Source organism: Grampus griseus (assembly GCF_964374135.1).
Source record: "Grampus griseus genome assembly, chromosome: 4".
Lineage (NCBI taxonomy): Eukaryota > Metazoa > Chordata > Mammalia > Artiodactyla > Delphinidae > Grampus > Grampus griseus.
Genome location: NC_138997.1, coordinates 76,338,965 through 76,411,053, shown reverse-complemented (window position 1 = coordinate 76,411,053; position 72,089 = coordinate 76,338,965). Strand labels below are relative to the sequence as shown.

General features: G+C 36.7%; 1 protein-coding gene across 1 annotated transcript; it reads right to left on the bottom strand.

Annotated features, from left to right (window-relative positions):
• Positions 1-48,423: 48,423 nt before the first annotated feature.
• YIPF7 (Yip1 domain family member 7) lies at positions 48,424-71,696 on the bottom strand. Its single transcript, XM_082653838.1, has 6 exons — positions 71,591-71,696; positions 69,939-70,055; positions 64,002-64,160; positions 57,179-57,326; positions 52,576-52,757; positions 48,424-50,021 (listed from the first exon to the last, which is right to left on the bottom strand). The coding sequence occupies exons 2-6, from the start codon at positions 70,052-70,054 to the stop codon at positions 49,859-49,861; spliced, it is 768 nt and encodes a 255-aa protein (XP_082509964.1). The 5' UTR covers position 70,055; positions 71,591-71,696; the 3' UTR covers positions 48,424-49,858.
• Positions 71,697-72,089: the final 393 nt, after the last annotated feature.

Here is a 72,089-nt window from a genome sequence, read left to right as displayed (position 1 = left end):
AAACAAATAGCAAATATTAATTTTTAAAGGAGAATAATGGTGAGGATTATTCAAAAGATTGGTTATATCACATTAATTTTATTTCGTTTATGGTTTCAGGAAAGTACAAATTTATTTCCCTAACTGCGCTTACCCTGGACGTAAGTTAATGCTTATGCTGACTTCCCTTCCTGAAAACAAATGACACCTTCCTAAATCCATGACTTTTTCTACTTCTTTATTGATCCTGAAGTTGGATTTCTCTCATTGTGTACTTTGGTCCATTTCACACTGCATATTTTCACAGTTTATCTGTCCATTCTGACCTTACTCACTTATTCTCCCCAAGTCCTAAGGCTTGGACTGTCTCATTTTAAAGCTGTTTCCTAAGTAGCTTGACCACTTTGATATGCTCTTCTGCTACCATGTCAGTTTTGCTTCTTGGGGTAATTGCTGTGAATAACATACGTTGGTTGGATGCACTGCAAATTAAACTATATTTGTAATTTCAGAAGCAGTATAGATAGTGGTTAAGTGGACATGTGACATTTAAGCTGGGTTGTGCTAATCACCTGAACTCACCAAGTTGTGGTTGTCTCATCTATAAACCAGGGACAACAGAAGACCTCCATGTAGCTTCACAATTGTCTAAATCCAAATCTCTCTAGCCATCCTCCAAAACTATACAGATACATGAGCCACACAACTCCCTTTCTTTCCATATAACAAACTCAAAATTACCTGTGAATTTAATAAAGTAAGATAACATACCTATTTATCAAGCCCCTGTTGCAAGTCTTTGCAGAGAGGCCCAGAGGTCCAGAAAAACTGTGCTAGAGAACAAAAGATTGAGATAAAATCTCCCAGAAAGGGAAAGTCTTCCTTACATGCAAAACTACTGAAGAAGAGTTCTGGTCCTTCAGAACACTGACTACAGAAAGGGGATTTAAAAACGTACATGAGGAGGCAGTCTTGGGAAGGTGATGCTACTGGGGAAACAAAGGTAAAAAGGAAGGGAGAGACACTTTTGTGTGGTTAAGTGTAAAAGAAGCAAGAGGAGAAGTTTTACAATCCCTCAAAACAGAAGTAAAGCAGAAATTTCAAGGTAAACAAACTTCTCCTAATTGAACAAAAAAGAAAAAGTCAAAAAAATAAATAAAAGAAAAAGTCATCCACTAAAGAGACTGCAATCATTTACTCTGACATGAAGTGTCCTTGAACTAAAATCACATAAGCATCCCAAACCACCACACACACCTGTCCAAGAAATATAGAGATGCAAGCAGTATTTATTATACAAAGCTACTAAAAAGAAAAAATTAAAAAATGGAAATTAAATATTTCTGCTACCATCCCCCCAAAAAAAAGCAAAGAAGTACAATAAAACTGTAACAGAACACTCTACACTGAATCAAATAGCATTAAAAAAGCAAGTGGAGATATGAAACTAAAACACTTTGAATCATAAACTCAAAGTTTAAAAATAACTATACATATAAAAGCATGAATAAATGAAATGAGAAATGATTCAACTCAAGGAAGATGTGGAAGAAAAAGACAAAATGATATAATAAATGATGACAAAATTCCAAGATTCCCAAAAGGAGAATAAACTCAAAGAAAATTTAATAAAAGTTATTTTAAAAAAGGAGGAAAGCAATCAAAAGGATGAAAGTGAAATAGTAAAATAAGTAAATAGAAAAAAAGAAAAAAGAGAAAGAGAAAAAAAGCAGGAAGATAGCAAAGAAAATTCAACAGATATATAATTATTGACCCTAGGCAAACAAAATGAAACAATTGAGCAAAACTAATATTTAGAATATAATCCAAGAAATCTTTCCAGAAATAAAAGAAGAGCTTACTCTACATATTGAAAGGGCCTACCAAGTTGCTGGGAAAATTTGCATGCAGCAATCAGCTCAGTGAAGTATACTATTAAAATATTTGACATTAAAAGATGAAAAAAATCCTCAATGCCTCTGGGCAATGTCATCAAAGAATTTACAAGGGATAAGGAATTAGACTGGCATCAAACTTTCAAAGCAACATTCAAAACATGGTAACAATGGAATAGCATTTTCAAGAAACTCAAGGATAAAAAGTGTGAACCAAGGATTTTATACCCAGCTAATACCTCCTTCAAGTATCAAGGCTATTGAAAAACAATTTTAAACATTCAAGAGCTGGGAGATTTCTGTATCTCTGAGCTGTACCCATTCCTCTTGAGAAATATAGTAGAGAATGACCTTCATCCATCCAGGAGATAATTGGAGAAACTTTAACAAAAGGACTGGTGGTGAAGAAATTATATATTATTTAACCAGATCTAAGAGGAAAACAAAGGTTGGAGACAATACTGAAAGAATAATATATAAATATTACATGTTTTGAAAAAGAAATATTGCAACTAAAAATACGAAGAAAAGAAAAGGGAAACAGAAAAGTTGAATAAATTTATTGATTGTTGGATAGGCAATATATAGGTGTCACTAAAAACTGATACTAAATATCAATAACCCAGACACTTAATGGTCATATTAAGAAAACCTGATAAAGGACATTAAAAAGTATAAAGTGTAAAACTCCTGGAACAAAAATATAAAACTTCATTAAAGAGAAAATAATGTTTAAGAAAAGAAAAGGAAACACATCATGTAGAGAAAGAAAAAAGGTAAACATGATATAGCAATGTATAATATAAAATGATGTGACAGTCAAGTTCAAAAATATCAGTCATATCAATAAATGAGAATGGACTTAACTTACCTAGTAAAAGAAAAACATCTCGATTTGTCTCACAAGGCAATAATTATATGTTGTGTGCAAGAGACATACCTAAAACAAAGTGAATCAGAAAGGTTGAAAATAAAGCAAAAATTACTTATACCAGTTGAATGAAAACAATAAAAAAACTGGAGTTTCAATATCTATATCAAGTAAACCAAATCAGAATCCAAGCCAAAAAGCATTAAACCTGACAAGGAAACTTTTTAATGCTGAAAACCACAATTCACTATGAATACATAACGTTATAAATATCTGTCTATCACACAATATAGCAACCACTTTGTAAAGCAGAAACACAAGAGATTCAAAGAGACATTGGGAGAAAAACTTACACTAGGAGAATTTACACACTACTTTCAGTCAAAACAGACCAAGTGGGCCAAAATTAATGAAAGATATGGACAATAACAACATAATCAATAAAGTAGATTTTATATGAAATCTACTAGTAGATTTCATATTTCATGTGAATGTATATTGAAATTTACATTCAAATAATTAAGAGCATATCCTCATCTCAAGTGTATACAGAACATTCACTAAGATCAATCTCATATTAGATCACAAAGAAAGCATTCGTAAGTTCCATAAAGTAGAATTGCTACGAACAGCACTTTCTGAATACAATACAATAAAACTAGAAATGAATGAATGAATGGACATATGGAAAATTTTGTACACAGGGATGATTAATACAAAATGATAGCAAGAAATCTTATGGACTGTGTAAAAACTTTAACAAGGGACTTCCCTGGTGGCTCAGTGGTTAAGAATCTGCCTGCCAATGCAGGGGACACGGGTTGGAGCCCTGGTCCGGGAAGATCCCACATGCTGCAGAGCAATTAAGCCCGTGCACCACAACTACTGAGTCTGTGCTCTAGAGCCCCCGAGCCACAATTACTGAGCCCGTGTGCTACAACTACTGAAGCCCACACGCTTAGAGCCTGTGCTCCGCAACAAGAGAAGCCACCGCGATGAGAAGCCTGCGCACTGCAATGAAGTGTAGTCCCCGCTCACTGCAACTAGAGAAAGCCCATGCACAGCAACAAAGGCCTAACACAGCCAAAAATAAAATTAATTAATTAATTTTTAAAAATTAACAAGGAAAGTGGCTATCAGATTTCAATTGTTTGGCAAATGAGAGAAGTGGGATAAGGGCTGAGCCAGGTGATTTCTTAAAGTCTCTCCTCTGATGCTTTAATAAATAGGTGATTTAAATAAAATAAAGTAGGCAGCTAGAAGACTAGACTATTTCTTTACACAGAATATATTCTAATTGTTCAACTTCTTTAAAGAAAGAAAAGAGGGGGGGCAAAATATCCAGAGCTGAATTGAGGACAGAGCAAGGAGTAATGAGGTTTTATAAGATCTGACAATTTCGAAGAAAGAGCTGAGCCTTCTCTCGATAACCCTGCCTAAAAGACAAAGTACCTTAAGAGGAAACAGTTAAGGATGATTGGCAAGCATTCTATTTAAAGAGGGATCATATCTTATGTTCTGCAAACACCATCACATTCAGAATGATGGCAACAGCATCTTTATCATGAAACAGGAGAGATGGAGTAAATACAACAATAGCTGAGAGATATCATGTGTGCTTCCTTTTGGGATTGTTAAACTATTCTACACTGAGGGGAAAAAGGATCCTAAATCCAGCAGAAGGACAGTGAAGGACGGATGATAATAGCCTCAGTATTCTTCCTTTCAACAGTGTTGGCTACATCCTTCTAGTTGCACAAGAGAATATTATTTCGTGGAGATATACTTTTCACATGCTTCTGTAATAATTATTATAACTCTTCAAATGTGTTTAATAACCTACTCACCCACAGCTCTTTGTGATGACTTAAGGTTTTGCTTAAATATCCCCAGGAAGTAGATTTTCCTTCCCTTTTTGTTATCAGCTATCAAAAGTATACAAGCTACCAGGAAAATTTCATTAACACTGCAAAATATTTCATACATCTGCTTCACAGTTTCTGCAAACCTGTAGTAATTGTTGAGCATGGTTACCTTTGATTCCAAAAGAAAGAAGGGCAGAGCAGATAGAACTTAGTGTATCTCTGTCAAAGAAGCTAAGATCAGGGCTTCCCTGGTGGTGCAGTGGTTGAGAGTCCACCTGCCGATGCAGGGGACACGGGTTCGTGCCCCGGTCCGGGAAGATCCCACATGCTGCGGAGCGGCTGGGCCCGTGAGCCATGGCCGCTGAGCCTGTGCGTCCGGAGTCTGTGCTCCACAACGGGAGAGGCCACAACAGTGAGAGGCCCGTGTACAGCAACACACAAAAAAGAAGCTAAGATCAATCACTAATCCCCTCCTTCTATTTTACCTCTGTCCTGTCCCTCATGGCCCTTTATGCAGCTGTGCAAGTTGTTCACTGTACACAGGTATCTTTACAAACAGGTAAGTGGAGGCTGAAATGTAAGTCACACTCCATTCACCAAGGCATGTGCTCCAACATAGGGCTGCATTTCATCAGCACAGCCACCTTTTTCAAATTCTCAAAGATACCCTGTGAGCTCACAACTGCTTTGCCTGTCTTTAACTCTTGGGGCATGGATGGAAATATTGACATAATGCTAGGCAGTGATCTCTCCTGCATGAGCAGAAAGGTCCCAACAGAAAACTACTAGTGAGTATCAAACATCCCTTTCTCCTTCCTCCTGAGAAAACCTGCTTTTATTCATGATGGCAATATGCCCAGTTGAAAACATTCAACTCCTTAGACTCCCTCAAACTAAGGAGTGTTCAAGCTACACAGTTGTGGCCATAAGATAGAAGCTGAAGCTTTCCAGGTAAGCTTTGCTCTTTCTGATATAAGTGCCAGCCCTTCCTGTTTCCTTTCCTTTTTCTTTTTGCTTGCAAAGCAGATATTGTGCTGAGGACACCTCAGCCATTTTGTGATTAGATGACAACATGAAGAAAAATATTCTTCCATGGAGAAGGGTGCACCACCAGGAAGATAAAACAATCCAGGAGAGTAACAGCATTATGAAGACACTTCCCCAATACAAACTTCCCACCTCCAGGCTGCTTGTTGTGTGCAAAAAATAAACTTTTTTGTTAAGCCACTATATACTGTCCCACACAGCAGAAAGAACTCTTAACTGACATGTCAATCTGGCCTCTACCTTGGAAGAGATGTGTGAAAAAGTTGTTGCTAGTTTTCATTTCCAGAATAGATTTTGTATATTAAATTCATCCAGTTCAAAAGTCTCCTCATTAATTACCAAGGAGAACCTAACTTACTGTTCCTACTACATAGACCAGTAATTTAAGTAGGTTTTAGTTAAACGGCACAGATATATTGCTAAAGATGAATCATGAAAAACACCAAAGTTAGCAGAAGGAAAGAAATCATAAAGATCACATCAGAAATAAATGAAAAAGAAATGAAGGAAATGATAGCAAAGATCAACAAAACTAAAAGCTGGTTCTTTGAGAAGATAAACAAAATTGATAAACCATTAGCCAGACTCATCAAGAAAAAAAGGTAGAAGACTCAAATCAGTAGAATTAGAAATGAAAAAGAAGTAGCAACTGATGCTGCAGAAATACAAAGGATCATGAAAGATTATTACAAGCAACTATATGCCAATGAAATGGACAACCTGGAAGAAATGGACAAATTCTTAGAAATGCACAACTTCTGAGACTGAACCAGGAAGAAATAGAAAATATGAACAGACCAATCACAAGCACTGAAATGGAAACTGTGACTAAAAATCTTCCAACAAACAAAATCCCAGGACCAGACGGCTTCACGGGAGAATTCCATCAAACATTTAGAGAAGAGCTAACACCTATCCTTCTCAAACTCTGCCAAAATATAGCACAGGGAGGAACACTCCCAAACTCATTCTACAAGGCCACCATCACCCTGATACCAAAACGAGCCAAAGATGTCACAAAGAAAGAAAACTACAGGCCAATATCACTGATGAACATAGATGCAAAAATCCTCAACAAAATACTAGCAAACAGAATCCAACAGCACATTAAAAGGATCATACACCATGATCAAGTGGGGTTTATCCCAGGAATGCAAGGATTCTTCAATATACACAAATCCATCAATGTGATACACCATATTAACAAACTGAAGGAGAAAAACCATATGATCATCTGAATAGATGAAGAGAAAGCTTTCGACAAAGTTCAACACTCATTTATGATAAAAACTCTCCAGAAAGTAGGCATAGAGGGAACTCACCTCACCATAATAAAGGCCATATATGACAAACCCACAGCCAACATCATCCTCAATGGTGAAAAACTGAAACCATTTCCACTAAGATCAGGAAAAAGACAAGGTTGCCCACTCTCACCACTATTATTCAATATAGTTTTGGAAGTTTTAGCCACAGCAATCAGAGAAGAAAAAGAAATAAAAGGAATCCAAATTGGAAAAAATGAAGTAAAGCTGTCACTGTTTGAAGATGACATGATACTATACACAGAGAATCCTAAAGATGCTACCAGAAAACTACTAGAGGCAAGCAATGAATTTGGTAAAGTAGCAGGACACAAAATTAATGCACAGAAATCTTTTGCATCCTATACACTAATGATGAAAAACCTGAAAGTGAAATTAAGAAAACACTCCCATTTACCAGTGCAACAAAAAGAATAAACTACCTAGGAATAAACCTACCTAAGGAGACAAAAGACCTGTATGAAGAAAATTATAAGACACTGATGAAAGAAATTAAACATGATACAAACAGATGGAGAGATATACCACGTTCTTGGATTGGAAGAATCAACATTGTGAAAATGACTATACTACCTAAAACAATGACTACAGATTCAATGCAATCTCTATCAAACTACCACTGGCATTTTTCACAGAACTAGAACAAAAAATTTCACAATTTGTATGGAAACACAAAAGACCTCGAATAGCCAAAGCAATCTTGAGAACGAAAAATGGAGCTGGAAGAATCAGGCTCCCTGACTTCAGACTATACTGCAAAGCTACAGTAATCAAGACAGTATGGTACTGGCATAAAAACAGAACTATAGATCAATGGAACAGTATAGAAAGCCCAGAGATAAACCCACACACATATGGTCACCTTATCTTTGATAAAGGAGGCAAGAATATACAGTGGAGAAAAGACAGCATCTTCAATAAGTGGTGCTGGGAAAACTGGACAGCTACATGTAAAAGAATGAAATTAGAACACTCCCTAACATCATACACAAAGATAAACTCAAAATGGATTAAAGACCTAAATGTAAGGCCAGAAACTATCAAACTCCTAGCGGAAAACATAGGCAGGACACTCTATGACATAAATCACAGCAAGATCCTTTTTGACCCACCTCCTAGAGAAATGGAAATAAAAACAAAAATAAACAAATGGGACCTAATGAAACTTAAAAGCTTTTGCACAGCAAAGGAAACCTTAAATAAGACGAAAAGGCAACCCTCGGAATGGGAGAAAATATTTGCAAATGCAGCAACTGACAAAGGATTAAACTCCAAAATTACAAGAAGCTCATGCAGCTCAATATCAAAAAAACAAACAACCCAATCCAAAAATGGGCAGAAGACTTAAATTAGACATTTCTCCAAAGAAGAGATACAGATTTCCAACAAGCACAGGAAAGAATGTTCAACATCATTAATCATTAGAGAAATGCAAATCAAAACTACAATGAGATATCATCTTACACGGGTCAGAATGGCCATCATCAAAAAATCCACAAACAAACAAAAAAAAAATCCACAAACAGTAAATGCTGGAGAGGGTGTGGAGAAAAGGGAACCCTCTTGCACTGTTGGTGGAATGTAAATTCATACAGCCACTATGGAGAACAGTATGGAGGTTCCTTAAAAAACTAAAAAAAGAAATACCATATGGCCCAGCAATCCCACTACTGGGCATATACCTTGAGAAAACCATAATTCAAAAAGTGTCATGTACCAAAATGTTCATTGCAGCTCTATTTACAATAGCCAGGACATGGAAGCAACCTAAGTGTCCATCAACAGATGAATAGATAAAGAAGATGTGGCACATATATACAATGGAATATTACTCAGCCATAAAAAGAAACGAAATTGAGTTATTTGTAGTGAGGTGGATGGACCTAGAGTCTGTTATACAGAGTGAAGTAAGTCAGAAAGAGAAAAACAAATACCGTATGCTAACACATATATATGGGATCTAAAAAACAAACAAAAAAAATGGTTATGAAGAACCTAGGGGCAAGATGGGAATGAAGACGCAGACCTACTAGAGAATGGACTTGAGGATATGGGGAGGGGGAAGGGTAAGCTGGGACAAAGTGAGAGAGTGGCATGACATATATACACTACCAAACGTAAAATAGATAGCTAGTGGGAAGCAGCCGCATAGCACAGGGAGATCAGCTCAGTGCTTTGTGACCACCTAGAGGGGTGGGATAGGGAGGGTGGGAGGGAGGGAGACACAAGAGGGAAGAGATATGGGGATATATGTATAGGTATAACTGATTTACTTTGTTATAAAGCAGAAACTAACACACCATTGTAAAGCAATTATACTCCAATAAAGATGTTAAAAGAAAAAAAAAAAGACGAATTATGACTTTTCCTAAAGTCTTGGTAAGATTCCAAGGAAAGGGGAATAGCAGTTAACATTTAGCTGAGCTCTGCTGTTTTCTCTGTTTAATATGCTCAGCATATAGAATTTTTTAAAGATCTTGGCACATGGTCAGTAAATATTGAATAATGATTACAATGATGGCGATATATCAACTGTTTTAATTTCCAAAAGAATGGTTTATGCTATAGATAAAAACAGACTGGATAAATTATACATCCTGATGTTACAGCTCCTAAAAAGAACATCCCTCCATCCTAGAGGGCAAAGTGTCTTGCTATTTAAGAACTGTAAGGTTTCACTAAAAATTTACTCATAGTAAACTTTGATGAAAGTCTACATAATTATTTTCATGAAATAAGAACTTATGTGAGTATCATTTAAAAGGAGAGCTCCAGAGAGTTGGTATAGATGCACAGTGTTTGTGCCCTGATGACTGGTACTACGTGTAAGATGAGAAATAATCATTTAGCAAACGTCCTTTGTGCCTTTAGCAAACGTCCTTTGTGCCTTATGTCCTCCTCAGAGTGTCAACTCCAGAGGGCACTGTTTTTCAGCCTCTGTAAGCTTGGATCTTAGAATATTACAATTCACCCCCTACTGAAACTTCTCTCTGTTGTTTTCCAGGCACCATGTCACTAGAGGTGAAAAAGTAGATTACTGTGTTCTCCTGGAAGTGTTCATGGTTTTTTGGTGGAAATATATCTATATTTATACCAAAATAAGGAGAATCTAGTAATTGAGGTGGGTAATCACCTTGCAATTGTAATATATGAATAAAAACTGCTAGAAATACAAAGGGAAACAGGAAAACATAGTACTAGTAGGATATTTTAAGACATGTCTTTCAGTCTTTGATACAACAAGCAAAAATAATCCTAGAAATAATAGAAATCTGAATAACAGATCTTTCAAACAGCTCTATAGAGAGGAAAACTTGTATCACATAAATAAATACTTTTTAAAATTGCTTATAGAAAATTTCAGACACTGACTCTTTATTTGGCCACAAAGAAAATATCAAGTAATTCCCCAAAGAATGCAAACAACATTCTCTGATGACTGTGAAATTAATCTACAAGTAAAAAAGATATAAACAGCCAATGTGCAACCGCTTAAAAATGTTAAGAAAACATATTTAAATAATATTGGGGCCAAGAAAAATTAAAAATCTTGCTTTCAAATTATTTAGAAAATAATCATTAAAAAATATTAAACATCAAAACACATAGGCTGTAGTTAATGCTATTTACAGAAAAATTTATAACTTTAGAAAGTTTCATTAATAATTAAGAAAAAATAAAGATAAATTACTTAAACATTTATGAGTTAGCATAAAATCGTAGAATTAAATAATTCTCTCTTTAGTTAGGTTATGAAATATTTTTACCCAGCTTTGATTACTGGAAATCAGTTAAAGCAAAAATTCTTACCCTGGGCCCATAGATACTTTTTTCTGTGTTCCTATGGTATAAAAGGCTTTTTTTTTTTAACTTGATGAGGAAACATATAAAACAAAAAGCTTAGAATAATTGTTTAATCAATCAAAGAAATTTCTCTGTAAGACTAGACTTAACTGTATCTTTACATGATATAGCAAGAGAAAAACTCCACGTGTGTATGTGTGTGTAATTTCCCTCCATTCAATATAAAGAGACAACTCTTGTGTTTTCCATATGTTACTAACTAAGCTTGTGAAATTTTGAAGATGGCTACCATGTATCATCATTTTCCTTTTGGAAAAGAGTTAATCAACAATATTTTTAGAAAAAAGTGCTTCTGGTGCTCAAAAAAACCTGTATGTAATATGGAGCTGATTTATTTCTCATTAAGAAAAAAAGGAGAATAAACCCAAGGAAGTGCAAGGGTAGAATTCAAATGATAACAGTGAATTAATAAATTAGAAAACCAAAAATCAAGGAAAATTATTTGTTATGTGGTTTTTGGGGAGAGGGATAGGGATAAAACCCTAGGTATACTAACTAGAAAATTAAAAATTTTCTAGTTTTCGTATAAAAATTTTCACATTTTCATATAAAATATGAAAGGGCCATGTGTAATAAGTACAGATTAAAAGAAACTTGAATTGCTTATATGAGAATTCTGCATAATAACACCATAATGATAAATTTCATGTTAATGATACCACGCAATGATAAAGTAGACTATTGACTAAATGTATAAAAAAATTGATCTAAGAATAGGTCTGACAGAAGTTGCAAATGAAAATACAAGATGCATAGTTAATTTGAATCTCAAAAAACAAATAATTTTTAATTAAAAATTCCCCATTCAACATTTAGGCCATATTACACTAAAGCATTATTCACAGTTTATTCAAAATTCAAATTTAACTGGGCATTTTGTGTTTTATCAGACAACCCTACTTAAGAAGAAAAATGGTTACCTTTGAAAATAGTACTGAAGGAAGTCTTTCAAACCTTTCAAAAGACATATTTACTTAGTATGTAAATGGTTCCTAATCATAGATATGTTTCCTTTTCCAAAAAAATCAATAAAGGCGATGTAACAAAGATAATACAATTTCACAAAAATAATACAAACAAAATTAACTATAAACCATTTAATTCTGTAAATAAAGATGCAAAAGTTTTAAATAAAACATTCATAAATAATTACATCAATGTATTAAATTAATAGAACACCCTGAACTGTCCTTCATTCGAGTAACAGAAATATGGTTCAAATGGGAAAAGGTGCAATTATAACAACCACTTCTATCTATCCTCAATGTCACCCTCTAGTTTTCCCCTTCGATATTCTACCAAATTGCAGTCTTTCTGCATCCATTCTTACCCTTTCAAACTCATTTTCCAACCTGCTAACAGAGTAATACTGTATTTTGAAAACACATATATTAACATTTCACACTCATTCTCAGAACATTTAAATCATCTATATATTATCTGTAGAATAAATCCCCAAACTCTTAACAAGGACATACAAAGCTCTCTCAAATCTACATCTGCATTATTTATTTTCTCTTTGTATATGCAAATATGTAAGATACATGTAAGCTATAATGCATAACGATGAAAGCTTAAGAACCCATTATGTAAATCAAGAACTAGAACATCACCAATAATGTGTTCTTTCCTCAGCATATCCTTCTACCTACTCACCCCCAACCAAATAACCACAATCCTGAGTTTTGTGATCATAATTCTTTCATTCTGTCTTTTTTTAAAAATAAATTTATTTATTTATTTATTTGTTTTATTTTTTGGCTGTGTTGGGTCTTCGTTGTTGTGCACGCGGACTTTCTCTAGTTGCAGCAAGCCGGGGTTACTCTTCGTTGCAGTGCACAGGTTTCTCATTGCCGTGGCTTCTCTTGCTGTGGAGCACAGGCTCTAGGCACACAGGCTTCAGTAGTTGTAGCACGTGGGCTCAGTAGTTGTGGCTTGCAGGGTCATAGCACACAGGCCTAGTTGCTCCACAGTATGTGGGATCTTCCTGGACCAGGGCTCTAACCTGTGTCCCCTGCATTGGCAGGCGGATTCTTAACAACTGTGCCACCAGGGAAGTCCTCTGTTTTTTTTTTTAATGAATGAATTTTTAAGTAATAAAGTAATTGGTTTTACTTGTTCTTGAGATTCACAAACGTGGCCTCTTACTGCATAGTTTTCCAAGACCAGCATTTTCTTTCAACCTTGTTTTATTGATATTATTATCACTGCATGTATATGTGGGGATCTACTTTAAGCTGGGTTGGGGTTTTACCAGACAGGTATGATGGATGGAGAGAGACCAAGGAAGCTGAACATGTAAGCAAGGGTGTGATTATAATGATTGCCTATGGAATTTAAAGAAGATATTGATCACACAAGAGGGATGAGGAGCATGGAAAACATGACTTCATCAATGCTTTATAGGTCCTGGTGGGGATCAAAAGATTGTTAGAGTCAAACAACTAGTGGAAGTAAGTTAGAAAGATAGAAAGTGATATTGAGAGAATATATTTCAAATATTAATGAATATGAAAAGATCAAGAGAGCAAAACAAAGATGTGAACTTTTAACTAGATGCCAAAAAAGCCTATTTTTTTGAAATTATAATTTTATAAAAGATTATAAAAAGGTATATTTCAAACCAACACCTAGCACTATATTTAAGGGTGATATCATGTCTATTAAAGGTAGGACTAAAACAGTCTTTTGCCTTATCATCAATGTTATTTAGTATTGTTCTGGAGGAATTACTCCAAAAAATTGAATTTTAGCTCCTGACTAAAAATATTCCTCTTCACTCCAAATTTCTGGCACCATTTTCAGTGATATCAACATTCTGCTCAGATACAATGACCTTTCTCTTTACTTCAGCAGACCTTTGCATCACCAGAGACCAAACACCTCCAAAATCTCAATTTCTTACACTGTACCCTCTGAACAATTCCTTTGAGTTTTCCCACTCTCTTGCTCACGTATACTCCCTGTGACTATAAAGAGATTGAACAAATTTAAAAACAACAACAATAATACTGTGGGTTACTGGACTTAAAATTATTTCATTATTCTCAATTGTAATTTTGTTATTTTCATCACTTGTTTTACCATCAACGAACCACTTTTGACCCACTGATCTGTTGTAATACAACAGAAACCAATGAAGCGTGCAAACTTAATAAATGTAAACATTAATATGCAAATGCTATGAAAATAATTACTCTAGGAATTACACTCTCAATTTAATGTAAGTTGAGACAGTGACCAACATAGTCCTTAAGTATATGCACAAAACTTGAGAACATTAATTTTTATTAAGAACATAATAAGGTTACTATGAAAATTATAATCAGTCTTAGAGTTTAAATTTATTATATGTTTGAAAACAAATTAATTACATTTATTTTTCTTCTGCATATGCTAACCTGACCATGGAACCACAAGAGGTCCAAAGAACCCTCATTGTGTAACACTCCTATAGGTTTATTGATGTGGTAGGTTGTCTCTGGATACAGCCAATATCAGTTCTGTTCCTCCTTGTATTTGCATGTCACACCTATGTCAAATAGTTGAATCTAATTCCCTTCTTCTTGAATCAGGCCAGATTCTATTGTCTGACTAATAAAATTCTGTGGGAGTGATATTCAAGAATTTCTGAGGTTAAGTTTCTTCCTGCACCTCAGAATGCTCCTTCTTGAGACTTTCCCTCTTGGAACTCAGCTTTTATGCTGTGAGAAGACCAAACTACAAGATGAGTCTATGTGTAGGAGCTCTGGACTTGAGATCCCAGACAGTGTCACCTGCTGGCTTTGTGAATGAGCCATCTAGAATATCTAGCTTAGTCAAGCCTTTAATGACTCCAGTCTTACCTGTGAGAGACCTAACTTAGAACTGCCCCACTGGGGCCCAGTCAACCCCACAGAACTGTGAGAGATAACATTTTATTTTAAGGCATTATGTTTTGGGGTGATTTTTTATACAACAATAGATAACTGGAAAACACTCCATATTTTTGTAAATTAAAAAATGTATCTTTTGGGCTTCCCTGGTGGCGCAGTGGTTGGGAGTCTGCCTGCCGATGCAGGGGACACGGTTCGTGCCCCGGTCCGGGAAGATCCCACATGCCGCAGAGCGGCTAGGCCCGTGAGCCATGGCCACTGAGCCTGCGCGTCTGGAGGCTGTGCTCCGCAACGGGAGAGGCCAAAACAGTGAGAGGCCCATGTACTGCAAAAAAAAAAAAAAAAAAAAAGTATCTTTTAACGATTCTGGAATATACTTTTTGCTCAAGTATTTTTCTCAGATCCTTCAGATTTGCTGTTGAAATTCATCTTTTTTTTTTTTTTTTTTTTTGCAGGAAAGAGGACTGCAGGCTCTAGGGTCATTCTAGAAAGGTCCAGGCACAAAGATGCAGAAGGACACTGTGCTAACCTGTACTGGCAAGAAAGGGATGAGAAGGAATGTGATGTGTATGTGTGTTGGGAAAAGGAAGTGCACAAATTATAAATGGGATGACCTTTTACCTCTCCACACAACTTGGAAGTTTCTAATGTTTTCCATTATGTCTCAGCATATACATAGGAAATTTTCTGCCTTCTCCCACCAATCAAGGTTTTCAAAAGGTCCCTCATTCATTCATTCATTCAACAAGTATTTATTAAACAGCTGCTCTTTTCAATGCCCTAAGCTCGGCAGTGATGATACAGTGACAAACAAGACAGACAACTAAAATGCCTGGGATGTACAGAGGAGGCATCCCAAAATTCAGTTTTAAAGAACTTAACAGTAGGATGCTGATGCTATTTATGCAATGATTGAAGAAGTTTGGGTGAGGTACTAAGGCCTAGCCAGGACAATATACTTCAATAATATGATCAACATTCCTCAAAAATATTAAAAATAGAAATATTATTCAGCCATAAAAACAAGGAAATCTAGGGCTTCCCTGGTGGTGCAGTGGTTGAGAGTCCGCCTGCCGATGCAGGGGACGCGGGTTCATGCCCCGGTCCGGGAGGATCCCACATGCCCCGGAGCGGCTGGGCCCGTGAGCCATGGCCGGTGAGCCTGTGCGTCTAGAGCCTGTGCTCCACAACGGGAGAGGCCACAACAGTGAGAGGCCCGTGTACCGCAAAAAACAAACAAACAAACAAACAAGGAAATCTTGCCATTTGTGACAATCATGGATGGACATTGAGGGCATTATGCTAAGTGAAATAAGTCAGAAAGACAAACACTGTATGATCTCACTTATATGTGGAATCCAAAAAACAAACTCAGAAAAAGAGATCAGATTTGTGGTTACCAGTTATAAGATAAATAAGTACTGTGGATGGAATGTACAACATGATAACTATAATTAACACTGCTATATGATATATATGGAAGTTATTGGGAATAAATCCTAATACTTCTCATCATAAGGAAAACAAATTTTTTCTTTTTTCTTTTGCACCTATCTGAGATGATGAATGTTAACTAACTTATTGTGGTAATCGTTTCATGATAACTAAGTCAAATCATTACACTGTACATAATATAGTGCTTTACGTCAATACAGTGCTTAAGCATATACAGTGCTGTCTCTCAATTATATCGCAATAAAACTGGGGGACAATTGTGATCAATAGCCTGATCGATCCAGGCAGGTTGCTCCAAGCCTCGGTGCTGGAACTGACTCTCTGGGCAATGCTGTTTCTGGGTACTTGGCTGAAGCAACTTTTAGGGAAACATTATCTCTCATCAGTTCTTCTGTGGCTCTACAGGCTCCAGCATTTTTATGACCACCGTTCATGCCTATGGGACCACCATCCTTGTTCTGACTCAGGAACCATCTCAGTCTCCCAGTACAGCATCCTTTTGCATTGTCCTTGCATTGTTCCTCATCCTTCTCCAAGTTTCCTTACCTCTAACCTCTTCTTCCTTAAACACTTATAAACCCAAACTTTATTCAGCTCCTTTTATTTGAAAATAAAGACCATTAAAAAGTTGCTATCAGAAATAATCTCTAGACCCTAGCAACATAAAATTGTCCTTTTCATTGAGTTCTAATCTGAATTTTATCTCACAGAGTAAGAAAATATGTAATAAAAGTTTAGTAATTTAGTTATAATACCCTGGTTAAAAAAATTATGTGTCAAGGTCTTTAGTTTTTGCAAAACACAAAGTTAAATAATTCTAGAAGAGGAAAACAACTACATAAAACTCAGAAGGAACACTGCTATAATAAAATATTTAAAACATTCATTATTTTTGAAGTAAATACAATTACTTTCTCCCTTTGTATACAACCATGGCTAGTCCACAGAAGAGGCAATGGGAGAATTATAATTTAGACAATACAGTCAATAAAGCTAACCTTACTGTCACTGAAAACCTCCCAATCCATTTAAAGTAAGGAAATAAAACACTCAGAGCTTTTGGCTATAGCTGCAAAGATAAATGAAGTAATGGAGTTACATTAAGTGGCTTAGGAAGAGAGCAAATCTAACCATGGGTGGGAAACTATAAAAATATATGAACTAATTTTTGTCCGCATACTTGCAGATAGGAAAACAAAGAGAAGTAGATCCAGGCACTTTTATATGGAAAAATTATTTGCATAAATCTTCATCACTGAAGAAAGTCCTAATGACCATGGGACATTTTACCAAAGATTTTTTTATGTATTTATACTTAAGTTTAATGTACTTCCAAAGAATTACAAGAACCACAGACCAGTGCTAATCAAAGGAGATCTATATAGTACCAAAATAATTAAATTACAGTATTTCAATAAATAGAACTTGGGTCCTTAAAAATGATTGGAAATAAAAGTAGTAGCCAAAATTCTGTTAGATTCTATTTTTTAAATACCATAGAGGATTTCTTCTTCCACAGTGTTACTCAGGGAAAATTATTTTATCTGTACAGAAACCCACAGAAAGCTGCAAAACTCGAAAACAGCTAAGGTTCTATCCCTTGTGTGCTGGCTACAAAAAGAGAGCAAAGAAAAGGAAAAAAACAGAGTCCAGCGAAAGACAAACTGGGATTGAGAAATTTGTTGGGCAAACTCAGAGGTATGTTATATTATTTCTGGCTCACTAGCATGACAAAAATACCCAGGTTATAGAATTTTATTCAGATTCCCTTTTTTTTCTCTCTACCATGCCTGTTGTAAAGAGTGAGTTCAACTTGCTTTTGCAAATACATTATATGATATCAAGAATATATTTCCACACTTTTGAAGGCACGTAATTATATTAAGAGGAGGTAAACATTTATAATTATTGAGCAATTGGTTTATTTTTTAAGCTGCTTATATTTCTCTTTTGCAAATATGTCTATTTCCAAAGTCTAACCAACAGTTTTACTTTAAAAAAAATAGGCAATAAGACTTAAAAACATATACACTTTGATTGACAAAGATCTCTAGACATTACAATAAAATGGGCTAAGATATAGGAAGCACAACTTTTTAAAAAAAAAACAAAATTAGAAAATAACAATATCACATGTTTTACAACAATAAGAAAAACTCATTAAACTGGAATCTCAAACTTCAGGTGATTATATGAACAAATCATTACAAACCATTAATATTACACTGAATCCAGGCTTCTAATGTATAAGAAATATCATGTTTTAAAAAAGCAAACACCTAATATTAGCAATTAATGACTCAAATCAAGATAAATAACTACTCCTCATCTTTAAAAATTAAGAAGCAGTCACAGAAACCATGTAGTTTATCTGGTCCCTTCATTGAGAGCAGCAGGATCTTGGCATGCCTTTACTAATCCCATTCTCTGATTCCAGAATATTCCTCCATCCTTCACCCTGCTCCAGTCCCAATCATGTCTACCTCTCCCATTTGCAGAATACACTCTTACTCTTCTTCAATGTTCAGCTGTGGCATCACCTCCTGAGCAAGCCTCACCTGTCCCTCAGCCCTTGGTCCCTGCAACACTGAGGACTAGATGAAGTAACTTTATATCGATAATATCTCATTTCGTGCTACTTAGTTAACTGCCTTATGCTGTCTGGGTGTCTTCAGGTGTGAAGCAGCATCTTATTTACCTTTCTCACTAAGTCCTATGCCTGATGTTTATTAAGCCTTTGAGAAATATTTGCTCTACTAAACTGAATGGAATTTAATTTTTTCCTAGTCAGTTTAACAATCTCTGAAGCTCTAGTAATTTGGGCCAAAAAAAAAAAAGTTGAGAAGAATTGAATAAATATTATGGAATGAACTATGTAGCCTTAAGCATAACAATAATAGCAAATCTTTTAAAAATGGATAAGATTAGTGTCTGATTATTGTATGAATGACCAGCCCTTCCACTCTAAGACATAAAACTCTTAGTTAGGTGCCCCCAAGGGAATCTCTCTGTCCCAGATCTGGTCCAGATATGCTTCTACTATTTTTACCTTCTTTTTTTTTTTTTTTAAACCACCCACTAACCCTGTTCTGCTCCCAAACTGGTTCATGTCAGGCTAATTACTTCCTTTTTATAAGAGCTTGTATACAAATCTCAAAGACTTCTCAGTCTCTGCTATAATTGATCCAAGCTGACTTTAATGTAGAAACTTTCTCAACTCTATTCCTATAACCCTAACACAGATTTGTAAGTTGGCAAATTTTCCATAGATGTGATTCTTTTCCAAATCCACTTCTGTCAAATATTTTTCAGCAGCTGCCTGAGAATTCCCAGAGATAGTTTTTCTTTTTACTTCTGGAGGCCACTCTGATATTTAGGAGAAGACAATAACTTCTAAGCTAAATAAAACTCTTCTCCCAACATTAGAAAGAAGAAAAACTCTATAGTTACATGGCATTTTAGCATCCAAAAATGCCTTATGTTTATTAATGTTCCAGGTACATTTAAGCACATTGCAATTTGCAGTACCTACATAGTGTACACAACTCATTTACAATGAATCATAAGTCTCTATTTAGATATAAAATTTATTCAATATTGGAGTTTATTTTAATATGAGAATTTGGGATAAATTGTAGATATCAGCTAAAATAGGAGCCAACTCACATCATGCTTGAGTCTTCTGCAAACTTTTTCAAAACACAAAACCTTAAAGAATCTCATTTTTTTTTTTTACAGAGACAGTAGTAGCAGCACTTAAAATAGCAATTACTTTCCACTTCCATCACAACTATTCATGTGGATATTCACAAGATATTGCTCTCAATGCACTTTAAGCAACAGTTAAAAGAAAGTATGTTCATGTCACATTCTAAAAGGCAAAGAGAAATGGAAAAGTATATGCACTAGAATATCTCAAAACAAACAGTAGAAAGATAATCTATAGGCAACTAAAGGAAGAAAAAAGTTAGAATTTTGAGGTGAGAATTTTATGTTAAAAAAACACATGATTAAAATAGGAAACAAAGATCTTTATGAAGCTTTATTTTTATTGGGGTAAAGCTCTTAGCCAGTTATATGTTCTTCTTTTAAAATGAACTCAAACTCTTGCATCAAATAAAAATAAATCTGTTAGATTGAATTTGCAAGTAAAACTATATTCAAGCACAGAGAATATTTGTCAGTAATAATATTGAGGAAATAACAACATTCATAATAATGGAAAAGCTAGGTTTCACACAATTTGATTTAAAGCTTTTCTGACTATAAAAATAATAGAAGCTTATTGTAGAAAATTTAAAAAGTCTCTAAATAAAAATACGTGTAATTCTCTCTCTCAGAATTACATTTTCACATTTTTCTTTGCATACGCTTTACAACCTGAAATAATATTTGAAATTAAAAATTATGTGGGTTTTTACTATTTAATATTACTATTTAAGTATTATCTGTGTCTTTGATTTATTTGCAGAGAATTGAGACACAACTGAAAATGGCTTAAGCAAATAAAGGTAAATTTTAGCTGGTATGAATAAAAAGGTTACTGAAAAGGCCAGGAGTAAGCTTGCTTGGGCTTTTGTGCTCATATGAATTAATCAAAAATTCATCTCTATCCACCTCTTAGCAGTGGATTTTCCTGTGTTGATTTTATTCCCAATCAGTTCTTCCTACAAGATGGCAAAAGAATCCTGGAAGCTTTTCATTTAGAAACTCCCATGGAAATTTTCTGCCTCTTCAATAATACTCCCACGGAGGGTTCTCAATGGAGTCCTTCACTCTACCTAGGGGGATATAGCATTATTACTCAGCCCTTAATTGCCTGGGAAATTTGGGAGTCATTGGCATGAAGCTGAATCCAAAGTTCTGAGGCTGGATGATATGACTGCCGAGGGAACAAGTAGAGATCCAGAAGAGAAGAGTCCGCAAAATAAAACCTAGGTCACACAACTAGACTTGTAAGTAGATAAACATTTGATAAAGAGCAAGAGCAGTGGATTCTTTTTTGTATAAATTCCATAGTCTTGGTGAATAGTCAGAAAGACCATGGACTAAAATGTTCATGTATTCTAACATATACCAATGTTAGTCCCAAGGTGACAGATTTTCAGAAGGAAGTATTTCAGTGAACATCACCAGAAAATCAATATCACAAAATCCAATTAAAATAGTACAATTAAAATTTACTACATGGGTTCAATGAAAGCCTACATTCAACTTTAAAGAAAAAATTCATTGCTCTGTACCTAACGACTATAAATTCCTTCATGGTCAAACAGTTGAATAAGACAGCCCAGCCTGCTCATCTTCAAAATCAAGTTCAACAATACCTGGGAAGCCATGACAAAAGACAAACTGTCACCCAAGATTAACATATATTTTTTCACTTGATGTAAAACTGCCACTTCTAAGGGTATTCAATGTCTTTGAAAATTTTATCATCAAGACCAAACTGCACAAGACTAGAATTTTTTAAAGTAATTTATACTCTATAACAATTTGCAAAGAATTTGGCATAACAGAAAATAAAATACGAAGCTTTACTACTATGTTACGCTCATGTTATAATGAATAATTTGTAATATTTCCTTTAGAATCTTTAAATAATATAAAGTAAACTACATTAAGATTTTTATATGATATAAGTATATATAAATATCCTTATTAGCTTTTGAACATAGCATGGTACATAATCTACATTATTGCTGGAGGAATCCTAAATTGTACAAAAGAAACTATATTTCAATGTTTTGTTAGATTTCTCTGTTAAAATAAGAAATTATGGAATAAAGATGCAGACGTAGGGCTTCCCTGGTGGCGCAGTGGTTGAGAGGCCGCCTGCCGATGCAGGGGACACGGGTTCGTGCCCTGGTCTGGGAAGATCCCACATGCCGCTGAGCGGCTAGGCCCATGAGCCATGGCCGCTGAGCCTGCGCGTCCAGAGCCTGTGCTCCACAACGGGAGAGGCCACAACAGTGAGAGGCCCGCGTACCGAAAAGAAAAAAAAAAAAAAGATGCAGACGTAGAAAATGGGCTTGAGGACATGGGGAGGGGGAAGGGTAAGCTGGGATGAAGTGAGAGAGTAACATTGACATATATACACTACCAAATGTAAAATAGATAGCTAGTGGGAAGCAGCCGCATAGCACAGGGAGATCAGCTTGGTGCTTTGTGACCACCTAGAGGGGTGGGAGGGAGACACAAGAGGGAGGAGATATGCGGATATGTGTATATATATAGCCGATTCACTTTGTTATACAGCAGAAACTAACACAACATTATAAAGCAATTATACTCCAATAAAGATGTTAATTAAATTTAAAAAAAGAAATTATTATATAAGTTTACAAATTAATTCTTGGTCTACAAGGTCATATAGTTCTAATTTGTAAGACAATCAAAACTTCACTGTGATAGAAAGCATGTTCTGAATAACTCAAAGCAAACTTATTAATAATATTCTTTATCCGCAAAGAAGAAATTAGAATATAACGTTCACATTTATTCTATATACTTCTGTTTTATAGGACTTTTTCAGATAATAATCTCTTTTTATAATTATTTAAAAGCAATTTGTAGTCTTAATGAAGTACTAGAAAAATATATCAACTATGTCAAATTGTAATATGCACAAGGATCAACTCTCTTTCCTAATTAAAAAAAAAAATACAGATTATTTGGGCCTCACCCTGAAAAAAAATCTAATAAAATAAGTCTGGAGTGGGGCATCTGGTTTCTACATTTTAAATAAGCAAACCCTGGTGATTCTGCACAGGTGCTCTGTAGACTACAATTCAGAAAAACACGGATAACGAGGAATAATTTCGTAATGCTATAGAGGAAGAGAACGTTCTGAGCCTGTTAGCAAAAGCAAAATCTAGGAAGAGGAGATAGACAGATCTGACAAATAAAAATTTAAGACTAAACTGTATCAGAAAACACTGATCAAAATTTAAAAGCAAATAATAATTTGTTAAAACTATCTTAAAATAAAAAATCACAGTTAACTCTGATATACTAAAATGTTTAAAAATCAATTAAAACAATGCACATCCTAATAGAAAAGCCCTATAAGATTCTATATCTCAAGAATTTTATGTGTTAAATACCAAAAAAAAGAATTAAGCAATTAACTGAAGAATATAGCTGTGAAGAAGAAGAAGCAGAAGAAGCCAGGAGGATTAGAAGGGGCCAAGAGGAGTTTAGGTTTGGGGGCACAAAGGGTCAGAGCAAGCTGAAGCTTTGAGGAAGTAGAGTTAGAAGGCAGAGTAGCGGAAAGACTACACAAGTCAATACAAAGAACACAGCACTGCTGTCAAGCTCCTGACAATTCATGAACCTCCGCTGCTGACATGATTAGTGCTTCCTTGGATCAGGTTCCATATGTATGATGGCCAGCTGTACTATGGTTTCCATTCTTGGAACCCTATTCCATCTCTGTCTCTCTAATTGCCCTAAATATTTCCTTACTATAAATCCCTCATTATTAAGACAACTTGAGTGAGTCTATGTTTCCTGCGACTAAAAGATTATAACTAGAACATCTGCTGAATTCTATCTAATGCAGCTATCTCGGTGAATATACTAATACACATTTGGCCTTGAAAGTCAGAAGAGTGTTCCTGATTTTTCCATAGTAACGGGTAGCAGCAAGGTCATGATACACTGTTATATTTCATACAACCAGCTAAATAATTACATTCTATATTTATAGGCAATAATCCATTACCTAGATTGTAAGCCTTTTATGGGGAGGAGCTGTGTGTTTTTCCTTTTAAGCCCCCAGCACATACATAGTACTGTATAGTCAATAGACTGTGTGCCTGGATTTATTGTGATCTCTCCATATTCTCTCTTGTCCTGTCTTCACTAGACTCAGAAACACACAAATTATGAAACTGAGATAAAAGATTTGTATAGTTACCTTTTCTCTTAAATAAACTACCGTTATTTCAAATTAATACTCTCATTTTAAAAATGTTTTTTAATGACATAATTAAAAGTAACTTGGTTCTATTACATCCATCTATTACATTGGTGACACTCTACTTCATAAACAATGTTCCAAAAAATTTCCAGCATGCCCATGTTTTCTTAAACAAGTTTAAAATATATATATATATTTTTTAACATACATTTATATTTTATATATACAAATTGCTATTGGTCGTTCATATCACATTATGTGGCTTTCATATCATGATGCTTTATAACCCTTCAGGGACTTCACTCTGTTCTTCAGTATATGACCTGGTAAAAGGATGAAACATAGCAGACCGACTGATAGATAGATGATAGATAGATAGATAGATAGATAGATAGATAGATAGATAGATAGATAGATAGATAGATGATAGGTAGACACACAGACTTTTACTTGCTGTTCTAAACAGTTGAACTCATATCCAGGAATTAAATCAGAAGCCACTTGAAAGTGTTATTTGAAGGAAGTGTTCAACTGACAAAAACAAAGAAACTGAAAGTTAACTGTACACAAGCTAGGACCCTCTCCTCATGAAAGCTCCTTTTAAGAATTATTTAAGGAAGTTTATAAAGTATTTTTCCCAAGTATTCCAAGTTAAATGCTTGGTGTAGTTTTATCTGCCTTAAAATCACTTGGTTGTTAAGATTTACTGATGAGGTTTATAGGGTAATGTTGATCCAGATAATCTTTTTTCTGATAATAAACATGATTTGGTCAAGTTCCACTATTAATTCACACAAACACAAACTTCTAGCAAGGAGAATAAAATCACATAAAAATAAAACTAGATTATAGAAAAAGATCAAACTGAATATTCTCTCCATTCTGGAATCTGAACAGAATCTGTGCTGAAAATAACAGTTTGGGGACATATTGAAGAGTTTAATATCAATTGATCTATTTCCTAAAATTCTATGTTAAGAGTCTCTCAGTCCATCTTAAGACAGATAGAATAAAAAACACTGAACAGAAACAAGCTGTTTTAATGTTTGTAGGTACAAGGTCCAAATATACATTGAGATTAGGCCTCATTACCATCTCTGCTTCATCTAGAACTGAAACTTTGATGCATACATGAACTATTGAAAGTATACTTCTTACCAGCACTATCTGGTATCAACAGTGTATAGAAGATATGAGAATCCTTTGGCAGGGGAGCACCATGGACACCAAACTGCAAATTCTGGGGGAGATGGCACTCTGTATCATCTCAACAAAACACCACATATGACCAAGCCAAATCCCACATTTGTAATAGCCCCACTGAAATGCAACTCAAAAATTAGGGAAGCAGTTTCTCATATAAGTACTATTCATAATTCAAAAATAGGGATACCTTGTAAACAGGGTCATCAGGACACAGGAAATGCACTCTCTAAAAGGTGTGCTAATGTATGCAGACACTTTAACTCTCATTCAGGCTTCAGAAGTTTCCATCAACATTCAGTTTGCTAACTCACGGATATAGGTAGACATTCTGCATGAAAGAGAAACACCTAGACTGAATGTGGTAGTCAGAAAGTATCAATATAGCTTAAAAGTCAGAAAATATTATTGTTCACATAGCAGGGAAGTCCAGGAATTGATTGTTTTCAGAGAAGGGAAGATGGCTTAGGATATAATGGTATTTAAAATAGTGTTTACAGATAGTAATTACTGCAAAGTGGAGGTTAGTAGATGAATTTTTAAAATATTTCCTATAAATTTTAAGAATTTTTGTCAAAGTTGTTGAAACAAACTTTCTTTAAAATCACAACAATCGCAGAATTGATATTATTGTGAAATGTAATGTGGATTCAATTCCACTCAAAATAGGTTTATTGAGTCCTATTAAAGAAATCCCAGAACTGGACAGCAGTTAAAACAGTAAAAACATATTTTACTCAGGAACTACTGCAATAGAAGAAAGGAGACCTCATTTCCAAATACAACAAGAACAAGTAGGGATTGATAGCCAAGGATTGGGGTGGTGGTCAATGGATGGAAAATTACTGAGAGGAAACATCAGGGATAAGGAAGGATTCTGGCTAAACCAACTTAACAGGAATCTTGCTGAAGGCAGACCAGGCTGATCAGATATCACCTGGGAGATAGTGGGGGATGAGGAATTTGATCAGCTATTGAAGGTGATCAGATATGGAGGGTAAAGGTTCTGGCTAAACTGACAGCATGATTTTTGCTAAAACTTGGCAATGCAAAGAAAAACAAGGAAGCCCAAATGTTGGGACTAGTTGAGAAGATGACTCACAGGATCCTGTCTAAAATTTAGTCAAGGAGAGAATCTGTCAATACATACCAGATACAATGTAATAAAACAATTGCAGTAAGAGGTAAGAAGAAGAATAAGTTACGATTGCTGTACAAAAGAATCTAACACTGAAGCAGGGGAGATATGTCACTTATTTAAATATGGTCATTAGCTCTGGACAAAACCATCATTAAAATCATGTTGCCGTGATGGTATAAATCATGAAGGTCCTAAAACCCCACCAAGTTGGATGGCAAGCTTGAGCATGACCCTCCAAGGATTTCTTCACCATTGCCTCTAGTGAGTCTCTACTAGAGGTGGTCCCTGCAGTTCATGAATCTACAGAGCCCCAGCATCAAATCTTTTACTGATGGCCTCCAGTAGTTCTGAGAGCACGTGATCTTCTTCAAGCCTCTATTATGGTCACTACCTAGCTTGGGAGGGGTGTGAAGAGTCTACACTTATATTCCCAGAGCAGAGCTCAGCTTAACATTTCGTGAGACTTCAAGGAAGCTTTAATACCAAATGTAGATATTCTCAAGCCCGCAAGCCCAGTATTCACACAGCACTTCCAGGCTTGGCTAAAGGCTGACTCCATGTGGCAGGGACCAGTGTAATTCTACCCCAGGTACACCTGCATGTACTAACATCTTTAGTGAAATGTCAGATCATACCTTCCACATTTATCCTTCCCACCTGAAGGTCTGCCTTCCAAGTCCTTATTTCTTCTCCTACCTTATGCTTTTTCCAGGAAAACTTACAGAGGACTTATTTGCTCTATTCAGGCAAAATTCCACCCCTCCCATCATCAGTAGTGTGTCCTGATTCTCTCTCTACAACTGGATAATTGCTTGAAAAAATGATTCAATTGTCCATTTTCCCAATACTGATCTCCCTGTGCTATGCAGCTGCTTCCCACTAGCTATCTATTTTACATTTGGTAGTGTATATATGTCCCTGCCACTCTCTCACTTCGTTGAGGACACAGGGAGGGGAAAGGGTAAGCTGAGACTTAGGTTCTTAAACATGCCTGATATTAGCTGGTGTGGTATTTAATCCCTCTTAATATCCTTCACATCCCTGTGTTTTAATTTTGACATCATAACAGGCAAAAGTTGATTCTCATGGTTATCAGTGACTCAGGCACTGCCTGAATGGAAAACTATGGTCTCTCCGTCCCTATCTCAATCACACTGTATACCTTAGAACTGGAACTCAGGTCCACCAGACCCAAAATCCATTTGTTATTTCCATAACTACTTGTCATGTTACCTTGGCCTCATTTCCCAAAGATATTTCAGAAATATTCACAATGGGCCCATAGGATCCCAGGTACACTGTTCTTCCTTCAGTTGTCCAAGCTCGTCAAGCTCTTTTCAGCTTCTTGGGCTTAGGGCCTAATGTTTTTCTCTCCCTGGAAATGCTCATCTCCCTACTCTGCACATAGCCACCTCCTCGTGACCTTCAGGTTTTTATTAGTTTACTGTAACAAAATACCACAGCCTAGAAGACTTAAACAACAGACGTTTATCTACTCACAGTTCTGGAGGCTAGAAGTCCAAGATCAAGTTACCAGTAGGGTTGTTTTCTGGTAAAAAAAAAAATTCTCCTCAGCTTGAAATGGTGTCTTCTTGCTATGTCCTTGCATGGTCTTTTCTCTGTGCACAGAGAGAAAACTTTGGTGTTTCTTTCTCTTTTTATAAGGACACCAATCCTATGCAGATAGGGCCCCTTTATGACCTCTTTTAACTTCAGTCACCACTTTAAAGGCCCTCTCTCCAAATACAGTCACATTAGAGGTCAGGATTTCAACATATGAATGGGGGGTGGCACAGTTCTGTCCCTAACAAGATCTCCAGTTAAAACTTACCCGGCCAGAGAGTGCTGACCTGCCCCTGCCTCTCTAAATTTAATCTCTTCTGTTTTTCTCTCACAGTTCCATGTTCATTTACTTCAGTGTGTTTGTGTGTGTCTCTGTGTGTATATACATATGTACACATATACATGTAGATTTTATACTGTTCATTTACTGAGTCTGTCTTCACCACGATAGTATAGACTATATCATAAGGGTAAGAGACAAGCCCACAATATTCAGGATTATATGTTCAGCATATTAGCATAAGGCCTGGTACATACAGGGCAGGTAATACATACTGTGTGGTTTTCTCACTCATTTATTTATTGCCTGAGAACATTTTAAATCAAAATGCAAAAGAAGAATGATTCCTAACATTTACTGAACTCCTCTATATCCTGGCAGTGTTACATGCATTCTTTAAGCACTATCTCAAGTATTCTTCACAGCAATATAAGCTGTTGCCATTTTATCTTCCAGTCGGTAATGATAAACATTATCTGCATTTATGATCCACAAGAGTGGAATGACTGGGTCAAAACATATGAGCATTTTAAGGCTCTTGACAAATGTTGTTAAACTGATTTTTAGAGAAATTTGTAGTAATTTACACTACTACCACTGCACACCCACACAACTGTTAACATTCATTTTTATCTTTGCTAATTTTAGGGGTAGATGTAGGACAGTATGGCTATTTTAATTTGTTAAATGTAATTTATTTGGTTACCAATGAGTCTGAAGGCAAGGTCCTTGGCTATCTTCCCTGCGCATGTCTTGTCTCATATGCCTCCATATGCCCCTGCTTCTTCGCAGGAAGTTGCCAAGAAGCCTCCAAGAATTCGTGAGTGTTTCAGCAGCATGTTACAGAAAGATCTTAATTGTGATGGGTGCCTTAAAATTGCTCAGGAAACTCATTTTATTTTTGGTTAAAAATTTATTTGCACAAAATTCTTCAATAACTCCTGATGACCTTCAAAAGTAAGCCCAGACTCCCTCTTACAGTACAGAAGTCACTACCTTTGCTGGCCACCACCTCACGTCCAGGGTCATCTCTCCCCATCCCTGCTTCACACTTTATGGTCCAACAACACCCAGCTGCCTGCAGGTCTCTACACGACAGTACTTCTCATTCCTTTCTCTTGGCTGACGATCTCCCCTCTCCCTTGGCTATGTTAGCTTTCCTGCTTTTCCCTTTCCTATTTTCCTCAGCCTCGTTCCATCTGACAAGACACCATTTCTATTCAGCATTATTCAACAAATTTTTATTGTACTATTTTTCTGGGCCAAGATATCACCCTCTCTGTAAGTACTTCACTAGTGACTAGATTGAGTGATCTTCCTTCCTCTGTTTCCCTATAGCAGCCTGTGATTACTTCTTAATTAATTATCCATCCGCTTGTGTCTCAATGTTAAGGCAACGAACTCCTTAAGGGCATAGACCAAGTCTTCATCTTGTATTCTCAGGAACACAGTACCAGTGATAATAACATGGTATAGATGTTTAACAAATATGTTTAAATAAATAGGTGAATTAATGCCTGAGTAAATGAACAATTAACCTTGAGCAGGAAATATAACATTTCTCCCTGGGAAATGGAAGGGAAAAAAGAAATACTAAAAAAAACAAAACAAAACAAAGAAGAAGAAATACTAAGTATGATGAGTATCAGTGAAGTTTTGGAAGGAACAAAAGAAAAAACTCTCAGAATTTAATGTGGGAAGGGATTTAACACAGGGTATTAGATCCCAGAGAAACAAAGACTTGGGGGGTCGGGGTAGAGTCAAGCAATCAGGTGATCAATTACGACAAGAACCAAACTGAAAATAACTGTCAAGACTTTATTCACTTGCTGTGACAGTGTAAGCAAGGGACAAAACAAGACATTGGCTCCCCAATGTTTCCATTTTTTTCCCCATGGAATGGCACCAGCAGGGGTCAGGCATGGACAGCAGGGATCACATCACCACTGAGGAGTCCAGAACAAAAAGCTCATCCTTCTTTATGGGTCCATGAGCTGGCAGGAGGGACTCAGGGAAGAGGGCAAAGTCAAGTAGAGAAGTGCCTTAAGCAAAGTTCCTAATAAGGAACAGGAAGTGCCTTGCAGTGTGAAGACCCCAAAGCCCCTGATAAGGTGACCTGTGATATGTATATGAGTGTGGCTGGACCTGGGTCCTTTGCCTGTCACTCCCTACAGAGAGCTTCAAGGCCCTGGCTGTGCAACAAGTCTGTTGTGTAGAGTGCTTCCCCTTAGGAGGCCCGCTGGACAAAACCTTGTAGTTGCCTGGGGATCAGCCTGCAAGATCAGCTAGGATTCTGACCTGGAGCTGAACTCCTCTGAGGGAAGCCATTAGCATTCAAGAGTTCAGTATATCTGGAAATTGTAGGAAAATACAAATGGTAATCATTTGCCTGTAGCATCAAATTGGAAGATGGGTGAGAGAATATCCAGAAGGTGAAAAACCTCATATTTGCCTTCTGCCTAAGCCCTTGTTTGCCCACCACTTAGGAGGAATAATGGTTTCTGCTTCTCTTCCACCTGCTACCCCTTGCATGAAAGACTTATTGGAATCTTACTTGGAATTTTGGTAAATATAATTCCCAGGTTTCTATGCCATGTGATACAAAGTAGCACACAAAAGGAAAGAATGATTCTGAGTTGTCAATAAACAAACAAACACAGGGCGGAAGACAAAATGTTGGGATGGAGGAATATTATTGCAAGATAGACTCATTTGTTGTCAGTTAGACAAGTATAGAAATAAAAGTTAGAATGGGTGACCGCTAGAGGACATTGAGAATTCAGAGTGACTGGGAGGAATGGGAGAGTGAGATGACCAGGAAAAGTCCAAGTGATCCCTTCTAAAATGTGAATAGGAAATTCATAAAATAATAGATAACAGAAACTTATAAAGTGAAACATTTAATCTTATTAGTAATCAAAGAAATGAAATAGACACACAAAATTTTTGGCCATTTAAACTTACAAAAGCTTGTAAATGCTATCAGTGATACTTTTATATAAGCTATTCAAGGTACCAAGTAAGTTATACTTACTTCCACTATTATTGGAATCTATTCTCAATTTTCTCAAAGATTATTTGTCAAAGTACATGCAGAACCTCAAAGCTTATTTTCTTTAGCTCCCAGGTTCTAGCTTTATAAATTCACTCTCGAGAAAAAAAGTTTGAGTTGCTGGTCAGTAACAACCTAAATATCCAGCAATAAAGGAAAGTTAAAAATAAACTGTAATGTGTCTAAAAGTGGGAATGTTATGAAGCTATTAAAAATTAGGCATTGAAAACAAATACCATGACGTGACTAATTTCGTAATAGTAAGGGGCATTTTCCAAAATTTTGTCTGTTATTTATATAGAAATGAGATTAGAAGGAAAAGCACCAAAATCTTAATGACAGTTTTTTCCGTGATATTATAAGTGTCTTTTCCCCTCACACTGTTAGTTTTTGTTTGCTTTCATGAGTTCTATAATGAACATGTTTTACTTTTATAAAATTGAGGTGCTTTAAGAACCCATTTGAGGAACTTCCGGGAAGATGCCGGAAGAGTAAGACACGGAGATCGCCTTCCTCCCCACAGATACACCAGAAATACATCTACACGTGGAAAACTCCTACAGAACACCTACTGAACGTGGGCAGAAGACCTCAGACCTCCCAAAAGGCAAGAAACCCCCCACGTACCTGGGTAGGGAAAAAGAAAAAAGAATAAAGAGACAAAAGGATAGGGACGGGACCTGCACCAGTGGGAGGGAGCTATGAAGGAGGAAAGGTTACCACACACTAGGAGCCCCTTCGCGGGCGGAGACTGCGGGTGGTTGAGGGGGAAGCTTCGGAGCCACGGAGGAGAGAGCAGCAACAGGGGTGTGGAGGGCAAAGCAGAGAGATTCCCGCACAGAGGATCGGTGCCGACCGGCACTCACCAGCCCGAGAGGCTTGTCTGCTCACCCGCCGGGACGGGCGGGGCTGCGAGCTGAGGCTCGGGTTTCGGTTTCGGTCGGAGCGCAGGGACAGGACTGGGGTTGGCGGGCGAACACAGCCTGCAGGGGTTAGTGCGCCACGGCCAGCCGGGAGGGAGTCCGGGGAAAAGTCTGGAGCTGCCGAAGAGGCAAGAGACATTTTCTTCCCTCTTTGTTTCCTGGTGCGCGAGGAGAGGGGATTAAGAGCGCTGCTTAAAGGAGCTCCAGAGATGGGCGCAAGCCGCAGCTAAAAGCGCGGACCCCAGAGACGGGCACGAGACGCTAAGGCTGCTGCTGCCGCCACCAAGAAGCCTGTGTGCGAGCACAGGTCACTCTCCACACCCCTTTTCCGGGGAGCCTGTGCAGCCCGCCACTGCCAGGGTCCCAGAATCCAGGGACAACTTACCCGGGAGAATGCACGGCGCGCCTCAGGCTGCTGCAACGTCATGCCGGCCTCTGCCGCCGCAGGCCCGCCCGCACTACGTGCCCCTCCCTCCCCGCCGGCCTCAGTGAGCCAGAGCCCGCGAATCAGCGGCTCCTTTAACCCCGTCCTGTCTGAGCAAAGAACAGACGCCCTCCAGCGACCTACACTCAGAGGCGGGGCCAAATCCAAAGCTGAGCCCTTGGAAGCTGTGAGAAGAAAGAAGAGAAAGGGAAATCTCTCCCAGCAGCCTCAGAAGCAGCGGATTAAAGCACCACAATCAACTTGATGTACCCTGCATCTGTGGAATACCAGAATAGACAACGAATCTTCCCAAATTAAGGAGCTGGACTTTGAGAGCAAAATTTATGATTTTTTCCCCTTTTCCTCTTTTTGCCGTGTGGATGAAAGGCTCTTGGTGCTGCAGCCAGGAGTCAGTGCTGTGCCTCTGAGGTGGGAGAGCCAACTTCAGGACACAAGTCCACAAGAGACCTCCCAGCTCCACATAATATCAAACGGTGAAAATCGCCCAGAGATCCCCATCTCAACACCAGCACCCAGCTTCACTCAATGACCAGCAAGCTACAGTGCTGGACATCCTATGCCAAACAACTACCAGGACAGGAACACAACCCCACCCATTAGCAGAGAGGCTACCCAAAATCATAATAAGTCCACAGTCACCCCCAAACTCACCACCAGACGTGGACCTGCCCACCAGAAAGACAAGATCCAGCCTCATCCACCAGAACACAGGCACTAATCCCCTCCACCAGGAAGCCTACACAACCCACTGAACCAACCTTAGCCACTGGGGACAGACACCAAAAACAATGGGAACTATGAACCTGCAGCCTGCACAAAGGAGACCCCATACACAGTAAGATAAGCAAAATGAGAAGACAGAAAAACACACAGCAGGTGAAGGAGCAAGATAAAAACCCACCAGACCTAACAAATGCAGAGGAAATAGGCAGTCTACCTGAAAAAGAATTCAGAATAATGATAGTAAAGATGATCCCAAATCTTGGAAATAGAATAGAGAAAATGCAAGAAACATGTAACAAGGACCTAGAAGAACTAAAGATGAAACAAACAATGATGAACAACACAATAAATGAAATGAAAAATACTCTAGATGGGATCAATAGCAGAATAACTGAGGCAGAAGAACGGATAAGTGACCTGGAAGATAAAATAGTGGAAATAACTACTGCAGAGCAGAGTAAAGAAAAAAGAATGAAAAGAACTGAGGACTGTCTCAGAGACCTCTGGACAATATTAAACGCACCAACATTCGAATTATAGGGGTTCCAGAAGAAGAGAAAAAGAAAGGGACTGAGAAAATATTTGAAGAGATTATAGTTGAAAACTTCCCTAATATGGGAAAGGAAATAGTTAATCAAGTCCAGGAAGCACAGAGAGTCCCATACAGGATAAATCCAAGGAGAAATACGCCAAGACACATATAAATCAATCTGTCAAAAATTAAATACAAAGAAAACATATTAAAAGCAGCAAGGGAAAAACAACAAATAACACACAAGGGAATCCCCATAAGGTTAACAGCTGATCTTTCAGCAGCAACTCTGCAAGCCAGAGGGGACTGGCAGGACATATTTAAAGTGATGAAGGAGAAAAACCTGCAACCAAGATTACCCAGCAAGGATCTCATTCAGATTTGATGGAGAAATTAAAACCTTTACAGACAAGCAAAAGCTGAGAGAGTTCAGCACCACCAAACCAGCTCTACAGTAACTGCTAAAGGAACTTCTCTAGGCAAGAAACACAAGAGAAGGAAAAGACCTACAATAACAAACCCAAAACAATTAAGAAAATGGTAATAGGAACATACATATCGATAATTACCTTAAACGTGAATGGATTAAGTGCACCAACCAAAAGACACAGATTGGCTGAATGGATACAAAAACAAGACCCATATATTTGCTGTCTAAAAGAGACCCACTTCAGACCTAGAGACACATACAGACTGAAAGTAAGGGAATGGAAAAAGATATTTCATGCAAATGGAAACCAAAAGAAAGCTGGAGTAACAATTCTCATATCAGACAAAATAGACTTTAAAATAAAGACTATTAGAAGAGACAAAGAAGGACACTACATAATGATCAAGGGATCGATCCAAGAAGAACATATAACAATTGTAAATATTTATGCACCCAACATAGGAGCACCTCAATACGTAAGGCAAATACTAACAGCCATAAAAGGGGAAATCGACAGTAACACATTCATAGTAGGGGACTTTAACACCCCACTTTCACCAATGGACAGATCATCCAAAATGAAAATAAATAAGGAAACACAAGCTTTAATAACACATTAAACAAGATGGACTTAATTGATATTTATAGGACATTCCATCCAAACACAACAGAATACACATTTTTCTCTAGTGCTCATGGAAGATTCTCAAGGATAGATCATATCTTGGGTCACAAATCAAGCCTTGGTAAATTTAAGAAAATTGAAATTGTATCAAGTATCTTTTCCGACCACAGCGCTATGAGATTAGATATCAATTACAGGAAAAGATTTGTAAACAATACAAACACATGGAGGCTAAACACTACTTAATAACGAAGTGATCAGTGAAGAAATCAAAGAGGAAATCAAAAAATACCTAGAAACAAATGACAATGGAGACACGATGACCCAAAATCTATGGGATGCAGCAAAAGCAGTTCTAGGAGGGAAGTTTAGAGCAATACAATCCTACCTTAAGTAACAGGCAACATCTCAAATAAACAACCTAACCTTGCACCTAAAGCAATTAGAGAAAGAAGAACAAAAAACCCCAAAGCTAGCAGAAGGAAAGAAATCAAAAATCAGATCAGAAATAAATGAAAAAGAAATGAAGGAAACGATAGCAAAGATCAATAAAACTAAAACCTGGTTCTTTGAGAAGATAAACAAAATTGATAAACCATTAGCCAGACTCATCAAGAAAAAAAGGGAGAAGACTCAAATCAATAGAATTAGAAATGAAAAAGGAGAAGTAACAACTGACACTGCAGAAATACAAAAGATCATGAGAGATTACTACAAGCAACTCTGCCAATAAAATGGACAACCTGGAAGAAATGGACAAATTCTTAGAAAGGCACAAACTGCCAAGACTGAATCAGGAAGAAATCGAAAATATGAACAGACCAATCACAGGCACTGAAATTGAAACTGTGATTAAAAATCTTCCAACAAACAAAAGCCCAGGACCAGATGGCTTCACAGGCGAATTATATCAAACATTTAGAGAAGAGCTAACACCTATCCTTCTCAAACTCTTCCAAAATATAGCAGAGGGAGAAACACTCCGAAACTCATTCTAAGAGGCCACCATCACCCTGATACCAAAACCAGACAAGGATGTCACAAAGAAAGAAAACTACAGGCCAATATCACTGATGAACAGACATGCAAAAATTCTCAACAAAATACTAGCAAACAGAATCCAACAGCACATTAAACAGATCATACACCATGATCAAGTGGGGTTTATTCCAGGAATGCAAGGATTCTTCAATATATGCAAATCCATCAATGTGATACACCATATTAACAAATTCAAGGAGAAAAACCATATGATCATCTCAATAGATACAGAGAAAGTTTTCGACAAAATTCAACACTCATTTATGATAAAAACTCTCCAGAAAGTAGGCATAGAGGGAACTTTCCTCAACATAATAAAGGCCATATATGACAAACCCACAGCCAACATTGTCCTCAATGGTGAAAAACTGTAACCATTTCCACTAAGATCAGGAACAAGACAAGGTTGCCCACTCTCACCACTCTTATTCAACATAGTTTTAGAAGTTTTAGCCACAGCAATCAGAGAAGAAAAGGAAATTAAAGGAATCCAAATTGGAAAAGAAGAAGTAAAGCTGTCACTGTTTGCAGATGACATGATACTATACACAGAGAATCCTAAAGATGCTACCAGAAAACTACTAGAGCTAATCAATGAATTTGGTAAAGTAGCAGGATACAGAATTAATGCACAGAAATCTCTGGCATTCCTATACACTAATGATGAAAAATCTGAAAGTGAAATCAAGAAAACACTCCCATTTACCATTGCAACAAAAAGAATAAAATATCTAGGAATAAACCTACCTACGGAGATAAAAGACCTGTATGCAGAAAATTATAAGACACTGATGAAAGAAATTAAACATGATACAAACAGATGGAGAGATATACCATGTTCTTGGATTGGAAGAATCAACATTGTGAAAATGACTCTACTACCCAAAGTAATCTACAGATTCAATGCAATCCCTATCAAACTACCACTGGCATTTTTCACAGAACTAGAACAAAAAATTTCACAATTTATATGGAAACACAAAAGACTCCGAATAGCCAAAGCAATCTTGAGAACGAAAAATGGAGCTGGAAGAATCAGGCTCCCTGACTTCAGACGATTCTACAAAGCTACAGTAATCGGGACAGTATGGTACTGGCACAAAAACAGAACTATAGATCAATGGAACAGGATAGAAAGCCTAGAGATAAACCCACGCACATATGGGCACCTTATGTTTGATAAAGGAGGTAGGAATGTTCAGTGGAGAAAAGACAGCCTCTTCAATAAGTGGTGCTGAGAAAATTGGATAGGTACATGTAAAAGTATGAGATTAGATCACTCCCTAGCACCATACACAAAAATAAGCTCAAAATGGATTAAAGACCTAAATGTAAGGCCAGAAACTATCAAACTCTTAGAGGAAAACATAGGCAGGACACTCTATGACATAAATCACAGCAAGATCCTTTTTGACCCACCTCCTAGAGAAATGGAAATTAAAAAAATAAACAAATGGGACCTAATGAAACTTCAAAGCTTTTGCACAGCAAAAGAAACCATAAACAAGACCAAAAGACAACCCTCAGAATGGGAGAAAATATTTGCAAATGAAGCAACTGACAAAGGATTAATCTCCAGAATTTATAAGCAGCTCATGCAGCTTAATAACAAAAAAACAAACAACCCAATCCAAAAATGGGCAGAAGACCTAAATAGACATTTCTCCAAAGAAGATATACAGACTGCCAACAAACACATGAAGGAATGCTCAACATCACTAATCATTAGAGAAATGCAAATCAAAACTACAATGAGATATCATCTCAGACCAGTCAGAGTGGCCATCATCAAAAAATCTAGAAACAATAAATGCTGGAGAGGGTGTGGAGAACAGGGAATCCTCTTGCACTGTTGGTCACAAATCAGTGACCAATGTAAATTGATACAGCCACTGTGGAGAACAGTATGGAGGTTCCTTAAAAAACTAAAAATAGAACTACCATATGACCCAGCAATCCCACTACTGGGCATATACCCTGAGAAAACCATAATTCAAAAAGTGTCATGTACCAAAATGTTCATTGAAGCTCTATTTACAATAGCCTGGAGATGGAAACAACCTAAGGGTCATCATTGGATGAATGGATAAAGAAGATGTGGCACATATATGGAATATTACTCAGCCATAAAAAGCAACGAAGTTGAGCTATTTGTAATGAGGTGGATGGACCTAGAGTCTGTCATACAGAGTGAAGTAAGTCAGAAAGAGAGAGACAAATACTGTATGCTAACACATATGTATGGAATTTAAGAAAAGAAAATGTCATGAAGAACCTAGGGGTAAAACAGGAATAAAGACACAGACCTACTAGAGAGTGGACTTGAGGATATGGGGAGAGGGAAGGGTAAGCTTTGACAAAGCGAGAGAGAGGCATGGACATATATACACTACCAAACGTAAGGTAGATAGCTAGTGGGAAGCAGCCACATAGCACAGGGAGGTCAGCTCGGTGCTTTGTGACCACCTGGAGGGGTGGGATAGGGAGGTTGGGAGGGAGGGAGATGCAAGAGGGAAGAGATATGGGAACATATGTGTATATATATAACTGATTCATTTTGTTGTAAAGCAGAATCTAACACACCAGTGTAAAGCAATTATATTCCAATAAAGATGTTAAAAAGAAAAAGAAGAACCCATTTGATATTTTAGTTTATAAACTTGAAATCAAACAAATCAATATTGTTATATGATTCTCCAGTTTTCCACCAGCTCCCATCAGACCACGTATGAAATTAGGTAACCAGGAGTTTATATTAATCTGAGGTTATATGCAGTTTAGCAAAACAAGTTGGGAGAAAGGCAAAGGGCTTAGAGAGTTGAGAACGTGAGACACCATGATATCTGACCTGGATAGAAACAAAGTTAAATGTCTTGGGGGTGGGAAAAGAATACTGGGGAAAAAGGAAAGAAATAACTGAGGAACAGAATACTAATGACAGTTTTCTCTTGAGATGGATCAATTCTCGAAAACAGCAACGTCCAGAGTGTGGCTATGGTAGTAGAATGGGAATGGAGAAGAAATAAAAGCTGCTGCAGCCATCAAGGATCTCAGGATGGAGTGCAGGTTGCGCCATCCACATAGATAAGTAGGACCCTTGAGAAAACAGCAGGACACAGTAAGGACCCTATGTCCTCAATGGATCCAAAGGTGTTCCCTGGAGGAGGGGTGACAAGGAAGAGGGTACAGACATGGCGTGAGAAGCATGAGGAAGTGACAGTGGGGGAAAGATGAGAATTACAGCATTGCCTCCAAGTTTGAAGTTCTCAGAATGTTTCTTTTTTTAATTAAAAAAAAAGAAACTTTGATTTTTACCATTTTTAATTATCACTCCTCACAAAATGTGTTCAGATGTAACCAATTTTCCTGTGGTACCTTTATGATTACTTAGCTTCTGAAGGGGAAAAGGTTATAGTATCAGTTAATTTACTTCCCAGCTATCATTGCAGTGATTAATGACTGGCCACACAAAGAAGTGTGCTTTTAATTTTTTTTCTCATTAAAATTGTGCAAGGAATGTTGACAGTACCAATTGTACCTTAACAGGCATTTCAGATTCAAGAATAGTTGAGAATCATTCTGTGGATGGTTGCTCCAGTGAATAGATTTCAAATTATGTGAAATTGGTTTCATGTTAAAAGTGCAAGAGTTTGGCCTAAAAATACATTAATTTTATTAAATTGTTTAGTGACTTGGAGTAGCGGCTTGAAGTTCCCTTTGGACAGAGCTAGATAAGGGTAAGGACGAATAAGAATACCGCTCTCACTGCCTACGCCATGTCGTGGGATAATGCAAAGGAATTCTCTAAGGTAGTGCTCCCCAACCTTTTTGGCACCAGGGACCAGTTTTGTGGAAGACAGTTTTTCCATGGACCCACAGACCGTGGGGCGGAGCGGGAGGGGTGGGTGTTCAGGTGGTAATGAGAGTGATGGGAAGCAATGGGGAGCAGCAGATGAAGCTTCACCCGCTTGCCCGCTGCTCACCTCCTGCTGTGTGGCCCAGTTCCCAACAGGCCGTGGACTGGTACCAGGCCGTGGACTGGTACCAGTCTGAGGCCCAGGGGTTGGGGACTCTGCTCCAAGGTTATGGTAAACTATCCATCCTCAAGGTGGTAAAATGGGAACAGGGTTTCACTGAAGCCAAAGGAGCATAAAGTTAGCTGATACTACTTCTAGTTAGAGTTCCCATCAACATATTCTCAGGTAGGAGCTCTCTATCCAAGACGTCTTCCTCACTAACATTTCTAGCCCCTCAGTGTTCCTCCGTGGGCTGTCTTATTGCAACCCAGGAGCCTGGACTTCTTACACAGTGGCTCAAGGCCTCAAAACCCAGGGAGCAGAAGTAGCCAGTCCTCTTAGAGGCTGGGCTCAGAACTGGCACAGTGTCATGTGCTGGCCAGATCAGTCAAAGCAGCCCCGATTCAAGGCAGGATGTAGACACTGTACAGAGAGGGAAGGAACTGTTGGCAGCAGCCATATTTCCTGGGAGTGGACGTGGGAGGGTGGAGGCTATGTCATAAGGGGTATAGAAAATAGTTGTTCTTAGCAGATTGAGGAAGAAATTACAAAATTACTTGGAAAAACAGGTGGTATGATATAAACAAGCATTAACTCTGTGGTGAAGATATAAAAATGATTAGACATGAAGAGTGCTATGAACTGAATTGTGCTCTCCACCCCCCCTTCCAATTTATATGATGAAGTCCTAAACTCCAGCACTTCAGAATATGACTGTATTTGTGTATAGGATCTTTAAAGAGGTAATTAAAGTAACAATGAGGTCATTTGGGTGGGCCTAATCCATTCTGACTGGTGTTCTTGTAAGAAGAGGAGATTAGAACGTAGAAGACACAGACTAAGGAAACAACATGAGAGGACACAGGGAGAAAGCAGCCACCTGCAAAACAAGGAGAGAGGTCTCAGAAGAACCATAATTTACTGACACCTTGACCTTGGACTTGTAGCCTTCAGAACTGTGAGAAAATAAATCTCTGTTGTTGAAGACACCCATTCTGTGGCAATCAGTATCAGTAATAAAATCAGTATCTTCAAGATACTTAACTCCACTGAAGGTGTAGACAGATAAATAGGGGTAGACACACGATGCTATGGGAGCATATGAAATAGGCATTGTATTCTCTTGGTTTGTATTTTGTACTTGCATAATGTCTCATTGCTTTTTCTGATAGTAAAATGAGACATTCTACATAAAACCCTGAAACATAATAGATGCCCACTATATATTGATATTAGTTCTTAGATACTTCCTTCATGCCTATTGTATAAACACATAATGTTTTTTCTCCTTCTACCCGTGGAAGGAAAAAAATGTAGAACGCAAGAGTGGAAGAGTCTAAAAAAAGAAATTCCATTGACCCACATCTCTTGGCTTTATACCCAGAGTATGGTGACCTGGCCTGGGCATGTCTGGCTCATGTAAGAGAGAAGCCTTTCACAACCAAATGGCTGCTAGTTCTGAAGTTCTATGAAACTGTGTGCATGATCCAGAATGATTCTGATGATAATCTTAAAATATTCTGGATTAGTTCATTCTGCTCAAGTTAAAAAGCACCTTCTCAAGATTAAACTATGAAAACAAAGATTAGTAAATAGAATTTCTCATTATTTTTAAATAATATGAAAATATAATGTTTAAGGAAATTCTAATGGCTATTTAAGGAATCTATTTCATCAGAGTTTATAAATGATGAAAGGTTTATTGAAAAGAGTTTATGCTGAAGGGAATTTATCCTGGGAAATCTTTCTGGAAGTGTTATATCTAATAAGATTAAGTAAGTATTAATGCATATCGTTCATCAAGGAGAAGTTATTTATATTTCTGATTTCTTGTTTTAATTTAACATTGTTTCTTAATAGTACTTATGACTCAGGGCAGATAAATAGGGTACAGGTTATAGGCATGCAAAATATCATACCAGGCTCAATGACTCCTTACAGAAGCACAGGCCCAGGGTCATGTCCAAAAAGATATAATATAGATGCTTCTGTAGTCAGTGTTTACAAAAATTATGCTAGGAAAAAAATTCCTTGCATATTCTATATATTTTTGGACTTGCTCCAGCAATCTCTCTGGGCAAATGAAGAATATAAACACAGAAATGCTAAACAGCATTTTGAGGCCTCCACAAACAATCACACTCTGAGAAAATCCAAGAACCTGAAAGAATTCTATAAAAGTTCCTCTAATACACTTTTGATCTAAGAAAAACATTGCTTGTACTCGTACTGGCTTCTCTCACCCCGCCTATTCAATAAATTACCCCTCCAAGGGAAGTTCAGAATCGCTGTTTATCTACAAGTCCCACACTTTTTATTAAGTAAGAATGATTTCCCTAGTTACCACATTTTAAAAGGCAAGACAGGCTGAGACGATGTGCACTCTTCACTGCTCAGTGAGAGGACTTTGGGCTGGTGTTGTTCCTCTCTCCTTCTGCCCCTGTCTGCATTCTGCCTCTAGGAAATATTTAACGTGGTCCTCCTCACGTTCTGCATCTATTCTAGCATGGCTCCTCCTTCTCTACCACATTACACACCATCACATACAGTCTCAGAAGGTTTGCTGGTGGGACAGATAAAATCCATGTTCTTAATTTATCCCCAGAGTTTGGGAATTATACTTTAGTTACCAAAATCCTCTCCTCAGATTATGTTCAGTTTCAAGTGCCATTTTTTTGGTATTGCTTTGTGTTTTGATACCTCCACAATGACAGTTATGTGCTAAGTGTTCTACATGTGAGAGCTACATACAGTACAGTCATCTTCTTAGACAGTGTAGAGAGTACATTTATTTAAACCCTCCATACTATGATAACCTAATTTATACTCCAAAGGTTTGGTAATACTGGGAGGAAATACTCACTAGTTTACTAATTCCTTGGAGTTCTTGATTGCAAACAGCAGAAATCGACTCTGGTTAATATAAAAAGAGAATGGGATTTATAAGAAAGACATAGGATTGATCATAGAACCAATTTTAGGGCAAGAGAACCAAGCTCGTGAAAAGAGCATAATTCAAAAGAGACCAGGCAGAGAACATAGCTCAGGTCTGGTCAGAGAGAAAGTCTAGTCTAGCAGGTATAACCCCAGCTACGTATTCCCTGCTTCTGTTTCCATGAGTATTTCTAAGTGTCCCTCTGTCCTTGTATCACTTTATCAGGATTCCAAGTACTGAACCAGAGAATCTAACTGGCTGACCTTTGTTCACATGCTACTAGTTTCCAAGAATCAACTGCCTACTTTGTTTTCTGCTTTGGGAGATAGAGAACACCTTCAATATAATAAGGATGTTCAGATGCTTGGGAGCCAAATAATGAAACTTCAGCAAAGACCCTTTTTCAAATTCATAAAATTGTGTTAATATTGTAATAACACAAAAAATGTTTAGCTGGCTCTGACATGATCCCCTCACCAGTTATACTACTATGCTGAAAAAAATGTTTTCCACTAAGTATGTATATCAGTTAAGGTCATCGTTCTTTAGTTATAATTTCATTCATGATATATGGAATAGCAAATAGTATTTCTTATAATCTCATTCCAGAGGATCTATTACAGCTGTGGTAACTTTCCATTTATTGAGTAACTACTATATTCCAGGCACTAGGCTAGGTAAGTTATCAGCAGCATCCTATTTAGTCCCCAAAAGGACTTTGCAAGCTCTGTATCACTCACTTCATTTTTTACATGAAGAAAATGAGAATCAGAAAGGTACATAATGGTCTCAAAGTCACCAAGCTCTTTACAAGTAGAGCCAGGACTAGAATCTGATGCTGAAAGCTCGACCTCTGTGCACTGGTGCCAAATCAAATCTTGGAGACAGTTTTGGGTGAAGCAGAAAAGAATAGCTTTATTGCTTTGCCAGGCAAAGGGGAACACAGCAGGTTCCTGCCCTGAAAAATTATGGGTCCCAACCTGGGAGGATTTGATGAGGAGTTTTATAGCAATAGTCCAAGGGTGGGGTTGCTGATAAGATTAAGGTGTGTGCAGGGCCTCCACTCCTCTAATCTGGTCTCAGGTAATCTTATTGATGAGCTTCTCTGCTTCCTTTAATGTAGCCTCAGGAGGTGGAACCAGCATCCTGCCCCAAGGCTGCACTATTGTTTCCTGGCTGCCCCTCTCTTGTCTCAGCATCCCTTCCCTTCTCAGATTAGTAACAGTTAGAATCTGCCCTTTGGAACTCAGGGAAGGTCATGGGGCCTGGAGTCAAGAAACAGAGGGGCAGAAAGGCTTCCACGCCCAGGAGCCTCACAGGGTCCTGCTCGGTTTCAAACATAGAATTTCCTTCCTTCCTTCCTTCCTTCCTTCCATCCTTCCTTCCTTCCTTCCTTCCACTTTTTCTTTCTCCTACATCAAAGTCCTTGTTCATGATATTTTCTCTGCTTTGCAGTATAAAAGCCTGTGAATTCCACCTTCATGAAAGAAGTCCTTTTTTTTTCCTGAAAATATATATTTGGTTACCATAATCATGGTTACCATTACTGTTCTGCGGCCTGGTAGGAACCGGGCCACACAGCAGGAGGTGAGCAATGGGTGAGCGGGCAAAGCTGCATCTGCCGCTCCCCATCACTCCCCATCGCTGGCATTACCGCCTGAACCATCCCCCACGCCCCCACTCCCGTCTCTGGAAAAATTGTCTTCCACGATACTGGTCCCTGTTGCCAGAAAGTTTGGGGACCACTGGTGGACTGCACCCCACAGACCTACAAGCCCTGTGCTTGCCCAGCTCCAAGACTGAAGAAAGAGCCTAGAGTCCGCAATAGAGACATTAATGGTTTAATGAATCAGGGGAGCATTCATGTCCGAAGCAAGGTCGTGGAGCAACACCCCACAGTGTGAGGTGGACGGCAGGCAGGACATGGTGGCAGTTGTTGCTTCTGGGGGAAGGGGAGATTGCCAGTTACAGTGGGAATTGACATCAGGTTGGCTCATTGGTTACCAGGGAAACTAGCAGAGGGGCACACCCCTCACAGCGCCTTTAATAGGAACAATTACTAGCTGGGCCCTGGGGCAAGTATGTAGGAAGGTCAGTCATGAGATTGGGGTGTCAGTGAAGCAGGCACTGGTCAAGTAGGGGATGTACAGAAAGCAAGAGAACAGCCATGTTGAGTGTCCTGACTATACATGTCTAGTCTGGTGGGCTTTTTAAACTTTAAAAAAATCTATATTGTGATTTATAAGATAGAAAGATAGATAGATAGATAGATTTGGTCTTCATCCCCATTTTTAACACAGAGCTCCTGAAACCTTTGGAATTTATGAGTGCAATAATAAAAAAAAAAAAACTTTGGAAGTGATAAGTGCAATTTGTTATGCTAATTAGGTGACTTTTGGACCTCACCTAAGCTGGTTGCCAGGAGAACCAACCATGTAATTAGAAGGGTGTAGCTTTCAGTCTTACCCTCCCACTTCTGGGAAGGGGAGAGAGGCTGGAAGTTGAATCAATCTACAATGGTCAATGATTTAACCAACCATGCCTATGTAATAAAGACTCTATAAAGACCCAGAAGGATGGGATTCAGAGAGCTTCTGAGGTGGTAAACACGTGGAGAGAGTGGCACACTTGGAGAGAGCATGGAAGCTCCTTTTCACCATACCTTGCCCTACACATCTCATCCATGTGGTATTTATCTGCATCCTTTATCATATTCTTTCACAGTACACCAGTAAGTGAAATGTTTCTCTGAGTTCTGTGAGCTGCTCTGGTAAATTAATTAAACCCTAGGAGGGGGTCATGGAGCCTCTGATTTATAGCCACTTGGTTAGAAGTACAGGTAAGAACCTGGGCTTGGGGCTGGCATCTGAAGTAGGGGAAGGGGCAGTCTTATAAGACTGAACCTTTAGCCTGTGGAATCTGATGCTATCTCTGGGTAGATGGTGTCAGAATTGAGTTGAATTCTCAAACTCCCTGCAGATGTTCAAGAATTACTGGTCGGTGGGGTGGGAAACTACCCCTCCCTCCATACATAGAAATTTGGGTCCCAAATCACTCATTTAAAATCATTCCAGACTTCCACTCAGAAATAAAAACTGATTTGAAAAGCTATAGATCCTTCATTACGTCACTGAAAAACAGAACAGACCCCACTGTACTCTAAGAAAAAGTGGAGCAGGAGATTGTCCGTATGGTTTTATAGTTGGCTTTCTTTACTGTGAACCAGATCAGAGTAGAAAGGCATCTGTCATCAGACATCGCAAAGGCCACTGCCCTAGTTAAACTGTTGTGAACTGGAGCACTTGAGTCTCAGTAATTCAGGACTTTTTTTATTTTCAGCACATGTCCCCATTCATTCTTGTAGAAATGAAGGCCATCTCTTGACTCCAAATATGCCATTTACCTTTCACATATAATCTGTAACTTTTGTCCAACCAGTAAAAACAGAAAAGTGAAAAAAATGTTGCCTTCTCAGATAAAAGAAGTTGAAAGTGTTTGAGTAAAAGGGAAAGGGAGAAAGTTTGCTAGGGTCTATTCAACCAAAAAAATTACATTTCTAGTTGTGTACCCTAAATGGCTTCCTTTCACTTTATCATTTTTTCTGTAACGCATCCTACTGACCATAAACAGATATCACCATTAACAAAGGAAAATACCTCCATTCCATACAAATGCATATAATGCAAACACTACTTGCAATGAGGGAAAAAGCCTATATTTTGCAAGATTTTTCTATTCAAGTGCCAGCTAGATCTGAATCGGCATAGCTTATTTCAACTAGAGTTCAGAAATGGACCCAGGATTCATGCAGGTATCTCTTTAGTCCTGTTAGATACTCTGGATTCGTCTTCTATCTTATTATTGTATTATTTTTCCCTGGCAGGTAAAACTCTTTGCCTCTGTCCAGTATTGACTAAGGTCAAGGGAAAAGGATGATCTGAGTAGAAGAGGTAGTAGACATGTTGACGGCCATGAGAAGATGCAATTAGGTTTTTGCTCAGTAACAGGAGGGTTATGTTGTGGTTATGGACACTGGAATCCAGCTCTCCTGATTCAAATTCTGTTTTTTGGCTGAATAACCTTGGGCAAGTGATTTAGCTGATCTGTAACTAGTAGCCTCATTTGTAAAACAGAGGTGATGATAAGAGCACTTCGTAGAGGTATTGTGAGGATTAAGTGAGTCAATAAAGCATCTAGGTCAACCCCTAGTAAGTCTTGAGTAAATATCAAAATTAGGCAAATTTCATGCATACATTTTCTCATATTATCATTCTTCCAAAATATTTTCATGTAGTTACCTAGCATTCAACCATAGAGATAAACAATAATTGATTTAACTTACTGCTTATAGTAATATATTTTTGGATTGTTTCAATTTTTCACAGTTACACCTTTGCCTATTTTTTCAGATTAACATTAAAGTCACTTTGTATTAAAGTATTTAAAGAAAACTACTCCTGGAATTTTAATTGGAATTATATTAAGTCTATACATTTATTTGGGGCACAATATTTTACAAAGTCCAATTTTCTCATCCTGTGATATAGGATATCTGTCTACATATCTAGTCTTCTTTAAAAGTGCCTCTAATATTTTATAATTATTTTTATAGAGATCATCTATATTTATTTTTACATTAATACTTAGGTATTTCATAATTCTGCCATTATGAACTATTAAATGAATTTATTCCTATTTCTTACTCTTATGAAATATTTAGTATTTTGTTTATGGGGCTTTTTATACAGATGTTATAATTTTTCATAGTAAAAACATCAAAACTTTTTGGGTATAACTGTTTTTATGCACAGAAAAATAATGTCAACCTACATCCTGAATTTAGAGCAATATTTGCCTATACTTTTTTTTAATTAAAGAACTTTCTAAAAGATAAAAATTTAAATCCATAATGTAAATGTACCTCTAAGAAATAGGACTATATACCATAGAGAAATCACTATAATAAACAGCATTCTTGCTTCATCTCCCTTAAGCAAAGGGTAAGAAGACCATCTTAGTCCAAATAGAAAGAGCAAGAACTTAAGGAAACTCCATGCTTTGTTAACAGGTTAATTAATGAATTATAAAGTACATAAGTCTAACATTTACCACAGTGCTGCCTTCTTTTCAACATATTCCTCCTTAGCATTCTTCTCATACTTCTGTAATTATCTTGTTTATTTATTGTTTACTTGTTTATTGTCTTTTTTTTTTTCCTACTCCCAAAGTAATTTCTATTAGGGCTGCAGCCATGGTTGTCTTATTTACTACAATTATCAACACCCACTGCACAGGAGGAAAAATTTTTCTTTCTTCCCTTCTAGGTTCTTTGGCTGACCAAATAATTAAATTGACATAAGATAGATTAACAGGAGAAAACAAATTTAATTTCATACATACAGGAGCCCCAAAGATATGAGACCTAAAGACAATTTGAACAATTGAGGCCTATATGCCATCTTGAGCTAAGGAATGGGATAGGGGTCTGGAGCTTCAAAAGGGAGGAGGTAATTCACAGGACAATCACAAGAGCAGTTGTTTGGTAATTAGATATTTTCCTTGCCATATGGATAGGTCTTTCAAATAAAAAGTTATCTCTGATAATAACTCCATCACACATTCCCCCTTGTCACTGTCTCTTTTCTTCTCCACATCCAGCCCCTGCACCTGCATAACCAGTGTTTTCCTCTTGACCTATTATTCATAGCAGCACGTAAATATCTTTCAATGTTTCTTACCTTAAAATAAAAATCCTTTGATTCAATATCACTCTTCATTTATGGCCCATTTCTCTGGCTTTTATAGGGGGAATGTGTGTGTGTGTGTGTGTGTGTGTGTATATATATATATATATGCACATATGCATACACACACGTCTTTATAGATATATACATGTATCTATAAAGATGCATGTAGGTTGATATATCTGGTGATGGGAAGACATACTTTTTTTCTAGATGTTTCTTTCTTTCAATAAAGTAAGAAAGGTCATCAACTAACAGTATGAAAGGAGTATTGGAGATTTGAGCAGTGAAGAAATGATGTGAAACAATCGTCTCAGAAAGTGTGAAAGTGAATTTATCAATAGTAGGGTAATGTAATAGGACTCAAAAGGTTGTACTGAGCAGCCATTTAAGATGTAGTCATATAATAAAATAGAAACAAGTGGCATTTCCTCCAGTCACATTCATCTATTCAGGGAGCAAAATGGCAAGGGTACTGAGGATATACATATTCAAGGGAGAAATTATAGTAATGAACCATGGCATCTAAACCAAGTAAGAAGGAAGTTAGGGCTTGAAAAAGTGGTGAGTGAATGCATTGTGCAAATGGGACCAAACAATAGTTGTGAAAGTAAATGAATGGAAAGGCAGGAGATTCTTTGACTCTCAGGTGAATCAAAGCCTAAATAACACCTCCCCTGAAATTCTCCAAAGGTCCTGGACAGTGTGACTTAAACAACTTGTACACAGCTTGAACTGTCATGAAGATTTCTCAAAAGGCTCACTGTAGATTTCCTCTACCCAGTCAGCATATGATTTTATTTACTTACAATTTCTCAGAAATACATCCATTAAGAAAAGCAGGGTCCATCAGTACAACAACTGTATCCCTTTTTATTTTAAAGTATTTTAAATTGTTTTAATGCACCAACCAATAAGCAAATCATCATTAAAACCAAACAGCCTATTAGAGCCCCATCCTTAAGTGCTGTTTTGTCTCTCTGCTTATTATTCTCTCAACAGCGATAAAACAGAAATCATATGACCAAATGTGAATGCCAATACATTTCCAGGATAATCTGAGCGACAAACAAATAGAATCCTGTAATGCCATCTCAAATAATCTTCAGAAAACTGTTAGGAGGGCAAAAAGCCCATAAAGTAAGGCACAAGGGTAGGCAATGAGAAGCTGCTGTCCTTCCATGGCCAAGGCTGAAGTGAAAATTTTGGAGGCTGAGAGACTACACCAGCCAATGATGACCAGTGCCAACACAGTTCCAAAGGTGCCCCTAGAGCAAAGACAAAGGAGATGGTTATCTTACACCAGGAGAAAAAGAGGTTATTGAATCACAGCTGCCTCTGAAATGTCCTTGGTACAATATTTATAACCACTTTCTCAATTTGTAAAAGGAGGGTGAGGAACCACAGGAACTCAAAGGCCTCAGCTATTTAGAAAATTTTTGAATCAAGTTCACCATTAGAAGCTAAATATTTTATAGGGTGGTAAAAACTCAGATTATTGGAAACAGAAGAATTGACCTGCTGTCACTCTCATGAGTCAACATTCAAATCCCAACTTCCGAAATTCTTTTATATAAGCTATGCTTAGAGAATTCTTTTATAGCTACAGATTTCTTTTCCCCACTTTCTTCCTAAATTTACCCCCAGTATGAGCAGAAAAATGACTGGACTCGCATTCCAGTGGGGTTCCTACTCCCCAGCGCTCCCAGGTCCATGTCCTGGGTTTTTGTCTAGGACAGCAAAGCCTGACACAGCTCAGGGAGGGAACAGATGCAGCAGTAAGGCACAGATGTGTGTGGCCTCCCACCTCATTGCTGAAGATCACTTTGGCAAATAAACGTGTGGATTTTTATAATATCAAAATGGATTTGTTCAAATTGGTATCTTCAAAAAGTAACTGTGGAGACAATTGGTTCTTTAGGAAGAAATGGGAGTGAAGTGACTTAAAAAAACTGCAAAGTGAAATGGTCATTAGGTCAAGTGCTGCTAAGTACCAGCATATTGTTCTAGCCACTGTCAAACTATACTGCCTCACTTGATCCTGGCTGAATCTGAAATTGAGAATTGTGTTTATTATTTGTGAGAATGACAGAAATACCTACTTTTAATAATTGAACCAAAGCAAAACAAGTGAAAAAGTGTACAATATAGCTTATGACGCCTTAGATTATGAACAAACCAAAAATATTTTAAAACACTCTAGTAAATATTACATTTGTAGGTTTAGTTAATATCTATTAGAAATAAAATTTAGAGTGATTCAATTTACAGGTTTTGGTGAACAAAAATGTGAGATTATATATAATTCATTTGAATGTTATAGTAATATGCCCAAAAAGGCAATTTCAGTTTAATGGTCTTAGAGATCAGATAGCTTATTCCCCATTAATATAATTTAAAGGATTTCTAATTCATCCTTTACGTTTCAGAATGAAAATCTAATGAAAAATGTCCAGACCTCTGATGAGTCTCAAAATTCAAGAGTTGTAGTTTTTATTTTCTTTCCCTAATAATCTGGAGTCATTTAAGATACCCCAAAGCTAAACTTTGATGGAAATAATGTCTAAAACCTAGAATTTTTAAATGGTTGATCATTATAGTATTCTTTGGCAAAAGCATCTGACAAAATGGAAGTTGTAAAACTGAACTCTGTAGTAACTTGTCAAACATCTGTACCAAACAACATAGCAAACAGAACAGCTTGCTAAGGAACATGATATACAAAAAGTGGAATTTTTCCATGGACAAGACTCAATAAATACACCTTTAACTCACATTGTACTTATACATTCAAAGTTTCCATTTTCTGTTGTATTCCTCTCTTTTACGTGTTAAGCACTCGCTGGTAAAGTAAGAGTTTGCTCTGTTATTCTCAAGACTATTACTTTCAAAATGAAACCATATTAAAACAAAAAAAGCATTTCCATCTATGTCATTCTCAATAACGTTATGAAGAAAATATCTGAGATTATATCTAAACAAAAATATTAAAGTCTTTCTAAAATGTTTATCTGGCATTGGCAAAATTCTGTATGTAATATCCTATCCAGTATAGTGTTGATAACCTAAAACTTGGATCATCCAAGAAAAAAAAATGTGAATTGTGTCTCCTTTGGATGTGGAAGAATGAGCACTGATGGCAAATGTTTATTTCTAATTGGATTTGGAGCATGGCAGGTGACAAAGGACTATGTAATTACTTACTCTTCCCAACCAAAGTGGTAGTGATATGCACTGCCCTGGGAAAGTGCCCTACAGAAGCATATCTACTGAATCCTCATTAATATTTTTGAATTGCAAATACTATCTGCCCAGGAAGTAAAAAAGAAAAAAAAATATTGACTGAGCATATATGCTATAAAGTTCTCTAGCAGTAATATCCTCATTAGGCTTCCTGGGAATTCTGCACTGCAAGGAGTCCAGCTGAGAAAGAATACTTGCTTCCTGCCTAGAAGGCAGAGTGTTTGGGAGCTGAAGCAATTTGTCAGTGTGCACCAGGCACTTACTCTTCTTAATTCAAACAAGTGAATTTTCTGTTGTTGGTTATATTACCCATGACAATAGTTCATACTGAAGGATGTGACAACTTACAAAGTGCCAATTTTAAAGATAACTTCGTTTAATTTATTTTTTAAATCATCGAAAGGAACAGCACCTGAGCCAAAACCGACCTACTTTCCTGAATCTGTATGTAGCTTTTAATAGCCAGTTTCCCCAATCCCACTACTAACATGATCAGAAAGAGGCTAACTGTTGTACTGGTGTGGCAAACCCTAGCGATGATTGTGCAGGTGGGGTCAATTAGCACACACAGACGCTTACTGCAGTGAAAAGAAGATGGCACAGCTGGACAGGATGACCATGGGTATCAGGCAGTAACCCAGAACACTCGCCACGCAGCCACAGGACACCCCTGAAGAGCTCATCAAGTTTAGTAAAGCGTGAATCCCTAAGCAGCCAATGGCACTCGTGCCATACACGTAACCAAACTGGACTTTTCCTGCCTGAAACAACGGGAAGAAAACGGTTTGAACATAGAACAAACATCAAGAAGAAATCAGATTGTCAACAAAGCAGAGAGTATTTTCGAATCAATCAGCTCAATGCTGTTCATGTCTTTGTAGTATAAGTCTCGAGACTGGGAGTTCTGGAAAAAATACTGCCTGTTATACGGATTCAGGTCATGAAAACAAACACCACCACCCCCCCTCCTTGAACTATACGTGAGATGGCACAAGCGTGCTTATATTTCCAGATTTATATTTTTTATCATAGATTGCCTATTGGGGTACTAGGCATAGGTAAGGATATATTTTTCTCCCCATATCTGTTGAACAATTAAATGGATGAATAAGTTAATGAAAACATTCCAATTTAGTCTTGGAGATTTACAAAACATATTAGTAATATTAGCAAACATCTGTCAGATTTACTATGTTCGGTCCTATTCTAAAGATTTCACATATATTAATTTATTTAATCCACACAACATAATTAGTTGGTACCATTGTTGTACCCATTATACACATGAGGAAACTGAGGTGCAGAGAGGTTAAGGAACTTGCCCAAGGTAAAATAATGGTAAGCAGTGGAGCTCAGTTTTGAATCCAGGCAGTCCAGCTCTAAAATTTAGGTCTTTAACACCTGCAGGAGCTCTAACAAGTCGTAAACAAGGGGACTTATTTAACCTTATTTAAGCCAGTATACCCCAAACTTATCTGACCCCAGAATCCTTTGTTTTCATAATGCCTATTACCAGCTTAACTGAACAGACTTTATGAAAAACTGATTTATATAAACCAACTGATAGCAAATCACAAAAGAGGTATTGTTAAAGGAAGTCAGTAGTGTTCAGGATAGACCACTGACCTGAGGATTCATCAAAATAGCCATCACCCACAGAGCACGAGAGACTTGTTCCTGAGCCAGCACCGTTAAACTCATCCAGGGAAAGTCACAATCTACTACTGATTCAACCCAGGATATTTTAATGTTTGCTACCCGAGGGTGCCAAAGCTCCAGTAAAGAATGCATGTCATTTTTATATATATACATTAAGCTGGTTAGAAATTCTAGATAAAGATTGAGGAGGCTGACTCCAGTTTTCATGGGAATTATTTGAAAACAACAAAGGATCTGGTAAGTTGATTCAGGGAGAGAGCTTTTTAGCTGTCCTTTTTTCTGCTCCATAGCTGTCCTTATGTCTTACAGAATAAAGAGATATTTATTTTGTAATTAATTAATGGAGAATATCATGACCGTTTTAATGTTTAAAATTGTCCGGCTATTTTGAAGTTTTCTTCCTCTGCAGTTGGGGAAGTTGATCACTACAAAGTTCTTTCACAAAATGTCCCTGGGCTATGCTGCAGAATTCTTTGCTGCATTAGTCATAATAAGTCCTCCTGGCTATTTTGTGAAATAATGCCAATAATGCTAATGGGCATGCTAAAAGAAACACATCAGTTATGTACTGCTCTATTGGGTGAGTTTGCTCCACTTGGAAAATAGTGACAATTTCAAATCACTTTCATGTATTAGAGAAACATTCTACTTAATATTTTAATTGGGTGGGATAATTCTGAGGTAGGAATAGTTGTAATGGTGAAACACAACTTCCCTGTACCCAAAGGACACATAGCTGGTCCATGACCCTAACCAGTTTTGTGCATGGGGTAAATAGAGGGTGGATAAAACTAATTTGGTAGTAAAATTGTCCTTTTCCATATCAGTTACTGACCTCTCTCCTTATCTCTTACTCTTGTTAGTTTATCTAATTTGAGGTACAACTCCATCTGGCAGGGCCAGTCCCATTTTTTAAGTTGTTTCAAATTCTAACAAGGACTTGTAATTGAAATGGAAAATAAATGTTCGATTTCTTTTTAAATTCAAAAATTTTTAGGTCAGCCTTGTACCACCCTTATTACTACATCTTTACTTGAAATACTTCTTATTCTTCTGATTATGCTTTTATATTGGCTGTGCATGTTCCTTTTCCAGATCACACTCTTAGCTCTACTAGAAAAATTAAATGGAGCCATAGCTTTAAAACACTTGTGTTCATGGTTTGGGGGGTGAAAATAATTTTAAGAGGAAGAATAAGTAAAGTTAAATTTGTGTTGAGTGTTTGAAGCAGTTCTTTTTAGTTTGCTTCCTTCAACATGAAGAAAGTCCACTGAAAGGTGTTGTGCCTTATATAATTATAAATCATAAAAATGATGAGTATGTGACTATGAATCTTACGCCTCCAGAGATAATGAACAGATTTGAATATTGTTTCTGGATTTAGTTTTGCTTTCTCTAGTACAATGCATATACCAGCCCATAAAATCATCTTTTACATTTTAATTTTAGATATCCAGGGCAGGGTTAACAGCCTCAAATGGACTCTGAGTTAAATTTGGCTTTATTAATATCCAGTGGAGTTTTTCGGTCCTTATTGTTCTACATGTATCAGAATCAGTTCTGAAGTGACCACATCTAATGGTAAAGGTGAAGTGAAAATATTTGCCTAAAAAGTTTGAGAAAATACGCACTTTTACACATTCCCTAAAATTTCACAACTGAAACGAACTTTAAGAACCACTTATATAAACCTCCTTTTTGATCTTCAAAATGAAAAAAATGAAGGCCAAGAAATAGGAAAACAAAAAACAAGGTTCAGGATCACACCTGGAGGCAAAGTTAGGGGCAGATCCAATTTTTCCACTTTCAGTTGAGTTCTTTGCCTGTATTACTTTGCACTTAAAACAAAAGAGAGGATATTTAAATAATTCCAACTAACATTATGTACCCAAAAATGATCTTAATGGGATTAATGCTTTCCTTTAAGAGGTGGTAATAGTAATATTTTCTACAGAAAAACAAACAGCTGTTATATTACAAATTACCTGAAAAAGAAAGATGAGTTAATATATTAAATTGATTGTTTCTGACAATTTGATTAATTGACATGGTCTTACTTAGCAGCTTAATCTAAGATTATCAAATTACTATGACAAAGACAGAAGGGACGTTAGAGACTAAATTAAAACTCTGGTTGATATAGTGCTAGATTATTTGAGTATTTGCATTTGCTGTAGTTCAAAGGAAGAAATAAGATGCTATAACTAAGTACTATTGCATTGGGTAAATATGATGTGATTATTGACCACACTACAATGCAGAAATTAGATTTCTATCAGAATTTCGATTAGTATTATGTAATTAATAATGAAAAGTGAAGACTCATTTAGTTGCAAATACATTTTACAGCTAGTTTTGAGAAGTATAGCTGCATTAGGGAAGTGGATAGCTGTAAGAAAGGAAAGTGAAATGAGTAGTTATTTTAAGGACTTTTCTTAGAATCTTTAATTTCCTATATTACCTCTCTTGCCAAATTTATCTCTTTGTGCCCTATTGAAACTGTACTTGTCAGACTGGCTTGACCATCTTGTTCATCCTCTGTTTTTAATGTATTGTCATTACCTCCTTAATACAAAATCATAGACCTTTCTCATTTCTTCTTTTTCTTCCCTTTTTTGGGTGGAGAAATCATTTTTCTAAACTATAAGCTAGAATACCTTCTAAACTTAACCTAGGTGGAAATATGTTTTTCTTTTTTGATGACTCTGAATATCATTACTCCCAGATTTAAAGAACGAAAGAGGCCCATACACAAGACAAATGGAGATGTCAGGGGAAAAATTGCCTCCATAAAAAAGAGAAAACTAAAATGATAGGGGAAATATACAGGTTGAATAAACAAATCACTGCTTATCGTTGCAAGTCAATTTATTCATAATAGCCTAACCAGAAACAAGGAGACTCATCTCATACCTAACAGAATATTTGAAATAGTCTAGAGATAGATACACCCCAGCAATGAAAATGATGAGTAAATAGAGGGGATTTGTCCAGTGTCACAACAGAAATCTCACAGAAAACAAGAAATAAATGTCAGCCCTCTGTTTCCCAAATCCATGTGTTCCTCCAACTTTTTCAGATCGACAGTCTTTTCTAAACAACAAAAAAGACTTAAATTACAAGCAAATCATTTATATGATTTCCTGCTTTGTTGAAAATCTGTCTTGGTGATTTGATTTTTGAAATTCTATTTAAATTTACATTTTTTATCTGTTGTAATACATGATGGCAGTTTCTCTGTGTCATTATGGTTCTATTAAATATGTCTCTCTCACCAAAAAAAAATGTAGTTATGAATCAAACAATTTTCACTTCATAAAGTGCTATACTTTCTTCCGTATTTACAAAGACCTCTTCAAAAATGACATTTGAAAGGACGTGCCTTAAAATCTGGTACTTGGCTGTGGTGTATGCAGAAGTATAAATATAATGCTGTAAACATGAAACTTAGATAAACCAATGTTAGCTTAAAAAAAGGAAAAAAAAAAAAAAAGAATATGTAATGCTTGCTGCCGTCCATTACCAGAAGTAGGGAAGCTCCTAGGACCCCACAAAACAGGATGGGCCCAGTGAGGTCTGTTTCATTCATAAGGCTGCCATCTGCTGGCTTCAGTGGGTTTAACACTGTCAATGTTTTTTGCCGTATGTGATCAAAATTAATTCCAAGTTCTATAAAGAAGAAGGGGGAGGAGATAATATAAATATAGAAAAATAAACATGAGTAATATTCTTTAATTAAAGTTAACAAATATTATTAATTTACTTAGCACTTTAATCTGATTGTTATACCTTCATAGTTTAAAGTTCTACGTAATATATAGCAACCTTGAAACAAAAAAAAAGACTTTTTATTCCCACACAATGAGCTGAAAGATATATTTTAGAGAAATAATTCCATCAAGGAAAAATTTCCCTGCCTTCTGCAGCAAATAGAAGCTTAAAATGCAGCCAAAAATGAGGAAATGGACATTATACAGTAAAAACAAAATATAATGGTAGCTAACAAACGAAAAGTCCCATCTTAATGCCCATTGAGATATTTCTTTTTCCTGCATTTTCTATTGCTTACACTTCTGAAACTTGTCCTACCAAACATGCATAATTTTCAATTAGCAGTATTATCTAATCTAAAGACACTTAGCCTAGGTCTGGGATTTTACTTATACTCCGCCTGATGAGAAGAGCAATACCATGCTAACTGCCTGAAACTCCACAGAAGAGAAAAGGCAATGGCTCATTCAGCAAGTAAAAGCAATCATGGCGTGCATACATATTTTAATAAGGTCAGTGCTGTGTGTTGTTGAGTCTGTGTATTCAGAGATTAAATTCTTGAGACAATTAACCTTTCCCTTTTATGAGTGGTGATGCTAGAATAAAATATCCAAAAGCAGTGGGCTCAGTGTCCATGAGTCTACACTCAATTAGTAATTTCTAATTATTTCTCCAATGCCTTGTTTTTCAAAGAATTCTGACTGTCCCTTTACAGACCCCGCTGCTAGATTCTGCTCCTCTTATATCTTTTTCATTAAAAAAAAAAAACAAAAAAACCAGCCATTTGACATCCACTGAATATAGAAATAAATGCCAACATCACACCAGTTACTTTCCTCACCACTCCTATAAAGCTAAACTTTAAGATGCATCTGGAGTAGAAAAAAAAGGACATTCATAAAGGAGAATATAACGTCACCACTTAGGAACCAGTAATCAAGCTGGTTACTCTCCTTCTCTCATTTTAAATTTGAATATGGGTGAGGTGGAGGTTAGGAAAAACTGGAGCTAAACTACTAGAAAGTACATACATTTGAGCTAAAAAGAGTGGAATTCTTTTTAACTGAATATTTTTACTGAATTTTGCTGTAAGCCTTACAAGATTTACATGTGTTGGTCTTACTGACATGCATTGAGGCTGGTACTGTTATTTTATTCCTACTTTGTGCATCAGATGGCTGAGGTTTGGAGTGATGAACTTTTCCAAAGTCACAGAGCCAGTAATAGAAAACTAAATAAATAAAATAGTCCAATTAAAAAATGGACAGAAGAACTGAACAGAAATTTTTCCAAAGAAGACATACAAATGGCCAACAGGTACATGAAAATGTGCTCAACACCATTAATCATCAGGGAAATGCAAATCAGAACCACAATATCATCTCACACCTGTTAGAATGGCTAACATCAAAAAGACAAGAAATTAAGTGTTGGCAAGGATGTGGAGAAAAGGGAACATTTGTGCACTCTTCGTGGGAATGTTTATTGGTGCAGCCAGTATGGAGAACAGTATGGGGGTTCCTCAAAATGTTTTTTAAAAATAGAACTACTGGACTTTCCTGGTGGCGCAGTGGTTGAGAGTCTGCCTGCCGATGCAGGGGACACGGTTTCGTGCCCCGATCCGGGAAGATCCCACATGCTGAGGAGCGGCTGGGTCCGTGAGCCATGGCCTCTGAGCCTGCGCGTCCGGAGCCTGTGCTCCGCAGCGGGAGAGGCCACAACAGTGAGAGGCCCGCGTACCGCAAAAAAAAAAAAAAAAAAAGTAAATAAAAAATAAAACTACTGTATGATCCAGCCATGCCACTTCTGGGAATATATCTGAAGGAAACAAAAACAGGATATCAAAGAGATATCTGCACCCCCGTGCTGAAAGCAGCAACTGCCAAGACATGGAAACCACCAAAGTGTACACTGCTGGATGAATGTGTAAAAAAGTTGTGGTATACATATATATATATATATATATACACATATACATTGGAATACTATTCAGTCATAAAAAAGCAAGGAAATCCTGTCATTTGTGACAACATGAATGGCCCTTGAGAGCATTTTTCTAAGTGAAATAAGCCAGACAGAGAAAGTCAAATACTGCATGGTATCACTTGTATGTGGAGTCTAAAAAAATTTTAAGTCAAACTCATAGAGTTGGAGCAGAAAAGTGGTTGCCAGGGGCTAGGGAGAGGGTACAAAACAAGAGGGTACAAAAGAAAAAAAGAACCCATGCTTTTAATCATATAGCTGTTATTGAGTCAACATGCGTCTAATCTCATAAGGTTTGTAGTTTTTTGAAGTGAGCCCAGTTCTTCCATGTGAAGGATTGTCTCCCTAAATCATTGGTACCTGCCATTCAACTTCCCTTCCCAGAATTTAGTAACGCTCTTTGGTCAGAGACAGGGTATAATTCAACTTCTTTTATAGTTGTGTATACCACCTAAACACCTTGCAAAGCTGACATTCTACACACAGAATACTAGATGAACTTTCAATGATCGCCATGACATACAGGGACCTTGCTCTAACAGGGGCCTAGACATTTTTAGAAGGTCAGCCAGACATTGCCCGACCTAGGATAGAAAGTGTATCTTTCACTCTTTTCACATCCAGGTTGACAATTGATAGCCAACCCAAGCTTGAAAAGAAAGAATTTGAATTTAATTTGAATTAAATAAATAGTGAGCAAATCATTTACATTTCAACTTCCCTTTTTAGTTTCACAGTGTATTTATATATTTCTTAATGAACATACACTTTGGAGTATATGAGTAGTTCACCAACTTAAAATAGGTTAGAATGTCCAATGCGATTTTTAAAATAGCAGAAGATTTTAAAAATTGAGAAATACTATAGTTTAAATGAATTTCACCTGAGGCTTATGTTGTCTTCAAACTTTATTTTCAATTTATATATTTACGTTAACAATATGTTTTCAGTATTCACCACAATAAAGTGGCCTTTAATTCAAAATGCCTTTCTCCTCTAAAAGCATAATCATTATTCCTGAAGAAACCCAGATGAAAATGCTTTATGAGACATTATTACTGATATCAGCCATTTATTTGATGGCATAATTAACTTTTGCATGTTTCAACATGGAGTCATGAAACAATGAATGAACATAGGACCTACTAAATATTTTCATAAGAAAAAATATTTTGTGTGTTTTTTACCAAAATACATCTCCATAATATTTTGTTTTCAAATTTATTATAAGGTATGCAAATGAGATACCTATTTATCAATTGTAGATACCCTAATATAACAACTTATTTTACAAGATAAAAAAAGATGAAACTGCTGTGAAATTTGAATGCAAAATTTATTGTTTTGCTGTCATCTAGTGGTAGTAAAGTATACAATATATATGTTATAAAAATGAATTAATATCTTTGTTTACTATGCAAATTGTGGCACTGGCCTTTCAAATGTAAACATCAGGCTATGCTACAAATGTAAATATCACAGTAATTTTTCTAGTCTGACAGATTTGAATTGACTATTATTCTTCAAGTTGCATTTGTTAACATTGATTATACATGATCAAATAGCAAAGGTTATTATTCTTACATAAAACGAAACAAGTCTTTTAGACAACTAAGTGTTTAAGGAATAAATGAGTGCACTTTCAAATAACATGTTTTTGTGCAAGGGATGTTAATTATTATAACTTCATAATTTTATAGGTTGTTTTGGTGTACGCTCAATAAAAACTAGGAAATGTCTTTTATCATCTTATCCTAGAAATCCTGCCTATGGTCTTTTTATATCTTTTAGACAGATGAGGGTTGAGGCTTTCACAAAGTCACCCAGCCTGAAGAACATATTGGATCAGAGTCTAGAAATTTCATAGACTCAAAATGCAAAATTATATCAGATACGCTCTCTTCTAATATACAATATATTTGGTGGAGATAATCACAAAGAGAAAACAAAACAATCTAGGAATTTCTCTGAGATGTAGTAGGAGGGGAAATTTAGTATATTTCCTATTTGAAATTTAAGAAGACATCATGGGAGAATGTATTTGAGTTTAGAATATTAGAATGGAGGCATCTGAGACAAGTAGAAAAAATTATTTTCAGTAAATGTTACAGGAAAAATTGATTAATCATTAAAGAAAAAAAACAAAGTTAAATTCTACTTCATGTACTAACCTAAAACAATTTTCAATGAATCAAAAATTTAAGTGAAAAACAAAAAGATAATTTAAAAATTTAAGAATCTACAAGAGGATATAAGCAGTATCTAGAGCTGGAGAAATATATTCTAAACAAAAGAGCAATTGGAAAGAAAAGTTACCAAGAAAAATATTGTGGAGTTAAAAACATAAACATGATTAATAAAATGACTATATGCCCTAATATCCCACAAACAAATTAGATGGCAAACACAACCTAGGGAAAAAAAGCTTGAAATACATATTCCAGACAATAATTAATATCTTTACCATATAAATATCTCTATAAATAAAAAAGGAAAGGAAAAATCTTAAGATTCCGATAGGAAATCTGGCAAAGAACTTGAAAAACAGAAAGAAGTAAAAACATGTAAAACAATAAACATACAAAAAAAACATATAAAACAGTCAATAAACATATGAAAAAAAGGTCTAACTTTTCTAGTAACCAAGAAATAAAAAGTATTCTTTTTTGCCTTTTTGCCTATCAACTTAACAAAGACATTTCATATTCTACTATGGAGGTCTGTTGGCTCATTATTTTTCTAGATGAGCCTGACAGTATAAATGACTTTTGACCCAGTAATCCCAATGTTATAGTTCCATCCTAAGGACAGATTCTGTACAGGTCAAAGTTTTTACTATGATATTCACCAAAGCATTATTGATTATAAAGAATGACCTCTATGGTAGATTTAAAATATAGTACTTGTATATAGTAAAATATTATGAAGCCATTACATGTCATATTTTCAAATAACATTTAATGACTTTAAAGAATGCCTGTATAGAAATGCTTATGATATAAAGTAACTTTAAAAAATATAAAACTTTATGCCCATAGTATGATCCAACTTTTATTTTTAAGTATTTACCAATATATTCATAGTCAAAGAAATATAGTATTTCATTTTTTAGTGTATATATGTATATATTCATAGAAAAACAGAATAAAGGATGGAAGAAATTACATCAAATTATTAATGATATGTCTCAGAGACAAAATTTTTGGTGATTTTTAAATATTTTTATTCATATGTTTCTATATTTTCCAAATTTCTATTTTGAATATAGATTAATTTTATAATTAGTCAATTGATAGTTTTTTTTATGTAGAGATGTTGGTGGAGTCAAGGAAAATTCTTGATGAGAATGGCTTATAACTTTCAGGTGTTAGATATCAGATGCAGAGGCAAATTAGAATGAATTGGTTAAGCGTAATTGATCCAAAAACTTAACTGGCTTCTAAAGAGCCAACAAATCGATTATATAAATCTCTGTGCTTTTCTGAATGGTTTAAATCTTTCCTCTTTTCTTAATTTGAAGGCAAAGAGAGAAGAATGTTTTACTATCAGGGGGCTGGCTGTGTTCATAAGAAGCAAACAATGATCTTTTGATGTGAAATATTGGGAATTTTAGCCTATCCCTTTTCACTGGACTACATACAAAAGAGTTAGAGCAGTTAGCCTGTGAATATTTCTCCTTGGCTTCCAAATTTTTTTTTTTTTTTCGGTACGCGGGCCTCTCACTGCTGTGGCCTCTCCCGTTGCGGAGCACAGGCTCCGGACGCGCAGACTCAGCGGCCATGGCTCACGGGCCCAGCCGCTCCGCGGCATGTGGGATCTTCCCAGACGGGGGCACAAACCCGTGTCCCCTGCATCGGCAGGCGAACTCTCAACCACGGCACCACCAGGGAAGCCCGTTGGCTTCCAAATATAAATCTCCTTGAACTTTAGTTTTCTAGCATCATGTTGATATTCCTTAAGAACAAAAGTGGCAGATATAAATTGGCTGGATTAAAAAAAAAATCAATGGATGGAAGATGCCTGAAATCTTTGGGGGCCACTTTTAACTGCAAGCGTCCCTAGGTTTCCTTGCCACCAACAGTGCTATTTACTGGAATCATATTCCTTCCCACTTAGTCATATCTATCTGAGATGTGCGGGCTCACATGAGCCAGGAAGGGAAAAAAAACCTGTCTTTTCTCCATGACAACAAAAAAAGAGTACTGAGAAACTACCCACTTTGCTCCCAGGCAAACATAGCAGAAAATAGTAAGATATGCTTGTGGTTACTCTGATATAATCACTCTGCCAAAAGATGTCTTCACTGTTGTCTAGATATGGTCAGGGAGTCCACATTCAAGAAACAGTGAAGAAACATTTAAAAACTGCAAGACTAGCACAGCAATAGCTCGTATCTACTTCCAATTGTCCCCACACATACAGGAGACAAACTCCCAAAGGTTTAAGTGTGTTGGTCTGGCAGACTCTTGTTTATATGTGGAATAATCACATAAAACACTGTGTGCGGCATGCTGACAGCGCACATTAAGAGCTGATTATTGCTATTGTTCTTTGAGCTGTACACACATTAATAGCACTTCCTTAACTTATCTTCTAGTAAAGGAGGCTCTTCATCAAAACTGTCAATGTAAGAAGATGGTGAATAATAATCCTGGTTGGATGCTGGCTGAAAGAATTGTCCCGCATAACTGGATGACACGAGCGTCTCTGGTGGGACGAAGGCAGCCTGAGGCTGCTCACTGGCTTGTTGTCTAGAAAAAGGAAAATACTGATATTTACACATCTAAGAAAGGGCTATTATGACAAATCAAGGAAGGAAACTACAATATTCCTTTTATGATTTCTCCTAGTTTTTATGACTATTTACCCATGAAAGAATTAACTTGCCTGACGTTTAAATTTAATCAAAAAAAGTGACTAGTTGTGAAAAAACTCTCTAGAAGAATGATCCATATTGACTAACATGTATTGATAATTTACAATGTGCTGGACACTCTCCTTCACATTTTCTCACGTAATTAAAATTCTGCAAGGTAAAAACCGTAGTTTTAATCCCATCTTACAGAAAAAGAAATACAGGTTCATGGAGACTGAATGACTTGCCTGGTAACACACAATAACATTCAGGTGCTGGACTGTGAACTGAAACTGTCTGAGCAGTGCCCTGATCCCTACACAATGCTGCTTTTTCACTGGTTTTCAGGGACGGTCACCAAACAGGACATTCCCTATAAATCTGTGGAGGCAGCAAGTAAAAAATCATAGTCATACTAAGTGAAGTCAGACAGACAGAGAAAGACAAATATCATATGCTATTGCTTATTTGTAGAATCTAAAAAAAAAAAGATACAAATGAACTTATTTACAAAACAGAAATAGACCCACAGACATAGAAAACAAACTTATGGTTACTAAAGGGGAAAGAGAGGGAGGGATAAATTAGGAGTTTGGAATTAACATATACACACTACTATGTTTAAAATAGATAATCAACAAGAACCTACTGTATAGCACAGGGAACTATACTCAATATCTTGTAGTAACCTATAATGGAAGAGAATGTAAAAGAAGAATATATATATATATATATATATAATTGAATCACTTTGCTGTAACCTGAAACTAACACAACATTGTAAATCAACTATATTTCAATAAAAAGTTTTAAAAATCAAAATTTTAATAGTAGTCAATTCATAGGAAAAAAAAACACCTAAACTGACCGTTGTCCATCAAGGAGTAGACTTTTTAGCTCTGGCTATTCCCAGACAGTTATTGACAATCAAATTATCTTTGAGAACCTGACTTAAAAGTCTTCCATAGCTGACTTCACTGTCCATCTTTTGAAATGTGCAGATTAGTTTTGTTGAAACACCATATTACAATATTTCCTCGATTGTGCTTTTATTTGGTTTTTATTTCACCATTTGTGTGAGAAAGTTGGAAAACAATCTTAGTAAATAACTTCTTGCAGGAAGAGAAAGGAAGGAAGAAAAAAGGGCTCATCCATGAGGTTATTTGGTCATTTCAAATTGTTTTTACCGAAAGGAAAGGAAAGGGAAGGGAAGGGAAGGGAAGGGAAGGGAAGGGAAGGGAAGGGGAGGGGAGGGGAGGGAAAGGAACATAAAAAGTGGTCCTTGATTTCCTTGATTACAGAGCATCTTAATTAGCTCTTTGAGAAGGTAAATACTGAAACTTTGATGATTTCTGACTCAACACATTATTCCAAATTTCAACTGAATTAGACCAGAATAAACACTGGACTCTGGCTGCTAGGATTTAAATATTACCTTTGTTAACAGGCATCTCCTATTCCTGTAAAAATCATTTCAAACAACTGTGAAGTGAGTGCAAAAGCCTCCTTTAGAACGACTGGCAACATTCTTGGTCATTTTTCCCTTCTTTTGCTTTCCAACTCTATGTATTATATTTCTGCCTGTAATGCTAGTCCCATCGTAGGATGTATCCTGAACCAAGTAGAGTGCTTAGCAAACAGGACTCCTGGAGTCTGACTGCCTGGGTTCAAATCCCAATTTTATAATCTTAGGCAAATCATTTCACATTCTGTGCCTCAGTTTCCTCATCTGTAATATGAAGACAATAATAGAACTCATAAGGTTATGATGAATTAAATTAGCTGAAATAAATAAAGCACTTAGGTTAGCGTGGGGCACACAAAAAGTGATCAATAAGCATTAGCTAAGTATCTGCATGCTGTTCTCTTCCCGAGACTGACACTGAAGCATTCTAGACACCTTCCTCACACCCTGAAACAGCATCTTCTCTATTTGCAAATTGTTGTCTACCAGTCTGCCACTTCCTCAGAGAAAACAACATTAATAGGAAGTCAAGAGTTTGTATTCCTTCTGTGCTGATCATCTCTAGCTTTTTCCCATTTTGGTTTCCCTGGAACACCCAGACTGACTTCGACAACATCCCACCCACCCTTTGTTTTCCTACCAGGAGAATCTCCACTACACCCATGCCTGGCTTGGCTTTCCGTCTCTAAGCCATGAAGCAATGGCCACACCTGGTCCATATACAACCCCTCTGAATGCTCACTAATTCTTCAACATTCCCCTTCTCACCACCTATACATGGGGTTATACAGTTCCAACCAGCCTGAAGAGGCTTGTCTTTACTTAGATGATATTGTGTTAAGATACGGCATGGCCTCCAGCTTGGGAAAAATATTTAACTGTTTCTGAGACAACAGGACTTAACATTCACCTTCCAATGTAAATACAGAAGATCACTGTTAGAAGACTCAGTTATACTTTCGGTGGTTTCAGAATTATGTCTGTTGCACAGAGTCAGTTTTCTGTCGCATCACATAATCAATAGGTACGTATTTTATTAGAGGCTTTGTTTTTCCAAAACTGTATGGACTTCCATCATGAGGGTCAATTGATGTTCCTTTCCTTTTTCAGTCTGATCCCTGGGGGAATGGGCTTGTATGACATTCCCAGATCCTGGCTCAGCCAGCGGGTACACATAATGATGTGCCATTAACTATGCTTGAAACACTAAAGGAATCGCAGGTCTAGAGACTCAGAAAAGCTGATAATTCAGTATCTATCTGTTCAAGTCCTGCTGAAACATTCAAAGGGAGTTTTCCAGTTGTTGTCACCTTTCTGCAGAAACAGCTATTTCTTACTCTAAATAATTGGAATAGATTTCCCATTTCAAAAGCTGGAAACTGCAGTGGGAAAATATAGCCTAGAAAACTGGCTGCAGTCATTGGAAATAATGCCTATCTGAATGACTGGATAGTTAAGTTGTTTTTTTAATGAGAAAACTCCATCTTGTTCATCCTAAACTAAGAAAACTTGGTTAAAAATATAAATATCTTCATTCATAAGAAGCACATTCAACCAGCTTTCAGATCACTACGCCATTCATTGAGCATAACAAGTGTTTTAAAATGAGCTCTCATACTGAGGAGGAGGGAATGGGGCAGGGGACAGGGAGAGAGAGACTGATTATAACTAGCTACTGGATTCCTATGTCTTTTGCCAGTATGATGAACATCTTATTCTGATTTGGGGTACATTTTAATTGAACTATTCACTGTATGAATAAAAGATCAAGTTTCTGGAGTTATTTGATGCACACTTGTAAATCACTGACCTGACTCCATGTTTTATGTACCTCATAAAAGTACCACAGCTAATATGCCCTTTTCTAATTCCTGAGACTTGCAGTGTGGGTTGGAATTTACCACATCCAAATCAGGACTTGGATTTAAATGCTAAGCATCTGAAGTAGGCCAGGCCATCAACCTAATGCAATATAATCATAACTTGCCCTCACTTGGTTATATTAATTTCCATCTCCTTGTCATCTTGATTTCTGGTCAACATTGATATGTGCAGTCAAATGGAGAAAGAAAATTGGGTGGGCTGGGGTGGGGGGAGAAGGCTGTGGTTTCAGTCCCTGCTTAAGGAGACAGCTTTGTCTCTCTTTTACTGGACTTTTCAGTTTCGTTTAGTCTGAAAATGTGGATTGCGGATGCTGCCCAGGTGCTTATTCCATCTGGAGAAGAGAAGGGAGAAAAGAAACAGCAGACCACTGGATCCCTTCAATAAAACAGGAGCACAGAGCTGAAAAATCCTATTAGATAGCTTTCATGTGGCTTATATATTTTGAGTTACCATCCTGTAATACCTTCATGCTCAAACTACTCCCTGGGCCATCATACACTTTTCTGTTTTTTCTCGACCTTCCAAACTGTAAATCATAAATGAAATAAAATTAACTTCTTTTTCTGTTGTTGGATTCAGCAATGATTGAGCCAATTCTAGACAGCTTTATCCTTTTCCCCCATTTTTCTTATAAATATTTTAAACACATTTAAGTTGCCTGGTGATAATATTCAGATAGATAGGTAGATAGAGGTATGGATTGCTTTTCATGTTAAGATGTTCTTATGGCAATTTGACTAATGCTAGACAACATAGACTAGGGGCATGAATGAGATAAAATTCCAGATATTTAATTTCTACAGTTTTAAAAACATTGGTTACCAATTCCTTTCCCTATCGCTTTAGAGCAGTGGTTCAGCACGAGTAGTAAGGATGTAGCTTGTGAAAACGGCACCTATCTGCTTGTGTCTGCAGGAGTCATCAGCCCATAAAAACAACATCCAAATTGTCTTGGGTGTAGTTGAAACGGAAGAGTTCCCACTGCCTGTTGTATTTATTCTGTTTTTTCCTCCTTATTCTGGAGTTTTCAAGGTACTTACCTGTGTTCGAAAAATAAACTTCAAGAATTAATAAATTTGAAGTATTTCTTATGTGGTTATTTGCCCTAAACTTGCTGGAATGGCACAGTAACCACACATCCCAGTTTGCCTGAGATGATCCAGTTTATTCTTATTGTACCAACATTGTTATTAATAGCACACATTTTACTCTCAAAAATGTCTTGATTTTACAATAAATTATATGCCCCTTAGTCTAATCCAACAACCTTGGACTAGTAGCCTAACCCCATTTTTTACGAGCTGTGTGACCTTGGAAAAATTCCTTAATTTCTCTGTCCCTTCTCACAGTTCACTAATGTAAAAGAACATCTAAAGAAGCAACTGTGTAACCAAATGCATGTTTAAGTGACTCGGCAATGGTGTCCATTGCTTCTGCAAACTATAGTTATATGAAAAAATAACATATATATTATAATGGCTTTACTTTAACACACACTTTCCTGCACATTATCACAATTGTTCTTCAGACAATTCTCACGAAGCAGGTATTATTAACATCCTTATTTCTCAGTTTAACACACTCAGTTGGGGAAGTTGTCTTTCCCAATGTGACAAAAAACAAATACCAGAGCCAGATTGAACCAAATTCTTCTCATTCTAACTGCCCTATTTGGGGCACTAGTAGAGGGTAAATACTAAATTCTTAATCATTTTTAAATTTATTTTCAACTCAAGTTGAATTGTCAACTCAAATAACTAACACATTCTGAACTACATTTATCTCGATTTCAGTTAGGAATTGCCACACTGTATTATAATAGCATATTTAATTGTCCCCCTCTCCAATATAAATTTTTTAATTTTGTGAGGGAAAAGATTATAGATTTCTTCTTTATCTTTGGGTTTATAGTGCCTTTCTTAATTTCCGACACACATGCAGGCACTCAGTAAATGTTTATTAAGTTGAATAAAATAGGTTTCTTGAGCAGTATCCTGGGAAATATCAGGTAAAAGGAAAATGTTTTCTGTTTGTCCAGGGCCTGTATTCATGCTCCCGGTTAAGTGATGTTTTGAAAAGAGGAGACAAGTCTTTCACCTGAGGCGACAAGTCTTTCACCTTGATCGCCTGAGGCAATCGAGGCCATTCATGGGAAACTGAATTCATTTCTCTGCCCTTTCCTAATATTTCTTCTTGGGCATTTTACTGAGATACAGCGGGGAGAGGTTTTGCTTCCCTCAAGGGAAACTCCCTACCTGAAACTCCCTGTCAAAATATTATGACTTCTTAAAATGAGAACATATTTTCTCAGTGTCAAGTACTTACTTTCTAGATCCATAAAGATTTCCATAGGCATTAGAATCATTATAACTCTGCTCCTGATTTTCAATGTTATAATTAGATTGGTAAAAGTCGGAGTCAAATTGTCCCAAGTTTGACATCCTGAAAAATAAGAGTGAAAAATGCAGAAGTTTAGGAGTCAATAAAGGTTCCCTTGAGGTATTTACGAGGATTAATAGATGCTGTGATTATGGCAGGATTCCTATTAGAGAACAAGGTAGTCTTTGAATGGGGGAAGGGTGTGGAAATGTATGCTAGAAAGTCATTTACAAAACCTATATCTTCAATTCACTTTTCTGAAGTTTTCACTCACTAGGACTGTGACTTTGACTAAATTGACTTTAACTGATCTGAAAAAAAAAACATTCTTCACCTAATACCTTATTCTCAGCAGTTTAAGAGAAAAAGTTTAAAAGTTGGTATACATCTAGAAAGTTTTCCCTTAAACAATGTTAGTTCCCCACTATAAGAATATATATATAGAGAGATATACATATATATACATATATATGTGTGTGTATCTATCTATCTATCTATCTATCTATCTATCTATCTATCTATATATATATATCTTGTTGCAAGGCCAGAAAGCAAACAGCTAATAATAATAATGTTTGATTTTCTCATAGAGCTTTAAAGTGTGCTAACAGCCTCTCTTCTCCCCAAAACATAGACAAAACTCTAAAAACTAATCTCCTAGTTCTACTTTATAATTCCTAAAAGGTGTTTGAAACATTTTCCTTTTCTCTTGCCCTGCCTGCTGCACTTAGGCTTATGCTAAGTCAGAGGGAGAAAGGCTAAATTCTGCTACAGGAACACGGTCTATCTTTCCATACACCATCTACATAGTTTTTATTCACTTCTGGGAATGAAGAGGAGTGCATGATCTTGATATAGACCTAACGGTTTAGAATAGCAGAGGGAAAAAGAAAGACTTGACAGGAGGAAAAGGTGGGGAAAGAAAACAATAGCAAAGTGGGTAATAGTGTCTCTTTGGATGAAAATTAGAGAATGGAGTAAAGAATCTTTTCAACCTGACAGATATGGTTTTCAACTCAACATTTTAACCTTTATTTTTTCTTTGAAAAGCTTTCTATTTCAAAAGAATGAATTTAAAAATCACTAACAGTAATCCATATAATTATAATAAATCTATGGAATACTACTTACAATAAATTTCAAATGAAACTGCATAAACAGCCTTAGCTCTAAGGGCCTCATTAATCAGAAATATGCAGGTAACAGTTGTCAAATATATCAAATTTTTTTCAGCTCAGTAAAAATACAGAAAGCTTTTCTAAAATTAGATTCATACATCTGATATAAGAAGTCAAGATTTTTCATTAGTAATGTGTATAAAAGTAACTATGATTATATAAACTAAAATCAGGACTAGGAGAGTGTTAAATCTTTTAACAACTTATAATTTAAAGAATTTAAAGTTTAAGAGCAGAACTTTCTCAGTCCATGAAAATATGTTATTATAAAGCATAGAGAGTAATTTTACTGGAAAATACAGTAAGTTTTCAGAACATGCAAAGCTTTATGTAATATGACTATAGGTATTAAAGTCCTTACATAACCCAGCTTTATATTTTGTTTAAATGCCAATTTTTTTAGAAGGATCAGACACATACCTTTATATTATTTTAGTCGAAAGATCCTCCAACAAATGTAGCTTTATCTGAGAAATTTTTAACAACAGCTCATGAAAAGATGACCTGCTGGCTATATATATAAGCTTCTAAATTTGTACTCTGACACTCTGAACAGATGCTACAGCCAAAAAAAAAAAAAAACAAACAAACAAACAAAAACCTGCCAAAAGCCAAACACAGTATCTCGTAATACTTGTTAAAGTGTATAAACACAGTGAATGGTGTAGAGAAAATTTGATATGGTGGATTCAGTTTCCTTCTGTGACTAATATACCCTTAAACAATGATTTAAAGTTATTTATTTGAGACAAACAATAAAGAGGCCTTAACACTCCTTCTGCTTTTTAGCCTATGAGAGTAATTCACCCTAGACAAGATTTCCTAATAATATGCAGTAAAAATCAATATATGGTACATGATCTTAGCATGATGATCTTAGCAACAATCTGAAAATGAATGTTATCAATTTTATCCAAAT

What these genes read in the sequence shown, in the direction of transcription:
- YIPF7 (XM_082653838.1), bottom strand. Translation starts at nt 70,054, where the DNA reads ATGTCAAACTTGGGACAATTTGACTCCGACTTTTACCAATCTAATTAT. An exon ending in GAAGAGCCTCCTTTACTAGA is followed by an intron (nt 57,327 to 64,001) that starts AGATAAGTTAAG and finishes CTTCTTCTTTAT; the next exon opens with AGAACTTGGAATTAATTTTG. An exon ending in TAGGAGCTTCCCTACTTCTG is followed by an intron (nt 52,758 to 57,178) that starts GTAATGGACGGC and finishes CCGTTGTTTCAG; the next exon opens with GCAGGAAAAGTCCAGTTTGG.